The sequence below is a fragment of the Rhineura floridana genome, chromosome 6, assembly GCF_030035675.1.
Source record: "Rhineura floridana isolate rRhiFlo1 chromosome 6, rRhiFlo1.hap2, whole genome shotgun sequence".
NCBI lineage: Eukaryota > Metazoa > Chordata > Lepidosauria > Squamata > Rhineuridae > Rhineura > Rhineura floridana.
The window spans coordinates 38,436,354-38,508,442 of record NC_084485.1 but is presented as its reverse complement, the minus strand read 5'-3'; positions in this window follow the sequence as shown (position 1 = coordinate 38,508,442).

The window sequence follows — 72,089 nt, the reverse complement described above, 5'->3', positions numbered from 1 at the left end:
ATGAGAAGACATGATTCACTAGAAAAGACCATAATGCTGGGAGAAACAGAAGGAAGTAGAAAAAGAGGAAGGCCAAACAAGAGATGGATTGATTCCATAAAGGAAGCCACAGACCTGAATTTACAGGATCTGAACAGGCTGGTTCATGGGAGATGCTCTTGGAGGTCACGAATTCATAGGGTCACCATAAGTTGTAATCGACCTGAAGGCACATAACAACAACAACAACGGAACATTCTCCCCATCTTTTTCCTCCCAGAACCCCCTAAACCTGCTTGGGGGTTTTTCTCCTGCCCTCCACAGCAGATTTAGGGATGGTGCAGGGTGCACACAGGGGGAGGAAAAGGGGGAAAATCCCCTTGCGCTAGCACTAATCTTTGCAATAGAGCTTTTATTTAGTTGAATACAGCCCTTAGTCTTTCCTATCTAATATTGGGTCTTATAGTTTTAAAATGTCTTATTCATATTTGTTCCTCCTAGAATATGTACTGTCTCCTCACTATGGGTCTTTTGCTGTTTATTCAAGAGAGACATTTCCTATGATCTGTGCTCAATGCTGAGTCGTGGTCAGTAGCAGTGACAGCAACATCCTTTGCACATTTCCCATACAAGCCTCAAACCCATTTGGGTATCATTTTTCTCATGATAAGCTTATATAAGGCTATATGATTTTTATCTTGACTTCAGAGGCTTTGATTCTAAAATGGGAGGACTGAAAAGAACTGTTTCACTCAGTTTTCAGCTTGGGACATTCCTAGTCTACAGTCATGGTAGAGTGAGAACAAGAGGTTTTTAGAATGACCTCTGTGCCCACATGTACAGGCATAGAGGCCAAAATAAAATCTGGCTGATTTACCAAATTGTCCTCTGTGATTTTTTTTATAGCGTCATTGATGGTTGGATGGAGAACTATTGCTCAGCTATAGGGATCATTGGAAGTGAATGAGCAGAGGTGGTAGAAATTTCAAATGAATCAGAGAGCAACAAGCCTAGTCTAACTCCAGTCTAAGTAGGTCAAAATGGAAAGAAAGGAGATGAATTTTGGAATCCACTAAGGGTGGGCTAATTCACAATGCTTTTTCCAATGTGAAGGCATACACTAGGCAAGATTGCTTACAAAATTGCATAACCCACTCTAGTTGTGTTTGGAATTTATTTCAATCTGTTTTTAGGGTTGTATTTTACATTGATGTGACCCACTCTGGGACCTTCTGGTGAAGGGTGGGTAATAAATCTAAATAAGAAGAAGAAGAAGAAGAAGAAGAAGAAGAAGAAGAAGAAGAAGAAGAAACACAAAAATTAATATGGATTTTTGTGAGGACTTCAAAAAAAATCACAAACATATGAGGAACTAAACTTAATACTGGAAAAAAGAGAAGGTGAAAGAAACCAAACTCTATCGATTCTTCCATCCCTAGTCTCATATTACAGTTGTTTCAGCCTACCAGAATAATGGGAATCAATGCAGAATCGGCACAGCCTTCTCTCTGATTTGTGAAGAACAATGCACCAGAAGATCACACAGGTCCAGCACCAGAGGGCAGCCCCTCCTTAGGATGGTGCTGTCATTCTGTGATCCGCAGCAGTGTAGAGTCCTGCAATCTGACTCTGCCGCAGATCATGATGTGAGAGCTCCCGGTCACCCCTGCCATACTGGCAGCATGGGGTTCAATTAGCCTGCCCATTCCCCCCCCTGCCTCTCCCATCAATGTGTAGGCTGTGCATGCTGTGCACACATACCTACTTGCCATCACTCAAGATGGGGGTGGGGGCTTCCCTAAGGGTTTCATGCCCCCCACCATCTTGGTTTATGGAAGGCACACTGTCGCAAGAGGTAGGTGGGCTGCATGGGGGGTGTTGAGTCCCAGCTTCCCCAGGTAGACCAGGGAGAGGTGTCAGAGGAGGACGAGGCTTTCGAGGGCATTGAGAGAGGGGGGATCCTGAAAGCCCGCAAGTTCCCACGGATAGTCCACCCATCTTACTTTGCTTCTTTTCTGTGTTACTAATATTTCTACAGAGAAACTAATCCAGAAAATTTTATTTCCCTCCTTATTCATCCTAGAAATCTGTGTCAAATTTATTTTTATTAATTTCAAAGCCTTTTTATTGGTCAATGTCATATGATGGTGAAGACAGCTTTTTGTATTTCAAATTGTTGGTTATGTTCTATTTCTATTTTGGGTGCATTAACAGTGGAATTTGGACCTGCAGTTTGATGAAAAATCAGACTGATTCCAATATGTTGCTACTTCAGCAATGACTCTAGCTGTTGGAAAAATGAGGATGCATGTTTTCAGCCTGCTATGTTTAAACCACTTCATTTAAGGCAAGGTGGGCACGGTCAATTAAAAACATATAGCACACCTAAACTTTTTTCTAGAATATATTTCACCTGTTTTATCTTGTGCAAATTGAGACACTCCTGAGGTCCACTGAAGACTATTCTGCAGAAGTCAGTGCCATTATTCCACAATTATGTTTGGAGTTTTTTTAGTGTAAATTTGGCAAAGTGTTGCTGTACTTCACATATTCACAGAAATAGAAAAAATGAAAATGATTTCCTATACGAAACCACTAAAATTGGAAAGTAAATCAGACATATTTAAAGTGACCATCTGAACTATATCAACTGTCTTAATAATATTGCTTCCTCCCTGCTAAAACAAGATCAGCACAGCATGTCTTCTTTCTATTATTTGGGCTGATTGCAGGTGTTGCCACCACTCACCATATGCTCAGAGGCACATGTTACCAAATTCTTCCAAGCTACACAGGAAGTGGGTTGGACTGTGAAAGACCAACCCAAATTGTGTTTGCATTTTGACAAATTTATAGGGCAGTACAATATCTCAGAGAGGAGTTCAGGTCTCCTGCTCCCCTGGTGCATTCACTATAACTGCCCAATTTCCTTGCTTTTTAAAGTTTGATAGAAATATCTGTTGGCTATAGGTACATTCTTAAACTGCAAAGTTTTTTTTGCCTATTAGTGAATTTCACTGCTTTTTAATCCGGGAGGTATGAAATGGGATCATGTGCAAGCTTGCTGAGAATGGATTGATCATTTGCATGCTTGCTGAGTTCAGTGGGATTTACTCCCCTGCAATCATGCTTAGGATAGGTGAAACTGCCCACAAGGGATGCGGAGGGGAGGAGGAGGAAGAGGAGGAGGGAGGGGAGGAAAGGCAGAGGGAAGGACTGGGATGGGAGCAGGCAGGAGGGGGAGGGGAGGAGGACAGGTTTAATCATTTGCATGTTTATTGAATTCAGTGTGATTTACTCCTGTGCAATCATGCTTAGGATAGGTAAAACTGACCGGGGGGAGTGAGGGAGCACTGGAGTGGGCAGGGGAGGAGGAAGAAGGAAGAGGGGGAGGAGGAAGGGAGAGGGGAAAGAGAGGAAAAGCAGGTCTGGTCATTTGCATGCTTATTGAGTTCAATGGGATTTACTCCTATGCAATCATGGTTAGGATAGAAAACACTGACTATGGGAGAGGAGGAAGGGAAGGGGGAAGGGGAAGGAGCGTATTGGAGGAGGGCAAAGGAAGGGGAGGGGAGGGCAGGTTTGATCATTTGCATGCTTATAGAGTTCAATGGTATTTACTTCTGTGCAATCATGCTTAAGATAGTTAAAACTGAGCATGGGGGAGGAAGGGGAGGGGGAGGGGGAGGAGGAGGAAGGGGAAGGAGAGGATTGGAAGGGGATGGGTAGAGAGGGGCAAAGGAAGAGGGAGGGAAGGGGCAAGAGGGAGGGAAGGGGCAAGAGGGAGGGAAGGGGCAAGAGAGAGGGGATAGGAGGGAAAAGGGAGGGGGGGTTGATCTAGGGTTGCCAGTTTCACGGCCTGAGAATGATTCTGTATCTTTAAGAGAAGAGAAAATTCAGCCAAGTACAAGTTTTCTTGCAACACTGTAATGGGAAAAACTACAAAGTGAAATTCTCCCTCCCCCCTGCACAACTTGTAAAGATACAGAACACCTCTTGGAGGCTGGGCCTGGCAACCCTAATTTGATCATATGCATACTTTTTGAGTTCAATGGGATTTATTTCTGTGCAATCATGTTTGAAAATGGAAATGGACTGCCTTCAAGTCAACCAAACTTATGGTGACCCTTTGAATGGGGTTTTCATGGTAAATGGTATTCAGAGGTAGTGTTACCATTGCCTTCCTCTGAGGCTGAGAGGCAGTGACTGGCCCAAGGTCACCCAGTCAGCTTCACGGCTGTGTGGAGATTTGAACCCTGGTCTTCCAGGTCATAGTCCAACACTGACCCAGGGGAGGTGCAAGGAGCGGGAGAGGGATGGGTGGAAATTGGGTGGATGGGCACTGGGCAGAGGCGAAAACCCTTTCCTTTCCAAAAGGAAAACACTGTGAACAGCATCATTGCTTTTCAGTGTTTCCCTCACCTTTTTATTCTACAGCAGGCACATGTAGCCTCCCACCCAAATTTAAACCAAAGCTGTCCCTGGCCACATCCACACCAGGCCTTTATGTCACTTTGGACAGTCATGGCTTCTCTCAAAGAATCCTGGGAAGTGTAGTTAATGAAGGGTGCTGAGAGTTGCTAGGAGACTCCCTGTTCCCCTCACAGACCTTCCATCAGAGTGGCTGACTGTTAAACCAGTCTTGCCACTGGAGCTCTGTCAGTGGAATAGGAGTCTCCTCTTAGCACCCTTCACAAACTACACTTCCCAGGATTCTCTGAGGGAAACCATGACTGTCTCAAGTGAAATCAAAGTCTGGTAAACGGTATTCAGAGGTGGTTTTACCATTGCCTTCCTCTGAGGCTGAGAGGCAGTAACTGGCCTAAGGTCACCCAGTGAGCTTCATGGCTGTGTGGGGATTCGAACTCCGGTCTCCCAGGTCATGGTCCAATAATGACCTGGGGGAGGGGCAGGGAGGGGAGGGGGAGGAGATTGGGTGGGTGTGTACTGGGCAGAAGGGAAGCCTCTTTCCTTTATTTATTATTTGATTTATATCCCGCCCTTCCTCCCAGCAGTAGCCCAGGGCAGCAAACAGAAATGATAAAAACACTATAACATCATAAAAATACCTTAAAATACATTAAAACAAAACAATGTTAAAAACATTCTTAAAAAAGCTTTAAAAACATCTTTTTTAAAAAAAGGGTTAAAAACATTATTAAAGAAAACTTATTAAAAGCAATTCTAACATAGACAAAGACTGGGATAGGTCTCAACTTAAAAGGCTTGTTAAAAGAGGGAAAGTCTTCAAAAGGCGCCAAAGAGATAGCAGAGAGCGAAAGGAAAACATTATGAACAGTATCATTGCTTTTCAGCATTTCCCCCACCTTTTTATTCTACAGCAGGCACATGTAGCCTCCCACCCAAATTTAAACCAAAGCTGTCCCTGGCCACATCCACACCAGGCCTTTATTTCACTTTGGGCAGTCATGGCTTCTCTCAAAGAATCCTGGGAAGTGTAGTTAGTGAAGGGTGCTGAGAGTTGCTAGGAGATGCTTTGTTCCCCTCACAGACCTTCCATCAGAGTGGCTGACTGTTAAACCAGTCTGGCCACTGGAGCTCTGTCAGTGGAATAGGAGTCTCCTCTTAGCACCCTTCACAAACTACACTTCCCAGGATTCTCTGAGGGAAACCATGACTGTCTCAAGTGAAATCAAAGTCTGGTGTGGGTGTGGCCCCCTGATTAGCCAAGCCCAGCAGCTGTCAGGCTTTTAGAACACTGACAGTTGGTTCTTACTGAGCATGCCCCACGTTATAATTGGATTCCGGTCAAAATTTCCTAAATTAATTAAAAATCAGCCAGGTGTTTTTTAAACTTTTAAACTGCAGAAGATGAAGGTCATAGTATGGGGCAAGGTCAGTATTAAGATTACAGGTACTCTGTGAACATTGCTCATTTTTAATGAATTTCAACAGATTATGAGAACTCTGATGGAAAAAAGTCCAAAAGGGCTCTGGAGGTTTTTTCCCCTCTTTTTACACTTTGAACTCTCGATTCTCTCTGACTGTTTTGTGTATCGCCATGAAAATTGTGAGGGTTGTTAAGCAAGTGTTTCTGAGTTCAGGACTATAGGTTTTGTAAGGTTTTGTTTTGAAATGAGCTTATGGAAGCATCCGAATTGCTTGGGGGTATTTTTAATTTAACATTGTGGAATGTGAAAAATCCATGCTGGCTATATTATACAGCCACTCTCGTGGCTTTATAATCTGGCTTTCAACAACAGCAAAAACCCCTTTCTCTGTGTGTGCATGAGATGTAGAAATCACAGCAGGATCTTGGTAGGAAAGTGTTTACTGTAAACAATTTCACTTATGATTATATTAAAAGAATACATGCATGGTTTTTAAAATTACTTGCAAAGATAGCATATTATACATTTTATCTTAACAATAATTTCTGAACAGAAATGAAAAAGAAGTGTACATGCAGCTTATAATTAAAATGTGTTATAGTTTTCTAATTAAGAGAAGTCAAACAAGTTTTTATTTTCCTGGGATGTTGAAGAGGGCAGTCTATTTGTCTAATTCATAGCTTGTTTTGAAAACCTTCCCAATATGAAGCTTTAATCCTATACTCACGTTTCTGCGCATAAAGCTGCAATGCACATCCCCCATACCAGGAGTAAATCCCATTTAATTCAATAGGACTTACTTTTGAGTTGACATGGTTAAGATTGTGCTGTAACTAAATGGGACATTTGAATGAACATAGCAAAGGATTGTGTTTGTGTTATAAATGTTTCTGTCCCCCTCCAATCCTATTTTTTTAAAGCAGTTAGGCAGGGCTTTTAACAGCTGGTATAGAACAGTGGGGAGGAGAGCCTGGCTGGGAGTCCAGAGTCTGTGTGTTCAAATCCCCACTTGTGTCTCCTGGGTGTCAAGGGCCAGCTAAAGATCACCCACACAGTGAGTGGCTCAGGGGTTATGTGCCCTGCCACCTGTGCAGCCGTGGGCAAGCTGCATAGTCCCAAGGAGCCCAGTTGCCCCCCAGTGGGCAGTTGCAGACAAGGAAGGGGCTGGCTTGTGCAAGCTGAGGAGGCCCTAGCCAGCTGGGGAGGACTAGCCTCAGAGGCAGGCACTGGTAAACCCCTCTGAATACCGCTTACCATGAAAGCCCTATTCATAGGATAGCCTTAAGTCAGGATCGACCTGAAGGCAGTCCATTTCCATTCCATTTAGGCAGGGCTTACATAGGTGTCAACGCTTTTATTTAGTAGGAAACTAATACTGATTTTTTTTAAAAAAAATGTTCTGCAATGGCCAACTGGTTTTGACAATAAACTGTTATATGGGGTGTGTGCATTTTTACATTTCCAGTGTGTGTGTATATGGAATATTTCCAACAACCCTGTGAGGTAGGGTTGGAAACCAAGGCAGCTTACAACAAGAAATAAATCCATTTAATCTCCAATAACCATAAAACTGTTGCAAAACAGCTTAAAGTGGCATGATTCTGATTTTTGGGGTGGGTGAGTACCTGATTTCCATTTAAAAAAATAATTAAAATTATTTATATGCCGGCAATGAATGGGCCTGCCTAATGTCAACAAAGGAGTGCAGTTTGGGACAACATAATACTTTATAGAATATGGAAGTGTCTTCATTAAATTGGAACTACCTGTTCTTTTGGAATTCAAATTCTTAAACCAGCCTTCCCTAGTCTGGAGTCCTCCAGATGTTTTGGACTACTCCCGAAAATCCCAGTGGTGCTGGGGCTGATGGGAGTTGTAGTCTAAAACATCTGGAGGGCATCAGGTTGGAGAAGGCTGTCTAAAACTATTTCACATCAGACGAGTGCCTGTATGGGGAAAGTTCTTAATCAGCTTGTGGTGCCGCCAGGAAGAGAGAAATAATTATTAGTAGAGGGGGGAAAAGTTCAGAGCTAATGGTGGTTACAAAATGACCCTAAGGGCATAATCTAATGATCAGACTATCAAAAGTTTGGATCTGTAAATAATGGTGCCATGTTCATTCCCTCTAGGCTCCATTATTGGCTTGTCAAAAGCCTTTTCTTGGCAGTCTGGTGAGAAAGAGGAAGAGAGAGGGAGAGAGAGGTACACAGGGCTTATCTGAATGTGAACGCTTTATGTTCTCCTCTCCCACACTTAGTTGTAGATGTGGGGGTGTGGGAGCCAAATAGGGGGTGCTCATTTGCAAACTCAACACACCTTTACAGTTAGCATATTCATTGTCATTTAAAGAAGCAGAGGCTTCTCACAGTTTGCTTTTGGATGTGATTGAAAAGACATAGAGGTGAGGCTTTTTTTCTTGTTTGGAAGCACTAAACAGATAGGAACCCTATATATTATTTATTTATTTTATTTATTTATTATTTTATTTATATCCCGCCCTTTCTCCCAGCAGGAGCCCAGGGCAGCATATTTCTCAATGGCTTTAAGTGGAACATGAAGCTGACTGTATATCCATCATCATTGGACAGTTTTATAAAAGATGACTCAAAGGAAGGCTTGAAGAGGAGGGGGCTGTTAAAACCTAAAAACAGTTTGATCTAATTGGAAGCAAGTCCATATCTGCACCGTACATTCGAAGCACTATAACACCACTTTAAATAGTTATGGCTTATCCAAAAGAATCCTGGAAACTGTGGTTTGTATTCAACATGGCACTAAGCAGATCGTTCCATCAGGGCAATGGCTTTAAGTGGAACATGAAGCTGACTGTATATCCATCATCATTGGACAGTTTTATAAAAGATGACTCAAAGGAAGGCTTGAAGAGGAGGGGGCTGTTAAAACCTAAAAACAGTTTGATCTAATTGGAAGCAAGTCCATATCTGCACCGTACATTCGAAGCACTATAACACCACTTTAAATAGTTATGGCTTATCCAAAAGAATCCTGGAAACTGTGGTTTGTATTCAACATGGCACTAAGCAGATCGTTCCATCAGGGCAAGAGTTTCTCCTTGTGACACAGAATTATCTCCCCCTCTTCTCCCCCCCCGTGTGCCCCCTAAATCTGTTCTGGGGGTTCCCGGAACCCTCCAGGGCAGACTTGTGGATGTGGGGGGGGAGGGGGAAATTCACTTGTGCTAGCACAAAAATAAAGTTGCACACCACCCTGTAGCTTTTTAAGGGCACTGGGAGTTGTCAGGAGTCCCCTATTTCTTTCACAGAGCTGCAATACCCAGAGTGGTTTAACAATGTCCCTCTTTCCAGGGAATTGTTCTCTGTGGTAGCTCCCCAAATATGGAATGCCTGTCTGGGGAAAGTACCGTTGTACTCTTTTCAGCACCAGCTTAAAACCTTTTCATTTGTTCAGGCATTATAGGTGATGTTTTTAGCTCTTCGAATGGTTTCATTCCTCTTAATATTCTAATACTTGTTAATAACATGTTTGTAATTTAAACTGTCTTTTTTTAAAAAAATGAAATGGACTGCCTTCAAGTCGATCCCGACTTATGGTGACCCTATGAATAGGGTTTTCATGGTAAGCGGTATTCAGAGGGGTTTACCATTGCCTGCCTCTGTGGCTAGTCCTCTCCAACTGTCTAGGGCCTGCTCAGCCTGCCACAGCTGCACAAGCCAGCCCCTTCCTTGTCTGCAACTGCCCGCTGGGGGGCAACTGGGCTCCTTGGGACTATGCAGCTTGCCCACGGCTGCACAGATGGCAGGGCATGTAACCCCTGAGCCACTCACTGTGGGGGTGATCTTCAGCTGGCCCTTGATACCCAGGAGACATGAGCGGGGATTTGAACTCACAGACTCTGGACTCCCAGCCAGGCTCTCCTCCTTACCACCTTGAAATCTACCCCCTCCCTTTGGAGGAAGGGTAGCTTATACACTTTCAAAATAAAATAAATTGTTCACCAACAATATTGTTCCTTGTAAAATGTACAAGTTGAGATCATTTTTATTGGCTCATGACAAAGGATGCTTTGTGCATCCTCACTCTTCCCTCTTCCGCTCACACACTCTGTTATTCCATAAAGATTTTCCTACCAATGAAAAGAAGTTCCACTGTCTTCATCAGCTACAGACCATTAGCTCATCACACAAGTAGATTCAAATGTCTTCTGCTGGGTTTCTGTTCCAAAGCAATAGACAAATGTGATATTATACAGTGAGGGACACATTGGTAGCCTTCTAAAGGGGGATTTGGATGACCACTGTGACCTAGTGACTGATGCGGTGGAGCCACCCAATTATTATTATTATTTATGAAATGAGATGACTGCTGGTTTGAGTGCTGAGTCATGTTACCGACATGTGGTGAGATCAGGATTCACCACATCCTTGAAATCTGCACTGAGCCAAGACAGTATTTGTCCTCCTGATATTGCCACGTGCCCGTGATGTATCAAAAAGTTCTGCCAGAACTGGATAATTTCTGGTCTGGGCACTGGAGTCTTTCATGGTGAATCACTCTAAGCTGCATCATGAAGGGAGAAGTACCAGTATAGCATAAGCTGTTCTTATGTTCTCCCAGGTTGTTGCTGTTGTTGTTTATTAAATTTGTATCCCGCCCTTCCTCCCAGAAGAAGCCTGGGGCAGCAGGTTCTACTATTAGTGCATGCACATAAAAATATAAGAAGAGCCCTACTGCATCATGCCAAAGACTCATGTGGTCTAGGAATTGCACAACGGTCAACCAAATGCCCAAGGGAAACACACAAGAAGGATCTGAGTGCAACAGCACACTTTCCACTTGCGATTCCCAGCAACAGATATACTGCCTCTGACAGTGGAGTAAGGTTGCCAGGTCTTCAGTGTTTTCCTGTAGACTCTGGTTTTTGGGGGTCCTCTCCAGGTGAGTCATCTTAATCTTCGGACTCTTCACTTTCATTTTTCAAAAATTAAGTTTCTAGGTGGTCTGGTACAAGAGATATACACTAAAATATCAGCAGCCCTCCCCCTACAATTTCTGTTAGAAGCCAGCTGCTATAATCCCTGCCCTTTCAGGTTTTTAGCCAATAAGTGAAGTCAGGGCTGTGATTGACAAGAGATTTGCTGATCTCCAGGCAAGAGCTAGAACCCATTGCAAATCTTGGAAACAGTTTCCTTTTCCTGTTTGTCTGCACATCAGAAGTTGAGTAAGTGTATACTATGTTATACTTTTCTCATTATAAGGAGTCGAACAAGTTTAAATTTTACTGGGCTGTTGAAGAGGGCAATTTATTTGTCTAATTCATAGCCTGTTTTGAAAACCTTCCCAATATGAAATTTTAATCCATTACCCTCTTTTCTGGGAGTAAAGCTGCAATGCTAATCCCACATACCTGGGAGTAAACCCCATTGAATTCAGTAGGGCTTACTTTTGAGTAGACATGGTTAGGATCATGCTGTAAATCACAGGGACTCTTGAGTGAACATAGCAAAGGATTGTGTTGTAATTCTTTCTCTCACCCTCCAATCCTTTTTTTTTAAAGCAACTAGGCAGGGCTTCCTTAGAATTATTATTAGAATTAGAATTTATTACCTGCCCTTCACTCAAAGGTCAATGCTTTTGTTTAGTAGGAAACTAATACTGATTTTTTTAAAAAAATGTTCTGCAATGACCAACTGGTTTTGACAATAAACTATTATATAAGGTGTTTGTATTTTTACATCTCCAGTGTGTGTGCATATGGAATATTTTCAACAACCCCGTGAGGTAGGGCTGGAAACCAAGGCAGCTTGCAACAAGAAATAAATCCATTTAAACTCCAGTAACCATAAAACAAGTATAAAACTGTTGCAAAGCAGCTTAAAGTGGCATGATTCTGATTTTTGGGTTGGGTGAGTGAAGTTCCTTATCATTTGAAGTTGCAGTCCGTGCACTCTTCCCTGTTTGAATACACTGAATACATTAGGACTGGTTATACGTTATTTCTTCTGAATTTTAAGTGTGCCCTTCTTTCTTGGGGTGGTCATGGTCCCCCTCCATTGTTTTCACCCTGAAAGGCAGATTAGGTTGAGAGAAGGTGAGTAGCCCATGGTGACCAAGTAAACTTTGTACCTGATTTCCATTTTAAAAAATAATTAAAATTATTTGTATGCTGGCTAATTTTATGAAGTAATGCAGATCTACATAACACATTTAAAACACATCCAACTCACATTTAAAGCACATGACTTCCCCCAAGGAATCCTGGGAAGTGTAGTTTCCCCCTCACAGTTATAGTTCCTAACACCCTTAACAAACTACAGGTCCCATGATTCTGTGGTGGAATTCATGTGCTTCAAACGTATGTTGAATATGCTTTAAATGCACAGTGTGGATCTGCCCTAGGTATGCTATGCATTCATTAGTGAATTGAAATTTTTAAACAAGGGAAGGGCTGTAGCTCAGTGGTAGGGCACATGCTTTGCATGCGAAGGTCCAAAATCCAATCTCTGGAAAAGACTATTGACTGGAATCCTGAAAAGGCAATGCTAGTTCATGTCATCGGTACTGAGCTAGATAGTACCAAATGGCCTGAGTCAGTATAAGGCAGATTCCTACGTTCCTAAAAGAGGAAAGAGATCCAAGGGCCACAGTGACTCTGAAATTTCTTTATGTGTTTTACTTATAACATTTATACACCACTTTATTGTAAAAAAAACCCCTCAAAGCAGGTTAAAGAAGGAAATAAAACAATAAAATTATTGGCAAAAACAGTTAAAAACAGGTATTTAAAACATTCAAAATAATAAAACCAATAATGACTTAAAATAGATTAAAAACATAACAACTTCTACATGCCTAGATAGGCTTGCCTAAACAAAAATGTTTTTAGCATGTGCTGAAAAGTACAATGAAGGTGTCTGCCTAATGTCAATAGGCAGGGAGTTCCAAAGCTTAGGTGCTGCCACACTGAAGGACTGATTTCTTACAAGAGCAGAACAAGTACTGTGTGGCAGCTGTAACATGGAAAGCATACCTTGAACTTGGCCTGGTAGCAAATCAGCAACCAGTGCAGATTTCAGAGCAGAGGTATTATGTGCTGACAGGGTCTCACTCATGTCAGCAATCATGCTGCAGGATTCTGCACTAACTGCAGCCTCCAGATCAGGTTGTGCTGCATGGGGATTTCTGTGACCTTAGCTGACTGGCTGCCAGGCTATTTAGTTTTGGTGCTTGTCTGTTTCTCTGGCTGCCATTCTATTGCACTCATAGTGACCAGGTATGCCTGCTCAGTCTGCTGCCCATGTGCTAATTGTTAGTGGGCAACTTCACTGTCCCTCCTCTCAGTTTTTATTATTATCTTGTGCAGCTCAGAATTGGGCTTGAGCAACTCAGAACCCAGCAGCCCTCCTCTTTTTGAGGATACATGTAGTCTGGGAGCATATGGCACTGTTTTATAATTATAGATAAATCCATCTATCATCCCCTTCCCCCCAAAGCTCTCTGCTTCATATCTGCCCAATGTCTAATGTAGCATCTACGGTGGCAAACAGTTTTCCTTTCAAACCAAAACTTGGTTCCTTCTGGCAGAACTTTGCTGAGGAAAGCTTTTGGCAGCCATTTGCTCTTGATCCCTGTTTGTCCCCGATATATGAAGTGTAAGAGGAACAGAGCTCTGGAACTCAGTGGCATATGTGCTCTGCCATGTACATTCACACCATAGACAGATGCTCCTAAATGCTGGTCATCACTCATTCATCAGCTAAGCATTCTGTACAAGACCATGTTTTTTATTTATTCAAATTGCTGCTATGAGCTGGGATTCAAAGCCCCATATACACAGAGTCTTGTAGGGAGTAAGGCAGGGTAACAGCTTAGGCTAGCAGCTTTTTTTCCTAACCATGTCAGCAGTTTCATTAATTCTTTGATGCCAACTGCTATTTCCTTTCTGTGTCATAGAAATATGCCAAGCAGACCAGCTTGCTTCTTTCTCATTCATCCTTGCTGCCTCTGCCAAAGGGACTGTTACTTTTGCAAGTGAATGCACTTGAAAGATGTTTCATTTTCTCCATCAAGTTTGGTGTCCACTTGCGACAGAAGACTCTGTTGTGGGCCCCTCCAGACATCCTTTTAATTGTGCATTGATGAGAAGTTGTGTTCATCATGGAATTGGGATAGTTGTACTAAATCCAACTTTCAATACTGTTTATGCCTGCAAAAGTTTTGGGGTGGACATATTGCTTCATTTCCAGTCAGTGAATGTCCCATAACTTCCTGCTGCTGAAATCCTGTAACTTTGTACATCACAAATGTTAAAGTTTATTTTTTGTCACACTTTGGTTATACAAGAATGCCCATCCAGATGGCAATAATGGAATAACATTGGGGAAGTATTGCAGATCAACTACTAAAGCAGAATGATGTGTGGAAAGTCCAGTATAAATCTACCACTAATGCACTATTCTTACATCAATGACATCTTGCAGGATACAATTGCAAAACCAACAAAAAGAACCTACCAGTATGGAGGGGCCCTGTACCACTACAAAGCCATAGTAGAACAAGGTTGCTTTAATGTTACCTTGTTGTCACCAATACACAAATATCCCAAGTTGATTACAATAAGTTTAGTTGAGAATTAGCTGCACACTGGTAGGGTCTAACAAGATGTTTCAGGGGAAGCGTGGCTGCTTTTGGACCATTTTTCCTGCACACACCACTCTAATACATTCTAATTAAAGTAGGAGTGGGGAACTGGATCCTGCTGGCAGGGTTTGCCTCCCACAGAAAATGCTCTCTCGTGCCATAATCAGGCTGGGAGAAAAAAGACATCCATATGGCTTATCCACATGGGAGCCTAACTTTGTATTAAAGACGCTGCTTTTACCATCGTAATAGATTTCCAAGGTCCACACTTCTTGCTCAATGGTAACTTCCAGTCTGCTGTTTTCCGTTCACACAAGTAGGCATTCCTCTGGGAAGCATTAGTGTTGCTGTTTCTTTGTGACCCCGCCCCCAATTTTACATGTTTACTCCCTTTGGAGTATCGATATTTTATGGAAGGCAACAATTCCCTCGGTTGCAATCCCCATGACTGTTTGGGCTTCAAGGCTGAAGTGGGAGAGTACCTCGGCTCCAACTGACAAAAATCAATGAAACTGACTAGACCCGCCTCCCCTTCTCCATTGACCAAGCCTGAATGAAAGGTGGAGGGGGGAGTGAGTAAAAGGTAAAGTAGGCAGCCACTGCAGCAGCTTTTGCAGGTGGCAGGTGCAATGAAAGCATCCCAGGAAAAAGGCTGGGAAGAAATGGGGATTCTGCATCTGGGAAAGTGGGGATATGCACCTCCCGGCAGGGTGAAATACAATGGCAATTCTGATTAGATATTGAGGAAATGGAGCCTGTTGCTAGTTACAAGGAAGGAAGTTTACTGGAGGAGAAAGGGGGGAAAGAAAGGAGGGCTGCAGCAAATTCCTATGGGGCAGGACAGAGCAGTCAGTCAGAAGTCATTGGTTAAGCCGATGCAGACAAAATGGAATTCATGGAAGAGTTACAGTGGGTGGAGAAAGGGGAACAGCTGAAAGTGACAATTCACCTGCCCACTAAAAAACATTGAAGCAAAGTGCCTACAAGGAGGAGTGCAGTGCAGCTGAGACAGTTTTTCCTTCCATTTTCGCATTATCAGTGGGTTGTTTTAATACGGATTTAAAGGGGAAAACTGTGCGATAGCTTCTGCTTGCCTGCAGTGTCCTGTGATCCATGTGAATTAAAAGGGGATGCAATTAGCACTAAACACACAGTACATTGCCATGTGGATGAGCCCATGCTGGATCATATAGGAGGTGTTTTTATTCAAGCCAAATTTGGTGTCAGGGAAATCTTCCAGAGGGGAGGGGTTGCAGTGCAGAAGGGAAAGATTAACCCTCCCTATCCATGTGCTGTGACTCTCTTGCCAAACATACAAATCTGGATTCCTCTCTGAGCATCAAGAGACTCCCTTTTCTTAGGGCACAAAAAGGTAAATCTATGAGCTGGTGACCCCGGAACAGCAGCTCACATTTCCTTTCTGTGCACTGAGAAATGGGAGCCTCTTGCTTAGTACAAATGGAGGAATCCAAATGAGAGTTAGTAAAGAAGAGAGAAGGGAACAGTAACATAGTGGCAAATTCAGAAGTCCCTTCATGTTAGTCACAGCCACGTCCCCTCCTTTTTTGCTTTTGGGTTGAGAATGAGATCCTTGTTAGTACCTTCTCCCACAGCAACAGACATTCCTGGGAGCCAATATGCATGAAATGGGAGTGTGCTAGCTATTGTCTTCTCAGTAGCTAACTGACCTCCTTTCACTCTGATTGGCTCCAATCAGCAGGAAAGGACAGGGAAGCATGTTAGAAGACTCTTCTCAGTGGCTAACATGCTCCCCTTTCATGCTGATTGGCTTGTAAGATCCTTGAGACTTAGGGACCCTGCTCTCAAAAAAGTAAGGGGTCTTGGAACCCTTGAGGACCTGGACAACTACACCCCTGGAAGGGAAAGAGGAGAGCAGACTGAGAGTGAGTGTGGAAGTGTATGTTTGGATGTGTCAAGTGTGTGACTCTGTTAAGTTTGTATGTGTGTGTATGTATGATTCCCACTCTGTGTTAAGGGTTTGTAATTGTGTGTTGTCTGACCTCACCAACTTTTTGCTCCAGCCCCATCCATTTTGGATCTGGAATGGAGCCCTTGTGAGTTTTCCACTGGGATAACACAGTCAATGGCCTCCAAAATGTCTTTACCCTAGGGATGGAGGGAAAATTCTGATCAGTTTGCATTTAAAGCTGAATCTATTAAATTTGCACTTTCCAAAACAACATGAGAACTGCATCACAACTATCCTTCAAAAGTTGCATTTATTTGAATTTTGCAATGAGTTCTCCAACCAAATAATGTTTACAACAGTGTAAATATCAGGGCACAATGTGCATAAAAATGAATATATTTGTGGAAATAATGTAAAATGCATTATTTTAGGAGAAATCAGTTGCAAAAATGTGGATATTAGTCAAATGCATGTAAAAATGTGTTTATCAAGAGAAATTCACAATAAAATGCTGATGAATTTTCATGAGGATTTTTAAAAAAAACCTAAAATTGTTGTAGAAAGGTGGAGAACCAAATTTAAGATTGGTAAAGTGAGAAACTGAGAGAACTGAAATCGACCGATCCTTCCATCCCTACTCACCCCTGAGTTAAATGAAGGTGGGAGGGGAGTACTCACAGGTGACAGCCAAGTTAAACAACACAACAGAGAATGAATGAGGCTAAATTTCTTTTTCTTTCTTTTTATAGAAACTCAATCTCTTAATGATTGCTGGAACCACTTCTTGATACGTTTCCATCTGATTAGATCTAGGTTTCACTAGCCATGATGAGTTACCATAACAATCCATTACTGGCATTGCTAACTAGCATCCTTCATTAAATTAAATTAAATGGGAGAGGGAAGAGAATGTTTCAAAGGTGTTCATCTCATAATCATTTCATTTTATGGAAGGTGTTTTTCTTTTTCTTTAAATGCATGCTTACTCTCTCTTAACAAAGCTCTCATGCCTGAAAAATTAAGCCTCTTCATTTTCCCGTGTTTGAGTTTTTAATTTACTATGCAAATAAGACAACGGGAAGGTCATATGCAATGTCAAAGACACTCTCTGAGAACACTTATTTACTTAAGTAGCACTTAAATGGTTCCGTTTTCCCCAAACGAGTTCCTGAGTACCAGTAATACATTGTAGAACCCATAGTTGTAACCTGTAAGAACCTGAGCATTTGATGTCAGATTTCAGCACAGGTCAAGAACTAGATTTGTGGGGCATGATTTAGAGATCTGGGCTTGGGAATGAGGGTCTGTGCTTCTGCTGGCTTCATCTGTTGTCTCCATATGAACATAAGAAGAATCCTGCTGAATCAGACCAAAGACTCAAGTAGTTCAGCACCTTGCTGTCACAGCAGTCAACCAGATGCCTAAGCAAAGCCCATAAGCAGGACATGAGGGCATCAGCACTCTCCCCAGTTGTATTCTCCAGTAACTGGTAGTCAGAGGCATACTGCCTCCAACAAGCAGGTAGAACACATAGCCATAATGTTAGTAGCCACTGATAGCCTTATCTGTCATGATGTCACTTCCCACGCATGCACGAGTAATGGGCTTGAATTAAGCAAGTGCTTAATAAGTAGCAGTGGAAACTTAGTAAGACCTCAGGGACAAGAAAGGTTGTAAGTTGCTTTGCCTTCTTTTTTTAACCAAGGCTGCTGAGCACTGCTTGGTTTAAGTATTCAGATTTCAGCCAAAGGCTGAAATTTAGGGTTAGAGCTACATTTTGTAATGCTAGTATGGGGCACAGGGGGAATTTGCAACAGGAAATCAGCAGGTGGGAAAGGCTTGTTTTCCTTCCTCCACCCCCCAATTCTCTTTTTGCAAATCCTTCCCCTCCAGACAATTTCAACCTGTTTTCCACAGCCTTACTTGGCTCTGAGGCCCAAAATAATTTGGGGAAATCAGAAATAACTAGGGGGAAACACTCAGAGAAGTCTTTGCAAAGTGAAGACAAGGACCTCCTAACTCTTCTTCCCACCTACAAGATAAGGACCTTGCTAACTATGCTTCCCACCTACCTTTTATTTAACTGGCCTATTGGTAACCAAACTAAGTTTTCACACCCTCAGTCCACTAAAATAAGCCAGAATCCTGGGTGTTAAATGAGATCAGTCACAGCTGGTGGGTAACTGCATCTCATGCAGATGAAAAGTCTAAGCTAATATTTTAATTGAAAATTTAGTTAGGACATAAAAAGAGCCTTGCTGGCCATCTAATATTATCTTCTGCCTTGTCCACACCTTGCATGAGTTTACAAATCTCTTATCATGTCCTCCTTTCATCACTTTCCCCCTAAACTTAAAACACCAAATGATCTAGCCATTATTCACAAGGGCTCCAGCCAGCTGACAATTTTGTTTGCCTTCTTCAGCACCTTTTCCAGCTCTGCTGCTTTTTGAGACTAGGGACCAAAGCTATGTCCTAGGGACATGCATTGGCACTCTGTGTATGATGAGTAATTGGGCAAATCTGGGTGATTTGGGATAATCTTTCACGTTACTGAGTTGGACTGTGCTTTTAACGAGACTTGTCAAGGCTATATCAGGGAGTGCCCAGCCTTCTGAGTAGCTCTGTTGTCTTGGCTTTTCCATAAAGTTAAATGCATCCCACACACAGACACGCTTTCCTTTTCTGAGAAACAAAACTAAACCGGCTAGGGAAATGCCCAGAACTCAAGAGGGGAGGGGGTTGTTTTGACAAACACTTCTAACTTTTAATTATAGTGAATTTTTTCCCCAGTGCACTCTAATCACAGTGATTTGGGGAAGGGGAGTTAAACACATGAGTTGTCTGTCTCCATGTTTCGGCAATGAGAGCAGGGGACAAGTAGCAGAGTTAGACTATTGGAATGGCCTGCTATTTTATCAATTGTTCCTTTTCCTAAGAAACAATTAAAAAACACTGCTTACTCTCTCTCTTTGCTTTATGGAAGGTATTTCCAGGAAGGGGAGGTGGCAAGAAAAAAGGGTTTCATCCTGTCAAAAGGGGCAACCATGTCTGCAATATGCATCCAGTTCTGACAGAAAACAAAAGAAATTAGAGTCTTTTTTTTAAATACACTTCAAAAGTTCTCCATTAAAAAAAAACCCTGGATGGATCTGTCTGAAATTTGGCTGGCTTAATCCACTCTGGGGGAACTCCTTTGCCTACAAATTTCATCTACTTATGTGAAAAGGTAAAAAACTATAGCCATTTTTGGATTCCCCATTATTGTCAATAGGGGCAAAACAGATCTTCAAATTTAACAGATCAGATTCAGACAGAAATAAATAGAAATGGAATGATACAGAACAGATCTGAACCAGACTGGATAGATGAGGTGCACACATGCACACTCCCTGGTGGAGCCAATCTGATGCTTCTGCTGGTGTGTTTGCACCATGCCAATCTCCCTGCCACCTCACCCTTTCCCCTCTACCTTCCAGTAAGCAGCAGTGATGTGACGAACCAGAGGTCAGGTAAGAGGTGTTGTCCAACCATGCTGTCCACTACTGGTTGAGAGGCCTAGATGTCTCCTAAATGAAGTTTTGTACTTTTAAATTGTCATTAATTAAGTAAACAATAAGTTAGGTAAGTAATACTATATTATTATTATTATTATATCCCCACTTTCCTCCCAGAAGGAGCCCAGGGAAGCAAACAACAAGTAATAAAACAATAAAAACATTTTTAAAAACCTTTAAAACAATTCCATTACAGATGCAGACTGGGATAATGAGGCTCAAGTCCATCATATTTGGATATGTGTATATCTTTCCCAGTACATGATCAAAATTCCAGTGTTAGACAGCCACTATAATGGCTTGCTAGACCACTCTGGGAAATCATTACAAGAGGTGAACTTGCTCTCCTACCCAGATCAGCAGGCAAAAAAACAGTATCATTCTTTTGTCAGGGGCATGCAGCATGGTTGTGTTGCCCAGTTTATATTTCTGTTTAAATGACCACACTTGAATAAATAAAGAGGAATGAGAGTAGTGTTGTAAAAATGAGCAAGTTTTACTGTGATGAAATAGATATTAAAATACATATTGTACTTCTTACAGATCCACTTTTCTGGAGCTGGCAAAGGCAGTTTAAAATAGGATGATCATCTTTAAATAAAAAGTTCCTTGCTTCTTGCTAAGAGCTTATGCATTAGTTGGTATCTTTCATGATAGGGATCGCAGCTGTCTCTGCATATTATATAAATGCTAGCCACTTTGCAACTGTTTATAAACCTAAATAATTTATAAGAAAATATTGAACATTTAACTCATCTTGTGTTTCTGAGACAACCACATAAGCACCACTTTCATTGGACATAACTGGAAGACAGGACCAATAGCAGGGCACATTTTATAAGATAAGAGGAATCGCCTATTTCAGTTAGACCTCATAAGGGATGTCATTTAGAGTCAGATAGGGAGTTTTGCACCAAGTAGGGGACCAGCTAATTTTATATCTGTTGGCTTTGCAAAAGCCATCCATGTGATTTGTGTGTGCATCAGTGTGTGTATTTACAAGCAAAATCCTGTGGATACCAATGGCAAACGTCCCAGTGGTTTTAATGGATCATAACTGCATATAATGATAAGTTAGAGCTTTAGCTCCAAACCAGTTAAATCAGAGCACTTTGGAGGTTTAAGCCAATTTATAGCCAAATCCTACAGCCTGCTGCACCTGCAAAAAAGCTAGGGCTTTCAGATGATTAAGAGTTTTCAGTTAATTATTGGCCTTTTAAAATATGGGCTAATTAACCAATTACATTATTAATGTACACAGTACTATCACAGTTCAATAAAGGTATTTTTGGAGGATCTTGAATGAAAGTTGAAGTTGTTCTTTGTGAGAAAACCCATCCTACATCCTATTTTTAAGATCAAACAAACCCATCTTGATGGCTTTTGTCAAATTTTCAATTGGCAAATCTGGCCATGATCTGATCCTTCTAAGGTTTATAATCTTAAATGCTCATATCTTAGACAACTGAAGCTGAAAGCACTATGATTCTATTATCCCAATCCTCCAGCAATCTTCAGCAATGTATTCTTAATAAATTAGTGTGTTTGAAATGGCAGAGCCAAGTGTGCAGCTTCATCACAAGATGAGTAGCTCTGAATACACTTACACTGGGCAGCAATAAGTCTAATGGAGTCTTAGCTCCATATTCTATTGCTTCTGCAATGATCCTTTTTGGAAGAATGTAACAGGAGTCTAGTAACATCAATTTAACTGGCCATTCTTTTCATTATGCAAGTCAAGCTCACTGGTGAATTGCACAGTGGATTAAACATGCTGTCTTGCAAATTTAAATAAATAATAAATAAATAGTGCCTCCCTCCTCCTCTCCTCCCCTCTCTCTATAATCTTTAACTATCCTCTTTTTGTTAGGGATGCAGTTCGCTTGTTGGTGCCATTTCAGTGAACTGGCACACGGTTTAATTTCATGTCAGTCCGTTTTTGTTATTTACTGCTTTTCTCATTTCTCTCCCCCACAAAAAATGTTATTGTTGTCATTCTTTCTACCGATAGTCAATGTTTTTATTCTTTCAGCTGCTACTGGGAGGCGAGTGGTGTAGGGTGGTGTAGGGAGATAAAGCAGCCTGTCACCCCCGATTGTCAGCCAGGCCCACCATGAGTCCCACTTTGGGTGACAGAACCAGCAGAGAGTCCCCACCGCACCACACAACCTTTCCCCTGCTTGGTGTTAAGGTTCATCCTTGGCTGCAGCTCCTAGATCAGGGAGAGTTTTGTAACTAGCTGCACATGAATGCACGTTTGGAAGCTTGCGGGTTGAAATGGCTAAACAGCACCATGAGCAACAGACACCAATGGGAAGTCTCATCAAAGCATTTAGGGGGAGTTGAAGAGGTCAGGCAATATACAGGTCTGGGTGGGGAAAAGACCTTCTCCAAGCCCTTGCAAGCCTCCTCCTCTCCTCCTTTCCTTTGAGCAGGTACATGCATTTTTTTTTTGGCAACCCAATCCCATGTGGCGAATGGTGCTTCCCCAAGCTTTAAAACTTTAAACCGGCTCCCCTCAAAGATGTAATCTATATCAATGTTCACTACTTTTTTTAAAAAAAAATCTGGTATTGGGAAAAGCTGCGGAAGTTGTTAGCAAACAAGATTGGTCTGCAAAGACAACTAACATGTGAACGATAGGGAAGTATGGTGCCAACTTTGAATTTAATGAAATTCTCCCCCATCCCTGCTCTTCATTCAGCTGTTGCTCCATGGTGGCAGGGCCAAGATTGGCTATTTTGCAACAGAAGAGCTAAACGCCACTTCCGGGTTGGATGCAGGGGTGGGGGAGAAACTCAGTTCAGTGTGCAATACTGGAACCAAAATGCAGCTATCTTTTGAAATTTGCACTTCACCTAATTTTATGATACAGCTCTTCAACCAAAGAATGTGTACAAACCTGTGTATAGTGGGAGAGAGTATGCATAATAATTCATATATAAATGAAAACAGCATACACAAGAGACACCAATTCTGTCAGATTCATCCATCCCTAACTGGACAATGGCTGTCCTAATTAAAAAAATAGAATCAAGGAATGTATGTGACTTACAAGCTGAAATTCTAAGAATAAGAAGAGGGGAAGGAGGAGGAAGAGAACAAGTATTTAAAACTGCGAAGTAATTTAGGTGCCTCTGAAATGTTGCTAATAGTGCCTAGAAATCTTCTGAAACCTTTTTCATCCACCTCCAGGGGCCAGCTTTTCAGCAGGTTGGGAAAATGCCAAAGAGCTTAACTTCCATTTTAGGCCTCAACTCTGGCACTCAATTTCTTTTCAGCAGTCTTGGTTAATGGGGCATTGAAGTCCCTTTGTGTTATAGGACCAGAATGGCAACAGACTGACTTTATCCTGAGAAAGGAATGGAACATGCTTCCGCTCCCCCCCCTTCAGATTAACTTGACTTTACATACACTTTTTAAAAAGTGGAAGGTTATTTGTCTGGAGTATGAGGAGTTTGGCATTTTGACAGAAGCAAGTGTGTGTAAGAATCTAACCCTCCTCCATTCTCAAGGGAGGAAAAGTGTATTATTTTCATATTCCTATCTCCCCAGAGTACATTCATCATACAACTTTCCACTGCTTCCCGCTTGGTAGAAATTAGATCTCTCCCTCCATTCCTTTCTTTTCCCCTCATGACAAAAACACTGTATTATTATTATCATCCTCTCCCTGCATAGGGAATGTTGGGGTGAACGAGGGACTGTGGTCTTTCACATTAACAGCATGTCAACTGCAATTCACTCTTCCCAGGGAATCATTCTAGATTTATTCACCACAGTGCAACAGACCAGAACAACTCCGTAATTTTCAGGCCTCAGAACAAGAACAACAAAAGTAACAAGATGTTCAACATTTGGGGTTTGAGGTAATTGAGAGATGTTTGTTTCCTAGTGCTGCTGATTATGTTGTAATATGTTTCAGACATCAATGTTCCCAAAGGCAAGGGTTGTTGTTTTTAGATTTGGCAACGAAGTTATTGTTTTAACCACTTGAAGGGGGGCTGCTCTGCTTGAGGAGTGTAAGATACCCACACAATTAAATAGTACATTGAAATGCCACCCTTGCTCACCCCATAGTCTTGAAGTAGCAACCACTCTAAAAAAATAATCATTTAAAGCTAACAAAAATGAGTGATTTAATTTGTGAAACAAAGTAGCAATTAATAGGCTGCAGTGTTATGTACACTTACCTGGGAGTAGGAAATTCAGTCCACACAAATTCAAATGTGTTAATTCATTCCTGAATCTGTTCCATCCAATCTCCACATTAATCTGTATTTTAAAAAAATCAGCACAAAACATAATATTTTAAAACATAGTTAAATGTGTGTGTGTACTGCCTTCAAGTCAATTCTGACTTATGGCGACCCTATGAATAGGGTTTTCATGAGGCTGAGAGGCGGTAACTGGCCCAAGGTCACCCAGTGCGCTTCATGGCTATGTGGGGATTCAAACCCTGGTCTCCCAGGTCTACACCACACTGGCTCTCATATAGTTAAATACATGTATTTAAATAATATTTTATTATTAATTTATTTACTTCTTTGTTTATAAAAATATTTATAAACCACTATTCATAAAAAATATCAACCTGGTTTACAACATATAAAACCATATAAAATGTTAAAACCAGAAATAATTAATCACTGCAGAAAAATATATTACACAGCCACAAGAGTGGCTGTATACTATAGCCAGCATGGATTTTTCACATTCCGCAATGTTAAATTGAAAATACCCCCATGCCATTCTGATGCTTCCCATAAGCTCAAAACCTTACAAAACGTATAGTACAGAACTCAGAAATGCTTGCTTAACAACCCTCTCAATTTTCATGGCGATACACAAAACAGTCAGAGAGAATCGAGAGTTCAAAGTGTAAAAAGAGAGAAAAAAACCTCAGAGCCCTTTTGGACTTTTTTCCGTCAGAGTTATCATAATCTGTTGAAATTCATTAAAAATGGGCCATGTTCACAGAGTACCTGTAATCTTAATACTGACCTTGCCCCATACTCTGACCTTCACCTTCTGTAGTTTAAAAGTTAAAAAACGCCTGGCTGATTTTTAATTAATTTAAGAAATTTTGGCTGGAAGCCAATGATAAGGGCAGGCATGCTCAGTAAGAACCAACTGTCAGAGTTCTAAAAGCCAGAGTCACAGTTGCTGGGCTTGGCCAAACGGGGGGCCACACCCACACCAGACTTTGATTTCACTTGAGACAGTCATGGCTTCCCTCAGAGAATCCTGGGAAGTGTAGTTTGTGAAGGGTGCTGAGAGGAGACTGCTATTCCACTAAGAGAGCTCCAGTGGCCAGAGTGGTTTAACAGTCAGCCACTCTGACTGAAGGTCTGTGAGGGGAACAAGGCATCTCCTAGCAACTATCAGCACCCTTCATTAACTACATTTCCCAGGATTCTTTGAGAGAAGCCATGACTGTCCAAAGTGAAATAAAGGCCTGGTGTGGATGTGGCCAGGGACAGCTTTGGTTTAAATTTGGGTGGGAGGCTACATGTGCCTGCTGTAGAATAAAATGGTGAGGGAAAACCTGAAAAAGAATGATACTGTTCACAATGTTTTCCTTTTGCTCTCTGCTATCTTTTTGGTGCCTTTTGAAGACTTTTCCTCTTTTAACAAGCCTTTTAAGTTGAGACCTATCCCAGTCTGCGTCTGTTTTAGAATTGCTTTTAATAAGTTTTCTTTAATAATGTTTTCAACCCTTTTTTTAAAAAAAAGATGTTTTTAAAGCTTTTTTAAGAATGTTTTTAATGTTGTTTTGTTTTAATGTATTTTAAGGTCTTTTTATGATGTTTTAGTGTTTTTATTGTTTCTGTTTGCTGCCCTGGGCTACTGCTGGGAGGAAGGGCGGGATATAAATCAAATAATAAATAAAGGAAAGAGGCTTCCCTTCTGCCCAGTACACACCCACCCAATCTCCCCTCCCCCCTCCCTCCCTGCCACTCCCCCAGGTCAGTATTGGACTATGACCTGGGAGACTGGGGTTCGAATCCCCACACAGCCATGAAGCTCACTGGGTGACCTTGGGCCAGTCACTACTTCTCAGCCTTAGAGGAAGGCAATGGTAAAACCACCTCTGAATACCGTTTACCATGAAAACCCTATTCGTAGGGTCAACATAAGTCAGGACTTGAAGGCAGTCCATTTCCATTTTCAAACATGATTGCACAGAAATAAATCCCATTGGACTCAAAAAGTATGCAATCAAACCCACCCTCCCTTCTCCCCCCTGCTATTCCCTCCCTCTTCCCTCTTCCCTCCCCCTTCCTTTGCCCCCCCCATCCCCAACCCCTTCCAATCCCCTCCTTCCCCTTCCACCTCCTCCCCTCCCCTTCCTCCTCCCCATGGTCAGTTTTACCTATCTTAAACATGATTGCATGGAAATAAATACCATTGAACTCTATAAGCATGCAAATGATCAAACCTGCCCTCCCCTCTCCCTACCTTTGCCCCCTCTAATACGATCCTTCCCCCTTCCCCTCCTCCCCCTCATGGTCAGTTTTTCCTATCCTAACCATGATTGCATAGGAGTAAATCCTATTGAACTCAATAAGCATGCAAATGATCAGACCTGCTTTTTTCCCTCCTTCCCCTTTCTCCTCCCCTCCCCTCTTCCTTCTTCCTCCTCCTCTGCCCACTCCAGCCCTCCCTCCCTCCCCCCTGGTCAGTTTTACCTATCCTAAGCATGATAGCATGGGAGTAAATCGCACTGAATTCAATAAGCATGCAAATGATCAATCCATTCTCAGCAAACCTGGACAGGATCCCATTTCTCACCTCCCAGATTCAGAAGCAGGGAAATTCACTAATACGCAAAAGCCACTGAGATACCAAGCAGAATTACTAGGGTTGTACTGCCCCTGTCTCTCTCATGATACAGGTCATCCATCAGAATGGTCAAGGGTGATTCAGTTCTGAACCCGGGTCTCAACCCAGATTGTAGTGGATCTAGGTAATCAGTCTCAACCAGGAATATGCGCAATAGTTCCACAACCACCTTCTCCACCATCTTTGACAAGAAAGGGATGTTGGCGACTGGTCTAGAGTGGGCTTTTTAAAGAAGTGGATGTACCTCCTCCTCTTTGAGGGCAGCAGGCAACACTCCATCATGCAGATATGTGTTTACTACACCCATGACCCATTCCATTGCCCCATTCCGGCTACCTTTCATCACTAGAAAGGACAAGGATGAGAAAGTGGTTGGGCGCATCATCAGGCCACAATAAATGAAACTGATCCCACAACACTGGGTTCGACATTGTGTTGGACACTTCAGCTGGCACTGCCACAATAACAGCATCTAAATCACTGTGGAGCCAAGTGACTTTATTCTCAAAGTGTTTAGCCAGCCAGTTACAGATAGACAATGTGTGCTCCAGAGGTCTATGCCTCTGGTCAGGAGCGACTAACCTCCAGACCACAAAGAACAATTCTGCCGGGTAGCTCCTTGAGGATGCAATAGAGGCAGCAAAGTAAGATCTCTTTGCCTCCCTCACAATCAAGTGGTAGGCCCGATTATGAGCCTGGATACATGCTTGGTCGGCTCCTGAGACTTAGGCCACTTACTCTCCAGCCCTCCCCTAATCTGTTTCATCAACTACAGCTCCTCAGTATGCTAAGGAGTGAACCAGGCTCCATAATGCCAGAGACAGCCCTCAGGAGTGATGGTGTCAATAGCCCTATGAGCCTCACCATTCCATAGTGAGATTAGGGCCTCAACAGGATCACGTTCTCTGTCCACTGGAAAATCCCCCAGAGCAAGCAAGACTCTATCAGATTCCATTAATCTCTGAGAGTGGACCATCCTAACTGGTTCTCCACCCGTGCAGAAGAAAATTGTCGCTGCAAGTTCAAACCTCACCATTTTCTACATGTATTTTCAAATAAGCATTTCTAAATGTTTTTTATCCTAAAATATGCATTTTATATGCATTTTTATATGTATATTAAACTAAGAACTGCAAAATTTGGAGAACTGTGAAAACCAAAGTATGACTGCAGCTGCGTACATACCACACATGAAAACACATTTCAAGCATATGAATTCCCCAAAGAATCATGGGAACTGTAGTTTGCCCCTCACAGAACTACAGTTCTTAGCATCTTAACAAATTACGGTTCTCAAGATTCTTTGGGGGAAGTCATGTGTTTTAAATGTATGGTGCATACAGATTCAGCATGCATTCCAATCCACATATTAGTCTGGGAGGTGTAGATCAGGTTGTTTCACATCGGAACTTGCAAAGAACAATCCTATGCATGTACAACTGGACATTAATCCCATGTTAATCAAGTTAATCCCATGAATTCAATAGGGTTTATTCCCAGGTGAGTGGGTATAGGATTGTTGCATTCTCTTTACATTCAATAGGACTGGCTTCTGAGTTTAGGATTGTGTTGTTCATGGCATAACCCCAGTAAGCCTTTAAGTCCTTCATGAAATTGCAGAAGCTTCCTTCAGTATACTAAAAGCAGCAACTTTTCTCCATGCAAAAAAAGAAGAAAAAGAAAAATAACAGCACCCTGAAAACAAAAGAAAAAACAGGCTCCCACACTTTTGGTTTCATGACTTACATCTCAGAGTTTTGTTCTACTTAGCTGCTGTAGCCATTTAAGATGCTAATTTCCTTAAAAAGTGATATGTGATGGAGACACATCTGTTTCCCCTTGACTCTGGGTACTGGAAGGATGGGGAGGAGTGGTGGCAATGTCAAAGTCATACATTCATATATTCTCTTTAAAGTTTAAAATGGGAGATTACCAACTTATTTTATCCAGAAATTATTTGGGGAAAAGAATTCCCAAGTCCAAAGATGCTATTTGCATCATTTTTTAAAAAAAAACAGATTTCTAAAAGTAAGGGCTGAGCTGTCTTTGGCCAGAGAGAAATCACAATGGTGCCAGTTTCATCATGCTCAATAAACTAAATGCTTCATTAATCTTTGAACTTCTGGGATCTGCAAAAGATCACAAAATGCATTGAGGCTGACTGGTTTCATGGTACTGACGGAGAAACTGGGAGCATTAAGGAAGCAAAAAAGCAGCTAATCAAACATTTCAGATAGTTTTGAAATAACATGGAAATAAGCATCTGGGGTTTCATGTCTGAGATACAACAGAACCTCACAGTTACAAATAACATTGGAACTGTGCATGAATACATTACAGAAACTTTGAAAGACATGCAAGTTTGAATGTTCTCTACCTGCTTGTCATTAACTACTTTCACCAGATGCCCAGCAACCACTGCTAGCTTCCTACACACCTAAGAGGAGATTTCCTGTGAATCTCCCATAGGGCAGGGATGGGGAATCTATGGCCCTCCAGATTTTGCTGGACTGCAATTCCCATCAGCCATGATCATTGATCATGCTGGCCAGGGTTGATGGGAATTGTAGGTCCAATAAAATCTGGAGGGCCATACATTCTCTTAACCTTGACTAGAGGCTAGGTCAGCCACTCCCGTCCTCTGTTTCATTCCTTGCTTCGTTAAGATCCAGATACTATTTCTGGAGATACCTTTTCACATTCTGTCTCACCTTTTCCCTTAAGTGCTTGTACACATTGATAAGTAGAAGGGAGCAAAAAGAGACGAGAATGGTCAAAAGCAAATGAGAAGTTACAGCAAAATGTACATGTGCAGCAGCCTCTACAAAATGTGGAGATCAGAACTTCAGAAAGGTATTGATGCCTTAGCAAACAAAGACCATCTAACTCAGAACCCCCAAATATGAGAGTAATTTGGATACTTCAAAATTTATCATTCTAATTTTGTCATTTGCATCTCATTTGAATAAATCATGGCTTGATGGACATAGTATGATTTGTTGCACCCATAGTGTGGAACAGGAGCAGAGTGAGAGAGTCAAGAATTAAGCTGCAACAGAAAAATAGTCACAATTTCTATTGGACAGATCTTACATGGTATGATATAGATCAAAGATCTAAGCATTGTGCAGTCTTACTGCATCCTGGTGCAATCATGTAGCTTCGGATGGGGGAGAATTTTGATTCAGTTAACATTTAATGCCAAATCAACCAAATTTGCACTTTTCAAAACAATATGGGAACTGCAGCGCAGCTATCCTTTGAAATTCGCACTTATCCAAATTTTGTGATGCAGTTCTCCAACCAAGCAATAGTTACAAAAATGCATATATTAGGGGAAAGTGGTATAAAAATAAGGGTATTTGTGAAAATAACACACAAAATGCATCAGAGGAAGAAATTGCTTGCAATAAAGGTGTACATTTGTCAAAAGTGCATACAAAAATGTGTTTATTAGGAGAAATTCACACTAAAATGCTGAAAATTTTCATTAAGATTTTTTTTAAAGAAAATTGCAAATTGGTGCAGAAATGTGAAGAGCTGGATTTAAGATTAGAAAAATGAGACCAAAACTGACAGATTCTTCTATCCCTAAACCTAGACCATATGCTAGGGCAGCCTTTCCCAACTAGTGGGCCACCAGATGTTGTTGGACCACAATTCCCATCTTTCCTGACCATTGGCAATGCTGGCTGAGGCTTATGGGAGTTGTGGTCCAACAACATCTGGTGGTCCACTAGTTGGGAAAGGCTGTGCTAGGGAGTGGAAGCAAAGCTTAGCCCCACCACACTGTGAACCACCAATATTGTGGTCCATCACTGCCAACCTTGGTGTGTGGCAGGCTATGCTAATCCCCAAATTGGGTTGGGCCTTGAAGTGAGAACTCGAGATCCATTGAAAGGGTCCCCTCCACAGTGGAATCAAGAAGCCCATCCTTGCTTTTCCCTGCTATGCATCCAGCATAATGTCACATGAGCTGAATTCACCCAATTCCTCACTAAATTGAGGCAGATGCAACCAATATAACCAATATTGTGTCAAACATCCTGTAGCCAGTTGTCATTGCCAGTCTCACACAGTAGACACTGGCAGCCTTGAATATCTCAGTCCATTAAAGTATTGGCCTGTTGCTTCATTACTTGGCTCCTGTGAAAAGCCACAAAGCACACAAGGCTGCATTTACTTTCCTCCTGTCAGGGCCTGTCTTTATTGAACTGTGGTATCACACCACACTCATCTTTTAAGCAGAGTTGACCATACAATTGAGAGACTTAAAAATTGCTGAAGGAGCCATTCAGAATCAGTGTCCATCATGTTGGAATATATTCCAACATGTTGGAACATGTTGAATTCGCTCCCTTGGTAAAAGGGATGCAGCTCAAGGAATCCTGATCCACTGAAAGGTCTTTGGATAGAGAAGCAGAAATCAGGTAAAGGATACTATATTTTCCAATGCTCCTACTTGGGCAACTTCAATATCCACACTGAATCTACCTTGATGGATCCAGCGCAAGACTTCATGGCTACCATGACAACCATGGGTCTGTCTCAATACATCATGGTCCCCAAAACAGGCCAACTCACACTATCATCTGATTTCTCAGTCTCCATCTACAGATTACAGCTGGCTTATCAGCCAAAACAGATAAAGGGTGCTTTAATCCTCAGAGGTCACTTGAACCTCTAATGACACTGTTCAATCATGAAGCTGCCAACCTGAGTGGGGGAGGGGGCGTAATCTGATTTAGAACAGGCTGGACATTAATAACTTTCTACCAACAGTACTTCCATCTTGTCTGGACTGAGTCTCAGTTTGTTCAACCTCATGCAGTCCATTACGACATCTAAGAACCGGTTCAGGGCAACCACAGCCTCCTTGGTGTTTGATGAAAACGAAAGAGGAAGCTGTGTGTCATCCAAATTCATGGAGGACAAGATGATCAATAGCTACTCATCATGATGGCTATGTATTACCTCCACTATCAAAGGCAGCATACTAGTTGATGGGGATCATGAGTAGGAGAATGCTACTGCACCCATATCCTGCTTGTGGGTTAGGATTCTGGTTGGCCAGTGAAGGAACAGAACTGCGCACCAGATAGGCTGTTGGTATGATCCAGTCAGGCTCTTATGTTCTTATGTACACATATACAAGGAATTACAGTGATTAGAAAGCTGCCTTATATTGATCCATGTAGTTCAGTGTTGCTCACAATGACTGGCAGCTCCTCTCCAGGGTTTCATGCAGCAGTCTTTCCCAGCTGTACCTGGAGACATCAGGGATTGAACCTAGGACCTTTTGCATGAAAAGCAGATGTTCTCCCATTGACCTATGGCTCTTCCAAAATGATTTAGTATTTCTTGGAGCTACTAGGGGAATCACTGCAGCCCTGAAGACTTTCCATACACCTCTGCTTCCAGTTTACACATGACACAGATATGGGTATAAATGATCTTGGGTGAAAACGATGTGTGGAGTGCATTTGGCAGTGCCAGTGAGATCTGCAAATTAGATTTATAAGTAAGTAAACAGATACCTAGCAATCCAGCAGATCCCACAGAAACAGATTCCACACAGTACTTCCTTGCCCTTTGCTCCAGTTAGAGACACTACCTTCTCATGTACTTTAATATAAAGCAAATGTACTTGTTTTCTATCTGGCAAATGTTGGAAGGTATACAGAGCTCAGCAAGCTGAATTCCTAGTAACAACAGCCAGTGCTAACTTTTATCGGCAGTTCAGATAGTATCTTATTTATACAGCATCTTGAATTTAAAATAAAATCAGCTAACAAACATAGTATGGAAAATGTCAAAACCATTTTCCTAAGCCTGAACCTACGGGCTTCAGTGAGAAATGGCGGATCTCCAAGCTCATTGTTTCTGAACCCCCCCCCATTATTTCACCCTATAAATGTACTCTTGAACTTATCTAGCTATTTAAGCTTAAATGGTATCAGGGATGCACTGGAGAGGGGTTGGGGAAGAGAGAAGACACTTATATCAGTAATCCCAGTCTGTAATACAATCTTACATTGTTGCACAGAATGCATGGAAATTTTCTTCAATGGGAACTTTTTATTCCAGATTGCAGCAGCCGCTTGGCCAAGAAAATGTACAGTATATACTTCTGACATTATTCATAATTGCAGGAAAGTGTTCGTACTTCTGGTGAACTGCAATCATAGCATACTGTTAAGTATTAATTTAAAGAAAACAAAACCCAGCTATTGTTGGCTTACATCTATATTGACTTTTTAAAAAATGAGAAAAAATCCTGCTTGGCCTCCTCTGTTTATGTTCTCAGTGCAGAAAGGTGCTATGGGTGCATTGAAATGAGGATTGAAAACTGGCCTTGCAAATTTGTTAGAATGTATCTTTCAGGAAAGGATTTTGTTTTCTAATAGAACAGATGGCTGGGATCTCAACTCTGTTTTCAGCACTTTTCTTTGTAGCTTGCTGAGTATGCAGCGCACAACTCTGGTCTGGCTCCATGTTTTGAGAGGGGGCCTGGGCATAGTGCCCTCAGTTAACTCCCCCCACCCCAGTGCTCAGTGTGCTCATGTGCAGCTTTAGTGATGGTGGCAGTGCTGTGGACCACATGCCTGAACTTGCTTTCTGGATTTTTAAAGGATATCCCACTCTTAAACCAAAAAAGGCTTCCAGAGCTTCTTACAAAGATCAGTAGCAAGATAGTCCCTACCCTCAGGCTTACAATCTAAAAGGCATGACATAAAAGGAAAAGGAATTGGGAGGAGGAAAAAGAAGCAAATTCAGGCATTAGTTAAGAAGTTCTTCTCAGAATGACCATGTGGCATGCAAACAGTTCAAGGAGAAGAGGAGCCAAAAGTTGTTGGTCTGTTATTTGAGCTGCTAGTTGCCTTGCTTCCCCTCCAAGATAGCCTAACTAATAGCTATTGGGTTGAAAACCCCACCACCACCAAAACAACAGTCCCTGCTTCAAGCAGGTATCACCTGTATCAGGGTGGGTCAGCATAAATGAGATGGAAGAGCTGGCAGGTTTGGATGTGTGGCCCGGAACTCCAATCAGTGCCATCACCGTGACCAGGCAAGTAGTAACAGCAGCGGCAGTAGCAGGCCCAGTGGAGGAGGTAACAGGGGACACAGTGGGAGTGAGTGCTGTGAGGGCAACTGGACCCCAGTATGGTGCATGCTGGTGCGGAGCCAGGCTTATCGATAAACCTGATTGCAATCCGGCAAACTACCATTATACAACTGGTACGAGATCGAGTTGCTTTGCTGGATCATATGAATCAACCTAGTCCAGTTTTCTGTATCTAACAGTGTGCTGAAGCAGGTATAGTCATACCCTGTAATTTAGATGATCATAGATATAAGATAGATGTTTATATTTATTTATTTATTTCCCTTCCTTCCTTCCAAAAAGAGGCACAACAGACCTAAGAAATTAAGAGCCAAAGATGTCCTTAGAGAAAGTAACAGAAATCATGCAAGGACTCTGACTCAGCCCAGAGCTTCTTTATGCTCTGTTCCTCTCTGTTGTTTGGGAATAATGCTGCATAGGACTGGAAGATTGTGGTTCTCATTGCCCCAGATTCTGATGAACATGTGGCAGTGGCATGGAGGACAGGTACTGTTACTTGTTGTTCAGTACTCTAATATTCCCTTATATAGTTATGTTCCACTAGGAGCTGCTGCCCCTGCTTTGCTCACCAACCCTACCTACTGTTGCCAGAGCTGCCCTACCTTCTCTCTCTCTCTCCCCCTCCAAGGCTTCCTGAGCTGCCCTCTCTTTTCTACCTCCATGGGCCGCCAGAGTTACCCTTCCTTCTCTCTTCTTCCCCTCCAAGGGCTGACAGAGATGCCCTCCCTTCTCTCTTCTCCCCCAACCTCTCCCAGCCAGCCTCAGCCACTTGGCACTGTTGAGCCTCTGTTGCTAGCCTCCTGCCCAGGCTGCAGCAGCCACTGGCCACCTGGCCTGTTGCCTGGCCTTCTCTTTAGGCTGCGCTCGCAGGCTCACCCCACCCCCACTGGAGATGCCCTCCCTTCTCCCTTAGCTTCTCCCAGCCAGCCTTGACTGCATGGTAAGTCAGCACAGCCGAGTTGCTGCCACTGCTGCCACCACTGTTATCACCAGCCTCTCCCATGTGGCCTTTTGCCTGGGCTGCAACTGTTGGCTGGTCTTCTGCCCAGCTTTGCCCAGCCAGTCTCATCTGTTTGGTAAGCCAGTGCAGCCGAGTTGCTGCAGCCGCCACCCTCTTCTGCCGCCACTCTCACCCAGGCCACAGCCTCCGCTGCCGGCCTCCCACTCAGGCTGCAGTTGCAGCAGCCACTGGTCACCTGGTCTGTTGCCCAGCCTTCTCTTTAGGCTGTACTTGCTGGCTCGCCCCACCCTTGCCATCACATTGTGACATCATGATGGCGTGATTGCGTAAGGGCTTACTTTTATATAGATATTGCAGTTCATTATGAAAATATACTCTTAGCAGTGTGGATACTATGACCCTGTCTAGATTGGCTACAACAACACTGGGCAAATTTTGACAGAAATTCACACTAATCCTCAAAACTGTGAGACTAGCTAACCAACATGATGTCATATACAATTCTTTTGTAGCTATTCATACTTACCCTTGTAATACTAAAACCAGCTCTTTCCTCTGTCTGGGAGCTGACATCATCATGATATTATATCCTATGCTGATGGTGCAAAGCCTGGAAAAGCATTTAGGTCCAGCTTTGTGTGGTGAATTCAGTTTGCAGTGCTTCTTCAGCCTCTTCTCATGCTAACTCCTAACTGATGCTGCAGGCATTACACCATTTGCTTAGTGCTTCAACTGTATTTGTAACCAGCTTGCAGTTGGGAATGAGTGAATTTCAATTTCACTTTGTCTTAGGCAGCAATCCAATACACATTTACCTGTGAGTAAGTAACAATGAACCCAACAGAGCTTACTTCTGAGTAGACATGTATTGGATTGCAGCCTTGGTTTCTCATTTTTCCAGTATTTAATTCAATCTTCTACATTTCCATATCAGTTTGCAATTTAGTATTTATTTACTTTAAAATGTCCTTGTGAAAATTCATCAGCATTTTTACATGCATTTCTCCTAATATATAGACTTTAGTTTCCCTAGTATTATGCATTTTTGTTATTTTGACTCATACATGCATTTTTATACATACTTACCCTGGTCTATACATTTCTATACACATTACTTGGATAGAAAACTGCACTACAAAATTCAGAGAAGTGCAAATTTTGAAGGAGAGATGCCTTTTGTTCATATATTGTTTTGGAAAGTGCAGATTAGGTAGGTTTGCCTTAAAATGTGAAATGAACCCATTTTCCCCTATCCCTACTTGCTGAACACTATTATGATGCTAATTCATTCTAATTATGGACTTCTTTGCTTTTCCTATTCCTTTTAAAAGATCTTCTACCTAAAACAGGCTGACCCAGCTAAGTTATGAGCCATCAAGCTGAACCAGCCCATCCACCATATATTGTGGTTTGCCAGCTGCTTGGCAAACTTGTTTTTGCAATCCCATGGAGGCAGCCAAAACGGACTTATCGGGGCTCCAGAGAGCTGTAAATCCATACATAGCTGCCTTGATTTTTTTTGCCGTCTGTCTCTCTCTGTAACGAATATTGACAGCCACATTTAATTAAGGCCAGAACCAGGTGTTATGCACAGGAAAGGTTGGCTTCAGGGTTGAGGGGGCCCTTGGCAAAGTGTCATCTGCTGGACTCTTTCTCACTTTGGCCCTGGCCGGTGGCTTACCTGGCAACAGAAGGACCTTTTCTGTGATGGCTCCAAGTTTGTGGAATGCCCTCCTCGGTGAGATGTGTCTTTTCCTATCATTATTGACTTTGGGGAGGAATTTGAAAACATTCCTGTTTACCCACACATTTGATGGCTGAAGAGACTGGTCATGGCAACCTGGAGAACACTAGATGGAGGCAGATTTTTATCTGGAACTATTTTTAGAATGTTAATTGTTTTAAGAATGGTTGTTAAAAATAATTTTGTTAACTTGTTTGCTGCTCCGGCCTCCTTCAGGAGAAAGGGTGGGAAATAAATTTAATAAATAATAAAATTAGAGTAACAACATGGTGGGCAGCTGGGAAGCCACCATTTTCATTACCCATAATGCTATGCTGTGTCAGGCACTCTAGGGCTTTGTGGGAAGTTTAAAATTGTGGTTCCCCAGTCCAGCCAGCCAGTACATGGGGGGGGATCCTGGGCAGGTTCAGTGCTAGTAGGCCTTGGGAATGATGCAGTCCTGCAATTGCCGAGGGTACAAGGTTGTGCTGCCAGATCTGCACTCACCATGGGTCTGCTACTAAAAACAGCAGCACTGTATCAGTTATCCCTAAAAACTTTAGAAACACTTACCTGTGTCATTTTTATGAAGTTATGCATATCCCAGCTCCACATGTTAGTTGACAGGAAAATGCATGCTATAATGTCATGACATTGGTAAGCATTCCTAAAATTTTTTGTGAAGTAGTGCCTTTTTTGGGATAAGGCCAATCTTAAGTGTAACACCTACATCTGCCCTAATTTATAAATATTTCAGGTGTCATAAATTGCCATACTTAGTGGACCACAGCTATTTTGCATAACTGTGCTCTTCTGGTATTCTAGGGCAGGCATGCAGAACCATTGGCCTTCCAGACGTTGCTGAACTACAACACCCATAATTCCTGGTTCAATTGTGGCTGGGGCTGATGGGAGTTGCAGTTCAACAATATCTGGAGGACCAGAGGTTCCTCACATCTGTTCCAGGGCTGTTAGGTCCCCTAGACCAGCCTTTCCCAACCTTTGGGTCCCCAGATGTTGCTGGACTACAGTTGCCAAAATTCCTGACCATTGACCATGTTGGCTGGGGCTGATGGGAGTTGCAGTGCAGCAACATCTGGGGACCCAAAGGTTGGGAAAGGCTGCCTTAGACAGTAAGTGCCAATTATTCAAATGTGATGATCCAATCCTAGCAATGGTAAAACTTTTAATTTTTAAAACATCATCATCACCACATTTCAAAACATAGTGAGCAGATTCCTTTAGGAAGAGGCATTTCTCTTCTTCTATCTCATGAAGGTTAAATTCATACAGAAATGTAGATCCTAATCTACCCATGCATCAGAAGAATGTAATAGAGCACTGAGGTAAGGTGACAAAGCAAGACTGCACCACTTGGGCTGCTGGTGGGTGGGAGAGGTGTATGCCATTTTTAATACTTCTAATGTAAAATGATCCCTGCAAGTAAAAACATCTAACACATCAAGGAGAAATATTCCAGAGTGGCCCTCTCACCACTATGCTATGTTTCTCCTTGTAGAGAATTTCGTATGCAGGAAGCATTAAAAAATGTGAGTTGTGCACCTTCCACTTTTACTGGTACAGTCTATTTTTGTCACCACATTTCAGCCTTATTCTGCTGCTTATATAGAATTAGTCCCTGTTCCCCTTTGTGAGGGAAGGGCTACAGCTCAGTAGTACAGTATGTGCTTGTCAATAACAAACAGTGGGGTTAAGCAGTGGCACTTACCTGACCTCATGGCAGAGGAGTTGTTGCTGCTTTACCAGGAAAAAAAGTAGGAGAGGCAAGGTGGTGGGAAGGTCAGTGCTGTGCAAACACTCTGGTGGAGCCATTCCTGCTGGTGCATTTGCACAGTGCTGATCTCCCTGCTGCTTTGCTCCTCTCAATCTCCCAGACAGTAAGCAGCAGCAACTTATTTTTTGGGGGGGGAGTCAGGGATGCCCCAGTCCACCACCAACTATGGGTGCTTGGTATGCAAAAATTCTTAGATTTGATCTCCACCATCTCCATGTAGGGCCAGGAAGAACTCTTGCTTACAATCCTGGAGAACTACTGCCAGTGAGACAGGCTTATACTAAGCAAGATGGACCAATAGTTTGAACTCTCTGTAAGGCTTTATTGTTATGTTCCCCTGATGACTTTTGCCAAATCACCTCATGCTTGAAATCCATAAAGAACTGGGTTTTACACATTACTGCAACCCACATACATTAAAATACATTTAGCTGCCCCTTTCATTGCCAAGAAAGACTCAAGCTAGGGAGTTAACAGCTGTGTGTATTTGACTTCCAGACCTGGGAGGATATTAGAGCAAATAATTGAACAAAAACTAGGAATGAGCACATTCCCCCATTCCATCTCATTATTGTTCCGTGGGTTGGCTCTATCCCATGTTCTGCTTTCCCTTTCTTGCAGCTTAGCTTGGAGAGTTTGTAAAATTAATTTCAGAACTAGCATGTGCATGGCTTGCTGTACTTTGTCACTTCACTCCTCTGCCTAGCCCTTACAGATACTGGTGTTTGCCAAGGTGCATGGATTAAACCTGTGAAAAGAGTGAGAAGGATGGGAAAGAGGCAGGCGTTTGTTCCCGCTTCAGTTAGACCAGGGGTGGGGAACCTCTTCAGCCCAAGGACTCTTATTTCCTTCTGGGCAATCTTCTGAGGGGCACATGCTAGTGCTAGGCAGGGCCAGAAAGTGGAGAAAAAAACAAATTTACCTTATTATATTTTTACAGTAGGCTAGTTTCCATACATGCTCACAAACCACTCTCTACACCTTTTATTTTTATTTTAAAAATAATTTTAAAAATTCACTTAAATATAGATGGAGGAGCATCAATAGCCCCAATGTCCATGCCTGGGTCCCACTCTTTCTGCACACACAGGTAATTACAACCACAGCACTGTTGCATTTATCCTTGTTTATTAGGGATGGGGTGTGGCATCACACATATCTCCCCCAGTGAATACCCTCCAGTAGTTGTTTGCTGGACCTAGACTGAGGCCTCACCACCTGCAGCCTACTAGCCTCTCAAGAAGTTTCTTCTCAGTACCTTTTCTCTTCTGGGCTTTGGCTCAGAGCTTCAATAAATCCCTTTTAGCCCCACCCATCCCCTTCCTCCTCAGTTATATGAGGCCTGACTATCAACAGCTGTGTCTCTTCCCAGCTGTTTCTTATCTGGCTGATCTCCTAGCCATTCTTCCCCAGAAAGCCCTGCTGACCGGGGACTTGATCCTGCATCCACATAGTAGAGAAGGCCAGGGGGCAATGGGGTGGTCACTGGTAGTCCTTCACAAACAGTCTTTTTTCCTTTCAAAGAAATCAGTGTAGAATATATATATATATATATATATTGTTTTAAGGTAAAAAGCAGAGCTTGGAAAAGTTACTTTTTTAAACTACAACTCCCATCAGCCCCAGCCAGCGTGGCCACTGGAGTGGGCTGGTGGGAGTTGTAGTCCAAAAAAGTAACTTTTCAAAGCTCTGGTAAAAATAATGACTTCCCTTAAAAAAATAGCAACTGCACTGATCTCAGGCACTCGGTAACCATTTCCCATGTTCAAACTAAAGTCCTAGGGAAGATGTCATAAGGTAACTTTGTCCCATGGAGCTTTTTTCAGATCAAGAAGTACAGCCAGTTGGGGAGGCTGCAAAGTGCTGAAGCAACATTTAATGGAAATAAAAACACCCACACCACTCCAAGGCTGCATTCAGACATGGGATTTATTGCTTTCATTTTGTTGATTATAATAGCAGTGCTTCTGTCCCGATTTCTAACATTCTTTTCACACTGCAGGACCTGCTGCATTATGGAATTGTGGCTTTTTGACTAATATACTGCCATGTCATGCTAAATTTCATTCACACCAGTTGATGTGGTATGACACAAAAATGAAAGTCATTGGACATGTCATTACTCCCCACCCTTTCCACACATGCACACTTCTGTACCGTCATGAAAACAGCAAGAAAGAACTATTTGCCGGTATACCACCTCAAATTTCATCCCATGATTTTCTGGGTCAATGGGGTTGCAAACAGTGTATTTCTGGAAGCAATTAACCTGTAAATGAGTGCTAAACGTCCATTATATTCCACTAGATTTCCAGAAGTTGTATGAAAAATCAAATAAAATGCAGAAATTATCAGGTAAGGAAACATCACAAAAATGGAATAAACTGTTTTCTGAATACAGCCAAAATCACCTCATAACAATAAGTTAAGCTCAGCCTTGCACTCACTGAAATAATTCTAAAGTGCCTTGAGAAAAATGGAAGCTTTTTTCTTTGGAGGAAGGTTTTAAAAAAGACACACTGGAGGACAGGTTTCAGCACAGTACTAGTTATTATTACTTGAAGGGAGCTGCATTGCTATTGTCTAATTGTATTATTTTAAACTGAGTTTGAATTATTTTAACTGTATGTATGAATGGTTTTAATACTGTAAATAGTTTAATTCTATTTTAATCTAGACTTTTGTATGTTTTTAATTATATGTGTTCTTTTATCTGGAAGCCGCCGTAAAGGGCGGGGTAAAAATAATGATAATAAATAAATAAATAAATAAATAAATAAATAAATATATTACTACCAGAGAGAAGTGCTTGTGGGACTTTCTGCCTCAGGTGCCAAAATAACTTGGCTGGCCTTGGGTGTTATGCACCTTGGCTCAGGGGGAGCAGAATAGGGTGCCATTTGTTGTTCTGCCTTAGGCAGCAAAGTATCTTGGACCAGCCCTGGCTGCATGACAAGGCTGGTTTAATGCGTGTGGGAACCAGCAGGAGGAGTTATATGGGGAAATATTCTGGAGCAAAATTAATTTATCCTTGGGTAAATTTTGCAATAATGTAACATGTTTGCAAGCTCTCAGCCTTCCTTATGGTATGCCAAGATTGCCAGAACTGAATACAAACACGTTGCTGTAAGTGAAAAATGGAGTTATAATTCATAACAGTAAGGTTTTTATATCATACCAGTCATGCATTCTGCATGTGCTTCATAAATTCGGGAGGGGGGATATTTCAGGAATTTCTTGGGAGCATTTAAAATTTTTATAAGGAACAGTTATGCTTTTTTTTTTTTTGCTCAAAGCACCAAGAATCTCAGTCACTATGCAGTCAAATCTACTGGGCTCAGAGGAGCAATTAAAAGCTCAAACGGGCTCTAACATGGTTATGTTTATGTGCTGAAAAGCATGACTGTAGAAACAAATGTATCAGAATTTCCCAGGTCACTAGTCTAATGGTGTATCCCCTTTTCTGGAAATTTGATTATTGGTTTCTTGATAGTTTTAAAATTATCAGGTCCCAAGAACTCAGTCAGAAAACAACTAAGAATTCAACATTGACCTCTGGCCCTTTTCTGAACATTGTACCAGGTTTGCGGCTATGACAGTTAACATGATCCGAGGCACAGCAAAGTGGGACATTTTCACAAGTGATGCTAAGTATTCTTTTTAGTTGGATGCTCCATTGATGAATATCAATAGCTTGTGATACTGAAAGCCGGGGGTGGGGGTGGGGATGGAGAGAAAGAAGATTTAAATTTCATATTAATTTTAGTCACTGTCATTCAATTTATAGATGCAGGATGGGCAATAAATAAATACTGGAGAAAACAGCCTTGGGCACAGTAGTGGGATACAGGTTCAAGTCTTGCTTCTGCCAAAGAACCATTATATAGTCTTACTCAAGTTACATTATTTCAGCCTTCCCATGACCCTATGTCCCTATCAATAGAAAATAGGTAACAGTAATCTAGCTCACAGGATTATTTACACAGACAGACAGACACACACTAGGCTAGATCCAGACTTGCCCCTCCACAAATGAAATAATTGTTCATGTAGGGATCTGGAACTCAGTAAAGGTTTCCTGCTTGAAGAATGGGATAGGTGATTTTTGCAGATTTCTTCTTCTCCCTATAGCTTCCAGTGCCATATCCCATTTATTTATTTATTTATTTATTTATTTATTTATTGTACTTATATACCGCCCCATAGCTGAAGCTCTCTGGGCAGTTTACAGTAATACATATCCCATGCTGTTCCAGAGTGCTCCCAACATCTGGAGCAGATTTTAAGGGGGCTTCAGCAATTGGTAAAGATAACCAAGAAGGCATTGATGAAAACAATAGCCCCTTCCTTCACTAATTGCAAGTCTGGAATGAAACTAATAAATATTGTTAAGCATTCTGCAAATTAAAGATGCTATATACAATTCAGCAACAATTTTTATGACAAATGTATTTACTGCTTGCTTATTAATATATTTATATCCCAGTTTTCCTCCAAGGAGCTAAAGGGGTTGAAAACTATTCTTCCACTCCCACTTTATCCTCATAACAACCCTATGAGGTCGGTTTGGCTGAGAGAATGTGACTGGCTCAAGGTCACCCAAGAAGTAGTGAGATGGAGGCATCTACCCAACCTTCCAGCAGGTTAGTTGCTGCTTACCGGGAGGGGGAAGGGCAAGGTAGCAGCAAGGTGGGCATGGTGCAACTGCACTGGTAGAGCCAATCTGCATTTGCATCATGCCACTCTTCCTGCTACATTGCCACCTCCCTCCTGGTAAGCAGCAGTGATTCACCTGCTGGGAGGCTTACCTCATCCCTCTCCTTCAAGTGACTCACCTGCTGGGAGGTCAGGAAAGCATCTCTGTCCCACCGCACCATCCATGAGTTTAATAACTTAGTGGGAATTTGAACCCTGGTCTCCCAAGTCCTAGTCCAACACTCAAGCCGCTACAGAAAATGTATATTCAAGCAACATAAAACCTCCCAAAATAACCACAGCAGCACAGTCCACTCCATACAAAGGTGCAGAAGTAGCAAGATTTATTACATGCTCTAAAAGTTTATTTCAAATATGCCTTCTGGGTCTTAAATGGCCCCGTATCCAGGGAATGTATAATAACAGATTAATAACCCGAGTCACATATATTTATTTTATTTATTAAATTTATATCCCACCCTTCCTCCCAGTAGGAGCATATAAAATGCCACATTTTGTGCAGTTATGTTAAAAACATATTTGTCTCTCACTGAAATAATATAAATGAAAAGAACAATATAATATATAATATATATTTATAATATATAAAATATAAAAAGGAAATTAACATTTTAACAAAGTGTACAAAGCAAGAAAACATAACAAACTCCACCTAAAAAGTCTTGATAGTCTAAGTCAATAGTCAATCCAATTTGTAATTATGCCAGGCTTCGGGGAGTTGGATATGGCAAACTCCCAGCTCTGCCAGGAGAAGCCCTTTCTGCACGGTGGAGCTGGGACCCTGTCAGCTCAGCCGGGGGCCCACTGGGGAAGCCCAGCTCGGCAGAAGGGGTGCCTGCAGAAGCTGGCATAAGGCCAAACAAAGGGGCATTCCGGGGGCGTGTTGGAGGAGGAGGAGCAGGGGGGACATAAACTCCCACTTGGAGTGCTCCTGTGGGTCCTGATCCAGGCTAAAGTTGGTCTAAGAAAATAATGCTAATGGAAGTCAATGAGGAGTGCTTACTCACTGGTAGGGGTATTTGTGAGAGCCAGCTTTTTACTTTTCATTTGTGCGTGCAGCTCCTGGCAGAGCTGACGTTCCACCAGTCCAGAGCCTCCTGAACAGGAAATGGATGCTGCGGAGGTTCCTGCCAGTTCCTCCTCCGCCAGCGGATTGCTCTGAGTTTGATTGCTCTGCCCAGCTGCAATCCAACACATGACTACTCAGAAGTAAGCTCCATTGGGTTCAATGGGACTTACTCCCAGGTAAGTGTGTACTGGATTACAGCCTAAGGCTGTAATCCCATACCCATTACCTGGAAATAAGCTCCACTGAACTCAGTGGAAATTACTTCTGAATAAACATACATAGGATTGCATTATTAGTGCCATACATGTTCTATAACCGAATATACCATATATATTCTGTATACTCTTCAAGTGGATTTTACTACATTCTAAGCAAATAATCCAAACACATACTGGATTGCAAATTCTGCAGAAAATGTATTCCTTTTTAGACGTGAGAGGAAAAATAGGACTGAAGTGCAAATTTATAACTCTCTCAAAAAGTTATTCCCAGGTAAGCGGGTATAAGATAGCAGCATTAATGTCATTCTGTGCCATGTATACAAGGTTTCAGTTTTATCCCCCATGTTAATTAATTGGTAATAACTACCATCTCAGTTACTGATGTGGTTTTGAAATCTCCAATTCATTCACACGTACCTCTTGAAAAGTAAAAAACCCTTGCCTTTAATACCATTTTTAACCTCTGATTGCAAGTATGACAGGGTATTTAAACTGTATTAAAGGTGTAATTAATACCTTTTAAGCTATTGGCTGTGCTCTAAAGATTAAAATGTTCACCAAAATGTCAGGTTGTGGGTCATTTTTAATATGTACCTTTTGAATGTAAGTGGGGAGGGGGCTTCAGCATAACCATAAAAACCAAATTCATTGCCCCCTACCAAATTACTTTGCTGGCTGTCATGTCCATTGTCAGTAGTAACCTGGCTGTAACTTGATATGAGCAGTCATTTGCTAAGATGAGAGGCTTCTTTTAGCCTGTTAGCTGTTACATATAATGGCCAAGCACTGCTTGGGTCACTCAGTTGAGAGCCGATGATAGAGAGGAAGGGGAGGGGATGATAAAGTGTCTGTTGAAGTCTTACATGGCTGCAGGTCACTGCTTCAAAATGTGAGAACAAAATGGGTCCAAGCATTAACGACTTTCAGGTGTGCACGCCAAAGCCTGTCAGGGCAGACAAGGAATTAGTGCTTGGCACAGAGCACAGGCCTGTTAGCTGCCAAGTTAAACAGAAGTGCCCCCCCCTGTAAATAAACAAAGGGAAAATGAGCTTTTACCTCACACTGGATTATACAGATACTTGTGAGCAAACATGTACACAAACACACACACAATGAGGGAAATGAGAGGAATATGTTGAATGTGACAGTTATAAAAGCAGGGGAAAGGTACTGGCAATCACCAACGCCATTGTAAATGTTAAAGATGGGGTTCACCCCTTATAAAGGACAATTAAACTTCATAATGATAGCTGGGTTCAATGTTGCCTTATGTTGATTGGTGAGTGTTACCTTTCATGAAATCATAATTCATACTTGGAATAGCCTCAGAGTGAAACAGATTCCTCTGTGGTAAAGGTTACAGTTGCCTCTCCCCCCAGCTGACTTCATCATCTTTTCAAATCCAGCAAAGTCAATTGGATAGCACCAAGATTAACTGAGCTAACCCCAGCAAGCAGTATCAAGACATGATGAACAGTATAGTTCCCACCATACCTACAGCCCTGCTGCTTACACAGGCTGGGGCAGATGGGGGGGGGAGTCAACAAGATATATATCAGTCTGGAGCCAGCATAGCAATCAGACCCAATGCCATCAAGCAGACCCCAGGCCACTGGATCCTGTGCTGGCTCAGCCATTCCCTCTACATGGAATGCCCATTGTGGGGCCTTGCCCAAACTACTACTGGTGGGAATCTCCAGATGGTTTGTGAGGCCCTGCATGCTGCCTTTTTAAAAAATATATTTTAAAAAATATATTATTAAACAGATACATCTTAACCAGGGAGTAGGAGAACTGAAGAGTGAAAACAAACAAACAAAAATACTAGAATTCAGCAATGATAATTCATCATTTGAGTCACATTTCAAAGGTATCCTTGCAGTTAATAGCATATACCAATAATGAGAGCAGAGGGGGAACTCAGCTGCATGAGGGCCTACTTCTGCACATACTGAGCATACCTAGAAATGCATTCCTAGTTATTTCACCAGTGGTACTTCCACCTGCCCTTTTGTTGGGTGAACAGGGAACTCCATACTGGTTTCTCTGTTTGGGTGAAGCCTAGGGTTGCCAGGTCTCCAGTTTTCCAACTTTCCCCCAGATACTCCAGATTTTGGGGGTCCTCTCTGGGAGAGTCACCCTAATCTCTGGACTCTTGGTTTCATTTTTTTTTAAATTAAGTTTCTAGGTGGTATAGTTCAAGAGGTATACACCAAAACATCACCTCCCCTGCAACTTCTCTTAGAATCCAACTGCTTTAATCCCTGCCCTTTCAGGTTTTTAGTCAATATGTGAAGTCAGGCTTGTGATTGACAAGAGATTTGCTGATCTCCAGGCAAGAGCTAGAACCCATTGCAAATCTTGAAAACAGTTTCCTTTTCCTGTTTGTCTGCACATCAGAAGTTGAGTAAGTGTATACTATGTTATACTTTTCTCATTATAAGGAGTCAAACAAGTTTGAATTTTACTGGGCTGTTGAAGAGGGCAATTTATTTGTCTAGTAGTTCATAGCCTGTTTTGAAAACCTTCCTAATATGAAATTTTAATCCATTACCCACTTTTCTGGGAGTAAAGCTGCAATGCTAATCCCACATACCTGGGAGTAAACCCCATTGAATTCAGTAGGGCTTACTATTGAGTAGACATGGTTAGGATTGTGATGTAAATCAATGGGACTTTTGAGTGAACCTAGCAAAAGATTGTGTTGTAAATCTTTCTCTCCCTCTCTGATCCTTTTTGTTTAATGCAGTTAGGCAGGGCTTACTTAGGTGTCACTGCTTTTATTTGGCAGGAAATTAATTCTTTAAAAAATGTTCTACTATAGCCAACTGGTTTTGACAATAAATTATTATATACGGTGTATGTATTTTCACATCTCCAGTGTATGTTTATATGTATTTTTACATCTCCACTGTGTGTTTATATGGAATCTTTCCAACAACACTGTGAGGTAGGGTTGGAAACCAAGGCAGCTTAAATCAATTTAAAGTCCAATAACCATAAAACAGTTGCAAAACAGCTTAAAGGGGCATGATTCTGAATTTTGGGTTAAATGAGTTAAATTCTTTATCATTTGAGTTGGCAGTTCTGTGCACGCTACCCTGTTTGAATACATTGGGACTTGCTTCTGAGTAAACATGCATAGGATTGCACTATAAATATCTTTACAGGTTGTGTAAATAGTAAACATCTTTGACATGCATGCTTATAAAATATTTCTTCATACTGTGTCTCAATATGTATTTGATTTCATGCTATGGTTGTACATTATTTCTTCTATATTTTAAGTGTGCTCTACTTGCTTGGGGTGGTCATGGTACCCCTCCATTGTTTTCAACCTGAGGGGCAGAGTAGGCTGAGAGAAGGTGAGTAGCCCATGATCACCAAGTAAACTTTGTACCTGATTTCCATTTTAAAAAATAATTAAATAATTAAAATGATTTATATGCCGGCAAAATTTATGAAGTAATGAAGACCCACATAATGCATTTGAAGTACATTCAACTCACACCTAAAATCCATGCCTTCCCCCAAAGAATCCTGGGAAGTGTAGTTTGCTCCTCAGTTATAGTTCCCAACTCTCTTAAAAAGAATACAATGAAGGCACCTGCCTAATGTCTGTAGGCAGGGAGTTTCAAAGTGTACGTGCTGACACACTAAAAAATCAATTTCTTATAAGAGGAGAACAAGTATTATGTGGCACCTGTAATATGGAAAGCGCACCTTGAACATGGCCTGGTAGCAAATTGACAACCAGTGCAGATTTCAGAGCAGAGACGTTATGTGCTGACAGGCTCTCACTCATGTCAGCAATCGTGCCGCAGCATTCTGCACTAACTCCAGCCTAGGTCAGGTTGTGCTGCATGGGAATTTCTGTGACCTTGGCTGACTAGTTGCAGGATGTTTTTTGGTTAGGAACCCTGAGTGGTTGTGGAATGCTGAGTTTTCTGCCTTACTCAAAGGAATCTCGTTGTTGGTATGGTATTGCATTTATGGAATCATCGCCGTCTTTTGTTTTTCTGTTCTATTTGTACTTCATTTACCTCTGACCTCAATCCCTTACATCCATAGAAACAACAACAGTGGTTCCATGTGCTTAGCTCAATCCCCTTAAACCCACTGATGATGCACCTTGTTGTTTGCATGATGGTTTGTTTCTTGCCCAATAGTGGTAAAAGAGAATTAACATACTGGGAACTGTAGCTTCAATTGCTGTTGTTCCCAAGCTACTGCCTGTGAAGGTAGACCAAACCATGTGTGTTTTCTCTCTGTCATTTATTACCCACTGGAATTGGGTTGGCTGTCAATGTGAGTTTATAGCAGCCTGCACAATACACAGGAAAGGGTAGAGAATCTTCTTAACTCTTACTCATTTCCCAAACCTCTCTCTGCAGTGAAGGGTCAAGTATGTAAAGAGGTTTGGAGCAGCCACATTAAAAGGCAGGCAGGGGCTTGTCAACCCTGCTTTGATATGGATATCTTTGCAGAGGATACCTAGTCAAGCCTTACCAACAGTACAATCCTAACAATACCTACTTAGAAGTAAGTCCTGTTGAATTCTATTGGGCTTAGTCCCTTATTTATTTATTTATTAGACTTTTATACCGCCCGACTAGCAATAGCTCTCTGGGCGGTGAACACAAGAAATACAATAGAATCACACAATATAATACAACAAAACATATAAAAATAAAACAATCTAAAATCAATTACAACAAGTGTGTTTAGAATTGCAGCCTTCAGGGGCTTCCACCTTTACTCCTGAGTGCTCCCATCTAACATCTCCACAACACTAGACTCCCTTTTTCGTACAATGGCCTTTTGGAGACTGGCCTGGCCTGAGGGTACTTAAACCCTTCTTGCCAGAAGCAAGTAGGCTACATTAAATATTCCCTACCCAGACGAGAAGGAATGATCCCATCACTTCAGCTGGACTTGGGAGCACCCTCATTTAACTAAGATTTCTATCTTAATTTCCAATCTGAGAATTTTTGTTTGTTTGAGTGATATGCTCAAAGCAACTGTGGTTGATGCTTATACTGTATCATGCTTAATGATATCACTAGGGCCCCACCCTGTGACATCACTAGGGCCCCACCCTTGAAATCTCAGGGTTTGGGATGCTTCTGACCTGGCAACCCTCATGCAGCCTGGTGCAGAAGATGACCTAAATTACTACTTTGGACTTGATTACATTTTGCTAACCATTTCAGAAAAGAGGCTTTACTTTTCTATTTCTTCTGGTCCTCTCCTGCTACCAAGTTACTGTTATGGAAATATGCAGAGATACTCGGTGTCTGAGCTGCATGTGTGCCAGTATGTGTCTTTACCTAAGTAGCAGGCTTTTACCCTGCATTTAGTTCACTGAGACTTAAGACTTAGTAAAATAAAAAGCTACTTTATTTATAGAAATACATAGTAGATAGGAAAGGCATACCTAGTTCTAACTAAGTTGGAGGCGCAATGCCCAGACTTGGGTATTGTCCTCATGGCTCAGGAGAGAGAGCAAAGAAAAAGATGTCTCCTCTCTCCTTGGACAGTCAAAGAAGAAGACAAAGGAAGGAGAGACAAGTCAGCTTCCCTGAGCGTATCAGTTTACAACAGAAGGAAATTAGGTAGAGAAGAGCACACATAAAGGTAGGCAAGCCTAGTCAGCTGGAGGACCCTAACTCTATCTTTCTTCTGGAATCCAAACAAAAGAGTCCAAACAGGAGTTGCTCTTGCCCCATTTCCCCCAAGAAAGGTTATTAATATAGCCAGTTACCACAGAATTTATTACCATGGGCCAAAAGATTGCCCAGCTATAAAAAGATACTTATGCTTTCATAGACACAGTCTCAAACATGCACCGCTTGATGATCTCAAAAGTGCTCTTTAATGGAGTTTTATGAGTTCTCATTAATTATACCATGCTAGAAAATCACTTGTCCCATTATAGCTTTCTGTGATTTGCCCTGAACAGCAATATGATTTGGAGCATACAGACGTTGTTTTCTTCTCTTCCAACTGTTTGGGGGTTTCATTCTTCTGAACAGTCAGCCATTTACTTCTTCAATGCAGGCCTCTCATTTAATTATTTTTAAGTAGCTTATTCCTATGAATTTTAGTTGATTATATATGTGTGTGTGTGTGTGTGTGTGTGTGTGTGTGTATGTATGTATGTATGTCTATTCATAAAAAATAAATGCCAAACATGTTTCAGCTGATACACCTTCTTCAGTGGCCTACAAATAGTCAGGAGGAACTATTCAATACCATTGGGTCCTAGAATTCTTTATTGATGGGTGCTAAGTTTTGGAATCCTGTGCCAACTGGAGACATTAGCTTTTGATTTTACACAACTGTAGGTGAAAATTGAATTTAATTTGGAGGAACTCACATGTAAAGAATGGTACATTACAAAATAGGCCACTGAAAAAGGTGAAACCCATTTTCAGTCATTTATAATAATAATAAAATAATAAAATTTTATTTATGAGTCGCCTATCTGGCCGAGTAACGGCCACTCTAGGCGACGTACAGTACACAATAAAATACAATATAAAAGTACCACAATCAATGATTAATCTAAACCCCCCTTCCAGTTAATAACAGCATAAAAATTAATCCACCCCCGAGATCCTGTAGGCCTGCCTGAATAGCCAGGTCTTCAAAGCCCGGCGGAACCCCATCAGGGAGGGGGCATGGTGAAGATCAGAAGGCAGGGAGTCCCAGAGGGTGGGAGCCACAATTGAAAATGCTCTCTCTCTGGTCCACACCAGTCTAGCAGTTTTTATTCTCCCTGGCATTTTAATCTACCTTTTAAGATTTTAATGTATATGAGGTTATTTATTGTTTATATTTATGTTCTATTGTTCTTGTGATGTTATTGTATTTTATCCTATGCTGTACACCGCCCTGAGAGCCTTCGGGCTGTGGGCGGTATATAAATTGAACAAAATAAATAAAATAAATACATACATACAGGCCCAAATTGGAGTGACTCAGATTTCAAATCCAAATCCCAAACCTTTTCTGCAACACAGGTTGAGGGATTCAAATTATTTTGAATCTACTGCTCTCTTCAGATGACCCTACTCCAGAGGTTAGGTAGTTGGTAAACTAGGGTGAAGGCTTTCTCAGTAATCACACTTAACTTTCAAATGCCCTTTCCAGGGAGGCTCACCTGGCAGCTACTCTAGTGCCCTTCTGATGATGGAAGAAAACCTTTCCCCCCATTTTTTCAGGCTCCACAAGTCTCCACAAACAGTAAAATGTCTCGATCCTATCAGTGTGGGTGGATCTCTCAATTTCAGTTTCTCATTTTTTTCCAATCCTAAATCCAGTTCTCAACATTTCCACATCAATTTGTGATTTTTTAAAAAAATGTTCATGAAAATTCAGCAGCATTTTAGTGTGTATTCCTTCTAATATACACATTTTATATGTAACTTTGCCTAATGCACACATTTTCTCCAATTTAATGCATTTTGTATGCTCTTTACACTAATTATGCATTTTAATGCAAACATTACCCTATTTTATGCATTTTTGTACATGTTACTTGTCTGGAGAATTGCACTGCAAAATTCAGAGAAGTGTATATTTCCAAAAATGGCTGTTTCAGTTTGTGTAGACTAGGGATTGGGGAGAATATTCAGTAAATCAGACTTAGTACTGGATTCCGACTGAATTCAATAGTCCGCTAACTTTTCAGACTGGCACTGATTTTTTACAGCAGGCTGCGGCTGCAATCAGCAGTCTTTTTGCAGCAGGCTGCGGCTGTAATCAGAACCGTTTTTTTATTTTTTCCCAATTTTACATAATTATGTTCATAATTTCATCTAAGTTGATGCAGTGTGTAGGTGTGATAAATAAGAAAAAATAAACCATGTGACACATTGTGTTCATTTACATAGGCATTTACGTTGAACAATTTTTTTGCAACCCAAAAAACAACAGCAGCGGCATGAATTGGCAAGCACCAAACCAAGTGGGAACAAAAAAGGGCGGATTGGGATGAACAATGGAATACAAGGAGATTGGAACTAGGCAGTGAGCCCCATACCTAATATAGAGGATGTTTGCTATTTTACTGGGGTTGTTAGCTGGTCAGATAAGTAGAACTTAGATTAAGGTTCCACTAAAGTCGCTTCCTTCATAGAATCCTGAGGACTGAGGGTTCTGGGATTTCTCTGCCTGAAGGGCCATTAATCCTGCAAGCCACAACTACCTCCCAACAAAGTTCACATACTTACTGTGAGGCATGGCAAGGAAATTATTTTTAATGCCAGGTACTGGACTATCACTCAAGAATCTGTTGTGGGAAACTGACATACCATGAATGATTTTTTGCTGGAGAGTAGGCTCACCAAGCGCCTTTTCCCCAGCAAAAATGACATATGGAGCATCAGTTTCTCATCAGAGATTTTGTGACCAGGAGTCCCAGTTCCCAGTGGAGAAAGGTACTAGGAGTGTCCAGTGCCTCTAATACTGTCACATTCTCCTGCCCAGATTTAAGTTTCCAGGCTTTTGGATGGGGAAAGGAGGAGGCAACAGTGTGTACCCTCTGAACTCTTTCAACTGAAACACTTACAAATGCTCAGCCCTTTTTGATGTGAGAACCAAGATTGTTTTTTGCAATTTTACTTTTCTCTCTGGCTACAGGAGTACAATTGCACAAATTCCACTCCCGCAGAACTAATAACAGATAACAAATGGAAATGATTACTTTCTAATTTTTAACTTTACTCATGCAATTTGTGTTTTTTCCTGCATGACTAGAGTTGCAGAATTGTGCACCTGTAAATTATTTAAAAAGATAAACAGTAGATTTTTTATTTATTTTAAAAGGCAAATGAAATATTTTTTATTTTATTACAGTTTAATATTTCCCCCGTTTTTAATTTGCATGGCCTGCAATAATATATATATATATATATATATATATATATATATATATATATATATATATATGAACGTAATTGTGATTAACCAAACAGAGGTTTTTATTATATTAAAAAAATGTTTCAGCTTCTGCCTTCATCAGCTGCTAACATACAAATGCTGTTACCAAGGTGGCAGTTATAGAGCTTTGAGGATGGAATGCTCAGAAGGGCTTCATTTGCAGAATCTAAGTAGTGGTGGTACTGTCCTCCAGGTTCAGGCCATGTGGTGCCAATGTGTCCAGAGAGTAAATCCAAAAGTTCTCCCTTTTGGTCAATGCTGCTGGATCTGCTGGCATCTCTATCGCTGTTATAGAAAAGTCCAACGGGCTGTGACCCTCGATGTTAAAATGCTTTGCAACTGGTTGCTCCACTTTTTTTGTCAAGATTGCCGACTTGTGGTTCCTGAAGCACGTGCGTAGGTCAGTTGTGGTCTTTCCTACATATTGGATATGACATCCTGGTCTTTTGCACTCAATGATGTAAACTATATTGCAGGACCTGCAGGTGATGTTCTGTTTGATGTAATATGTCCTGCCTGTCCTAGTGCTTGTAAAAGTGGCTGTCTCCCTGAGGTACACACAGGTGATACAGTGTTTGGAGTGACAAGGATGAGACCCTGGATTGGTGATAGGTGGCTTAAGCACAGCTCCCACCAACAGTCTGCACAAATTAGGAGGTTGGCAAAATGCTATAACAGGAGGCCTGCTGATGGCTCTGGTAAGATGTTCAGAGTTTGCCAGCAATGGGTAGCCTTCCCTGATTGCTCGGTGATAGTTAGGAGATGCTGGATGGAAATCTACCACAAACGGAATCCGTTGCTGTCTGCTTTTTGACACCTCAGTATGATGGAGGAGGTTTTCTCTGGACAGAATGGAGGCTCAGTGGATGTTGCAATTGATAATATGTGCAGAATATCCTCTTAGAAGAAGGTGTTCTTTAAGTTCACTGATCCTTCTCTGGTATTTATCTTCAGTGTTGCAAATAAGTTTGATTCTCAGAGCTAAGTTATACACAGTGTTCTTCTTTATATGCCTAGGATGGCAGGATTTCCAGTTTAAATAGGTGTGGGCATCAGTGGGTTTGCTGTAGAGATCAGTGGCTATTTTGTTGTTTTCAATGGTGAGAAGGACATCCAGAAAAGGGATGTGCGGATTGTCATTTGTACTATTAAATGTAAACTTAACAGAGGGATGGATAGAGTTTATGTAATTTTTAAATTGTTCCAAACTCTCTTTACCATTTGTCCAGACCATAAAGATGTCGTCAATGTATCACCACCATATAAGTGGTTTGTTGATGGCCTTTTTGAGAATCTCCTGTTCCAGTTTACCCATGAAGAGATTTGTATATGATGGAGCCATGCAAGTCCCCATAGCTGTGCCTTGTAGTTGCAGGTAGTGTTCTCCATTGAATGTAAAGTTGTTACAAGTCAGGACTAGCGTAGCTAAAGTTGTGAGAACCTCTGTTGGAGGATTCTTCATATCTCTGGTGTTAAGGAACTCATTTAAAGCCTGAATCCCATCATTATATAGTATATTGGTGTAAAGAGATGTGACATCTAAAGTAGCTAGTATGGTATTGTTGTGGAATTGATACTGCTTGTTTAAAGACTCAATTTTAAGCAAGAATTCCTTGGTGTCTTTGATATAATGGGAGGTTTTGCACCATGTTTTGTAAATTTAAGTCAATGTACAGAGAAATCCTTTCAGTAGCTGTGTTGTTACCTGAGACAACTGGGTGACCAGGATTGTTGGCTTTGTGGATTTTAGGCAGCATGTAAAACCTTCTGGGGGTGGGATCTGGATTAACAAGGAGATCAGCAGTTTCCTCTTTAAGAAGTTTCCTACTTGTAAGGTTTTGTATAGATGTAATGATACAAGTATTTATATTGTCTTCCCACAGACGTTTAGTTGTGCTCTTGTAAAATAGTCTTAAAACATTTTGGAAGTAAATATTTTCTTTGCAAGATATGAAGATATTTTGCTTCTAAGATTATTAGTAGAGAGTGATGGTTAACATGCATAATCTGTTATTAATACCAGAAAATCCTCAATTCATGCCTAAAGACAGGCTAAACCCATGGCAGAAGAATAACAGAGCATAACTGGGGGAATCTGCTCATCCTTAAATAATAAAGAGACATTACATTTTGCTACATCCTGAATGAATACCTTTAGCTGGTCAATAAGTTGTAGAAATTTTCTGGAACTATGAAGTTGTATAGAACACTTGCAACTCCCCAAAGCACGTGAATACATTTTCCCCCTTAGAACTTAAGGAGGAGATTCAAGTAAGTTCTTAATTAAACTTTATGGAGAAAAGACACACCAACCAAATATCTGTGTTCCTTACTGTCTGATTATGAAATTGATTAGTTGATTGATCAGTGAGCTAAAACAGTATATGTTAATCAATGGGAAACCTCTTTAATTGTCACCTTCCAGTGCTGATTTTTTTCACAATAAGGTGCAGAACACATTCCAAATAGTGATGCTGAAACCTGGCAGTAGAGTCATGGCTATTTTCTTCTCTAGCTTGCACATATGAAGCTCAGTCAAATGGGAATTGTGTATCTAGACTAATATCCTCTGTTCTGACTGGCAGTACAGATGGGCTAATCTGTTACTTTTGGTTTCTCTCAGTTCCTATTTTTCCAGTCTTAAGATCAGTTCCCTACATTTCCACATCAGGTTGTTGTTGTTGTTGTTGTTGTTAATAATAATAATAATAATAATAAGAAGAAGAAGAAGAAGAAGAAGAAGAAGTTCTTTTCAGCATTTTTGTGTGAATTTAACCTAATATATACATTTATGTGTGCAATTTGTCTAAAGTACACATTTTTGCAAATCAGTTGTTCCCTAATATGATTTTGTATGCTACCTTTGCTAATATATGCATTTTATGCACACTTTAGTATGTGCGCTTTGTATACATTGCTGAAGAACTATGGCTGTGTTTCATTCTGCATATTATTTTGGAAAGTGTGAATGTGGTAGGTTCACCATTAAATGAGAAATGAATTGAAATTCTCCCCTATCCCTAACTGGCAGCTGCTCTTGGGTCTTTCCTGTCTCCTGCTCTCAGTGGCAGCTGGTGGCTCCATGTTAGTGGAATCCGCTTTGGGGTTTTGTCCAAACTTTCAAGCTACTTTCAAGTTGCTTCAGCACCTTGGACAGCTCCTTGAAACTTCAGATGAAAGTCCAGAGCAGATTCCAGGGTCCTACTGATGTAGAGCCACTGCATGCTCCTCCTTTAACCGGATACAAAGCCTGCATGTATGCCTCTCTGTGCCATTCTTTCCATCTCCCTAAACTGCAGTTTTGAACAGAAGAAAGAGGAAGGGTTCACTGATGTCACAGTAAGCTCATGTAATACGGGGGGTGGCAGAGCACAATAGTAGCTGGCAGTTTCTGAGAGGGAGGGTCCAAATAGCTAAGTCTGCTTTTTGAACAGTTAGTGAAATTTGGTTCCAAATGAACCCAGTTCATACTTTCCGAACCCTTACCGAAAACCATGGGATGGATCTGCATACATGTCAATTGCAAACTTATTTGACACCATCATCTGTAAGCCTGTGACTTAGGGCCAGACTACAGGTGGCACTGGGAAATATGATCAGATAGGAACATAGGAAGCTGCCTTATACCCCATCAGACCAATGGTCCATCTAGCTCAGTAATGTCTGCATTGACTGGGAGTGGCTCTCCAGAATCCTAGACTGGGGATATTTCCAGCCTTACCTGGAAAAGCCAGGGATTGAAACTGGGCCCTTCTGTATGCAAAGCAGATGTTCTACCATTGAGCTATGGCCCTTCCTCCTGCTGTTTTCTATGGAAGCCCAACTCCAATGCCACTGGGCACTTAACTCTTTCCTGTTTTGTTCTTTTGCAAAAGAAAAATAATATCCCCATCCCTCACAGCAGCTATTTAAGACACAAGGGAAAGCATACAGGTCCTATATCTTTTGCCCTGTGTGGCAAATGACAGATTCAGTGTGGTGCAGAGAATGATTGTCATGGGGAATATACACAGGTGAAAGGGTTAACTCAGGATTGCCTCACTGATCAAATGGCCCCCATCTTGCAACAGTTCTTAAAGTATTTTTTTTTTAAAAAACCATACACAGATGCGATTTGTGATCAAGTCTCCCAATGACACATCTAGTTGACCCTCAAACACTGAAACCTACTTTAAAGGAGGTCATCCTTGTCTTTGGCCCTTTGGTTCCAACAACGTCCATTACATTACAGTTTTTGATTTGCTTTTGAGCAGTCATCTTGGAAAGAAAAAGAATGTGGGGGGTAATGCAGTTTTTTTTCTTTTTTCTCTTTTCCTAGTTAACAAGCATGTTTATCGCTTCTGAGTACAAATTGTGAATTATCTTGCATGAATGGAAAAGACAGTTTTGTTGCATCTCTGCTTTGTTATCATCTCTTCTTGAGCTTACCAGCATAAAAAGGAACTGGGAGTGCTAATTCTATGTGCTTTCAATCAACAGCAACCCTCAAACAAAGGGAATTGTCATTTTCTCAATCTTCCCTTTATACAAAAAGAGAAAAGAAAAGAAAACCCAATCTTCAGTAAAACAGGCATAGGTGTGAGGAAAGGGAGAACTAGACCTTTCTGCCAGGAGAAGCTGCAGAGCTACCTCATAGGCATCTGCTATCCTGGTTTCTCATTTTTAGCATGAAGAATTTATGAAGATCTGTATGTATGAAATTCCCTTTGTTTGCTAATTTGTATCAGTGTGTTGGGTCTACCATGAGATTAATGCTGTGTCAAAAAATTCTCCTGCACTTTTAAAAAACATTCTCCACCAATTTATGAGAAAAAATGTATTCAAAAAATAACAGCAGGAAGAGAAAACACTGGTGACATTCTAATGGGTAGGTTGCAGGTAGGGATGGGGGGCAGATTTAATTCAGTTTACATTTAAAGGCAAATCAACCTAATTCACATTTCTCAAAACAATGTGCAAACCAAAACGTAGTCATCCTTCAAAATTTACACTTCTCTGAATTTTTCAATGCAATTGTCCAGCCAAGTAATGTGAACACATATACTGTGGTAGAGTGCACAAAAAATGCATATACTAGTGAAAATCACAGACAAAAAATATATTATATTAGAGTAAACTGCTTTGCAAAAATTGTGTATATTAAGCAAAATGGCATACAAATATATATATTAGGAGAAAGTCACACTGAAGTGTTGATGACTTTTCATGAGGATTTATTTTAAAAATTATTATTATTATTATTTGTTAAATTTATACCCGGCCTTATGGCCCAAAGGCCTTCAAGGCAGCTTACAAAAACACAAATATAACAACACATCATAATACATCAATACAATAATGCAATTCTCAAAATTAAATAATAAACAACATCATTAAAAGAAAAGAAAAAAACATTTAAGTGTGTCACGATAAGAGAACCACATTCAGCCAGGTTTTTTATACTAAATATACTCTGCTCCTGAGGTAAGGCAGTCTCAGTTTGAAAGGACACAAATTGGCTCTTCTTTAGCTTTTTCAAGATCTGATCTTCATGACTCCCAAAAACGCCATCCTCCATTTTGTAACTTAGAGACGAGAGACCTTTCGTATTCCTCTTCATGCAGTATGAAGTACCTGCTTTGCCAGCCTTGGATGAGGTTGGTGTATTTGCTCAGAGAACCCTCCAGCACCTTCTCCATCTTCCTTGCAAACACATGTGAAAATGTGGACAACTGAAGATTGGAAAAAATGAGTTAATGAAATAAACCAAAGCTGATGGCTTTGGCCATCCCTAGTTGCAGGGTTTTTGTTGTGCTTACCTGACTTACTTTTGAGGTGGCTGAGGGGTATCTGGGAGTGTCCTTTCTTTCATTCTACAAATCACCTCTCCAGTGGTCTGCTCTTTGCAGTTTCCCCACATTTCCTGAAAACACCATTGTCTCTTCAACTGTGTTTTCCTATAAACACCAGAAAGTGAGGGGTCAGCTTACTATACACCTGCCAGCTATGTGTTTTTTATTAAGTGATGTATTTTTACTTCAGTGTGGAATTTTTTTTTTTTAACAGGCCCTCCTTCCTGCTTTAGCAGATAATCAGCATGCATGTATAGTCCTGATGTCGGGGTTAGAGGGGCAAAGTTCATGCAACCATCATGCTTGCATGTATATTTCCTCATACTGGACTGGGCCATTATGCTTAAGCAAGTTTGCAAGAAAAGCATGAATCCATCCCTTCAATAAGCATATTTCCTTCTCTTGCATTGAGGCAAACATGTCCACTGTTCCTTAGAGAGGCTTCGTCCGTCAAAATTAGTGGGGCCTTTTTTCAGTGCTGAATTAAACAGAGGCTCAAAAGTCTTGTAAAAAGTTTTATGCTATTGTCTAGAGCAGCCTTTCCCAACCAGTGTGCCTCCAGATGTTGTTGGACCACAACTCCCATCAGCCTCAGCCAGCATTGCCAATGGTCAGGAAGATGGGAGTTGTGGTCCAACAACATCTGGAGGCACATTGGTTGGGAAAGGCTGGTCTAGAGTGATGTTTGATTAATAACTATGGTCCCAAATTGCACACTTGAATGTCAGTTCCAACCTATATTCACACCAGGGTTGGATGGTTCTTTTTCTGCCTCTCCCAAAATAAAATGCTGAAAGAGCATGATGATCTCAGGAAATCCATTCAAACAATGTAAATAGCTTGCAAGTAAAGCCCAGCAAGATTAATTCATACACGTCCAACCCAAACTGGCTGGTTTGATTCCAACTGGAACTCTCTTCATTACAAAGCCCCTAGGGAATGTTAATCTGTATAGTATAAACATTTATAAACATCTCCTAAATCATTACACTTCAACTGGCCCATAAACACTCCCAAATGCTTTCCTTTAGGCACTGCATGGCTTTGGGGAAATGAGTATACATTGATTTGGCACCACTGAAAGAGGTGGGGAAAGAGTGCAGGGGGTTAAAAAAAGATTGCTATCAAACTCTCATGAGTTACTGGGGCAAATCCCTCTCTAAGAAAGCGATCCATGCTGCATAGCACAACATATAAACTTTAGAAAGAGCTCAGATTTAATTAGGGTGGCCAATTAACATATTGCCAAAATAGAGGAAATGCATCACAGAGAAAGATATTTTCTATATGTTTGCATTTGCTAATTTATATGTATGCTATATATAGTAAGCTTGCTAATTTCCTTATTAATCTAGATGATTTACAGTACCAAAACAAAACAAACCTCAAAATAGTAGAGATGTATCTGACCAATGGACCTGTGTGCTTTCTTAGCTAATAGTTGATAGGCAGCTTCAAGGCCCTGCTCACCCTTCTTAGGGCCCTTTGCCACCACACCAAAGAAGACTCGTGACACAGATCTGGAATAATGTTATATTTATTTAAATATAACAACATAAAGCTTGCCAATTATAATCCAATAGCTGAACTGAATTTACTTCGGGCAGGTGAGGATAACTAACTGGGAGGTAATCTATCCTCCAATTTGTCTGGGCATGTAAGTCAGAACCTTCCTTGACTCCACAGCAATGAAAATGGGTGAAATTAACCCTCCTTGCTGGTAGAGCCAATCACGTGGTTCCAACCTCCGCATCCCAGCCCCGCCGTACAGGCGTTCGCCCTGATGTGCAAGTTGGTTCCACACTGACACTCCCAGATCCCCACAAGCCACACATGACCGTTGGTTCTCTGGTGAGTGCCCTCAGTTAATATGCCTCAGTTACCTTCTTTATATCCCCACCTTCCTCACCTGCCGGAATTCCATGCCAGCCAACGCAGGACAACCCACCCCCCCATAATGGCCAATTGAATTAAAAACCCCAAGCAGTATGGAGTAGGCAAAACCAAGGGGATTCTGATATCAGGATCCCCCCCCCCAAAATTCCTACTCAGCCCCAATATTTGGCGACTAGTAAAGGCCCATACTGACGGGGGGGGGGTGCCGCAAGGCAAAGAAAGGCGCAAAAATGGAGGAGGAGCTGGCTTATAAGCCTACAAATTGCTCCGCCTCATTGGTTGAACCAGCCCACCTGACCCTTTTAAACATATCCAGGAGGTTCCCGAGCCTTCTAAAGAACTATGGGTGGCGGCAAACACACCCCTTGCATAATGCAGGAACGCCATTATCTTTAAACTGGACATTCAATTGGACAGCCCTTCAAACAGCTGACTCCTTTATTGAGGACTGTATGCCCTTACTAAATTTAATACATCCAAAATAATACATCCAAAGCCTTCAATCTTTAACATGCAGATTTTTAATTTTACACATTGAACATTCTCTTTCGCTTCCCTCGCCTGTTATTAGTGACAGTGTGCAATACTTTTGAGTTTGAAAGAGGGTTTGATGCAGAAGCTTGAAAGTTTTACATTCACCCAGAGAAGGTGATCCAAAAGGTTGCAATGCCAAGCATAGCTAGCTATAAATTACCCCTGTTGAGATCAAAACATGGCACTTTTGAACAACAGCAACACTGCCTTAACATTTTTGAGACAGCACATTAGCAAAATGATTATTTCCCACATGACCCATTTTCTACCCCTCTCATTTTGAAAGGCACCATTTTTGAAACCCTTTGCCCCTCAAAACGTTGTTTTCCTACATTAAAATGGCTGCTAAATCTTCCCACATTTCCAAGCTCAGATCCACCTACATTTCTCTACGGCTCTTGTACTGCAAGAACAGTAACCAGAATTACCACCATTTAACCAGAATTATTCTTTTTTTAGTTTGTTACAGAAATTCTTTGGAAGCACCCAGGCCAAAACGTGTATAATGAACATGACCACACATCTTGCAGTGTGGCCTTTACTTAAGTGGGATTCTTAGCTGTCATTTAGCTGATGATGCAGCTAATATCTCCTGCCTGAAAGCATACAGAATCAAAGTGCCGCAAAACTGCTGGAGCAAAAATGTTGGAATGAGATGTTTTGCCACAATATTTCTGGGGGGGGGGAACAGTAAGTCACAACACACTGCTAAATTCTTTGTCCATGTGTAGGTCACCCCTCTTATGGAATACTATAAACTTCTCTTTGTTGGCATTTCCCCTGTGTAATTTTTCTGGTTCAGATCATTCAAACCTGTCTCTGTGACCATTCCACCTTTCACCTGTTTCAGTGTCAAAGGCAGTATGCTTCTAAAAACCAGTTGCTAGAAACTGCAGGAGGGCAGAGTGCTGTTGAGTGAGGGCACTGAGGGCATATTGTTCTCCAAACCAAGAGCTGGAGTATGATGGGCTGCCGCAGAGGGAAGTTTGAATACCTATGGTTAGGGTTATCTACTTTTCAAACAGCTCTGGAGCTCTTTAACAGCAATGGGATCTGCTGCAATTAGTAGGTGATAATGTTTAACTCTATGCTGTGATTATGTATGGTTAAATGTGCAGCAGCAAATTAAAAAACAGCTGCGGCCTTACTTACTGCAGGTAGAGGTGAAGCTTTCAACAGTAAAGGAGTGTGACTGGGTGATCATTGTCAGGTGAATCAACCTATAAAACAACATGAAACACTCTTTTTATCTGTGACATGTTCTGGGAGAAAGGATCCTATTGTAATGGTTTCCTCACATTCAAGCTCTGGGATGTCCAGTTGGACCTGACAAAAACTTCTGAAACCCTGGAGAGCGACCATCCATGAGAGTAAATACTAAAGGTTAAAGCCAACAATTTCTTTCCACTAGCGAAAGAACTCTTGAGATGGGTTAGTTTTAATATTAAGTAACGGAGGAATCCAGTGTAGCAGTTGCAGTAGCAGAAGCTTGTTTTGCAACAGATTGCACAAACTATTGAGCAGCAAAGTTACCAGCAAACTGCTTATGCGTTCCCTTACATAGCAACATTCTGCTGGCACAAAGCTAAGTGACTTTTACTTAGTGCTCCAATGGATATAGCCCTAGGTTCAATTAACCAAGCCTGATCTGGTATGTAGTTTCCTGTATTCCTGTTCGTTGGATAGAAGGCATGTTCTGCATGAAAAAGGTTCCAGGTTTAGTCCCTGGTATCTCAAGGCCTGACCCTGCCTGAAATACCTGGAAGGTTCTATCAATCGCTGTAGACAATTCTGAACTAGAGGGACTGCTGTTAAGGCAGGTTCCTCTGTTGGCAGGTATGCTGTTTATGACAAGGAAGATGTGCAACTGCAGCACGTTCCCCAGATAAGAGCATCTAGCCAATGTGGAAGCTTCCTTCAGAGATTTTGCTCTGAAGATTTTGAAGCAGTGCAATTTAAGAAGCATCCCTTCTTCCCCCCCCCCCTACAAATCCAAGGCCAATATTCATTTCTGTTCTTTTCTGCTTGTGGGCCTCTTGGAGCTGTCATTGCCAAATTAACTGCTGGAGTGAGAATTTGCAAATGGAAGTATTCCAAGCTCCTTCATGTAATCTAATGTCCTTGGGGATCAACAGTCTGCTCAGTATCAAACCTTTTTTTTTAACTGCTTTGCTTTCCTCTCACATGGAAAGCAATACATGAAGATGGAATCAAATATTCTTGCACAGATTGGTTTCTGTGGTACAGAAAAAAATATTAATACAGAAATGGTTGGCTTATTATTCTCTAGCAAAATGCCTTTCATTATAACAGGCACAGTGTGCATGGAGATGGGGGCATAAATTGTAAGGAGCTCTGTGGTAGTGCAGTGCACAGAGACACATTTGTGATCCCTGTAAGAGGGAACTATCCTATCCAAGTATTGGGGTGATGGTGGATTATGATGTTGCTGAAGTTTGTGGGACTGACCTCACAACTAACCTCTCAAAATTCTCAACTTTATATACAGATAGGAAATTGTGTGTGTGTGTGGTGCCAAATATTCTTCAGGAAGGGCCTAAAATTCTTCAATAATTTTGGGGGAACCTGACAAATAACATTCTCAGAATTTCTTTTCTGGGACTTTCCCCCCAGCTCTCATGCAGAGTATAAATTTACCCTTAGATTGAAAATCTAAAAAGACAAGGCACAGGAGGAAAAAGGAATGGAGTTGTGGAGGAGTCTCCAAAACTCAGCTTGGACCTGTAATAATGAAAAATAGAGCAAAGGAGTGCATATTGTCTAAGTGGAATCAGTGGTGTGCAGTCTATACAGACAGTTCTCGGGAATCTCGGAATGGTCATGTGGGAATTGCTTGTTATGTTCCAGCATTTCAGATTCAAAGGGCTTGTTGATTGTCAGACTGGATTTTGATAATGATTGCTGAATTGATTGCTATCTTGTTGGCTTTGAAATGGGTGCAAGATGTGAGACCTGACCAGGCAGTTGTGTTTTCAGACTCCTTGTCAGGTTTGTCGGCTATTCAGAACGGTGGTGTAGGATGTAAAAGTAATATAGTGAATGAGATTTGGAGGTTGAATAATGAGCTGCTACATATGAGCATTTCTGTTCAGTTTTGTTGGATTCCAGCTCACATGGGCATTATTGGGAATGAGGTGGCTAACAAGGCATTGGGACAGAGGTACAGTACATTGATTTTATGTTGCCTCTGTCCACTTCGGAAGTTAGAAGTAGGGTTAAACAGATGATGCTGAGTGAGTGGCAGAAGCAGTGGGAGATGGAAACTATGCATCAGGGTATGTTTTTCTTTTGTCTAACTCTGAAGGACTTCAGAGTGTTTCACTTGAAAGGACAACAGGGACAAGTTAGCATGTTTGGAGTTCTAACAGGACACTGTGCTCTTTGGAGTGGTTTGTATAGGATTGAACATATGGACTCTGAGGATTGTGACCTCTGTGGGTGGTGGAAACTGTGGACCATGTTGTTTGGGATTGTATTAAGTATGTGGAGGAATCTCTCCTCCGAAAGTTTAGTGTTTTGGGGATTAGAAGCCTGAATGTGGGTTTGGCCCTTCGAGACACAAGTCTCTGGGGCTTGGTACTTAAGATTATTTGGCAGTTTGTTAAAGATACTAAACTTTATGAAAGGTTGTGAATGAGTTGTGTTACACGCGATTGACGGTAGGTGGTGATAATAGGGCCTTATCCTGGCCTTGATTCACCATTAAACACCAGAAGAAGAAGAAAAAGGAATGGGAAGAAAGATTAAAAAAATAAGGTCAAGGACAAGTTCTTAAAGTTACAGTTCTTATAATGCAGTTATATAATTCTGTCTATGCAGATTCAGCTGTCTAGGAGAACATCAACTCGCAGTAGCTCAATTTTCCCAGGTCAGATTTTCTGGGCCAGGTAGGGAGGGCTTCCCTGTCGCACAGTTCAATTATCAAATGAACATATTTTTTTCCTAATAAGTTATTTTACAGCTTGGTATATAAAATAAGATGCTGTGAATTTCAGAATGTATTTTCAATTTATGTTGTCTTTTTTTTGTCCAAGTCATAGATACTAACTAATCATAGGTCAGAGTTAAGCAGCGCATCCCCACTCCAGCAGATATGTAAGGTTCCAAGAAACTTTAAACAAATCCAGTGTCACTACACTTTGATCTTATCCCCAAATCCAACATTTGTTTTCCATCACAGGAGTGAATGCTTCAGATTCTACTGTACCATCTGATGTAGATCTTAAGTTAGAACATATGAATATGATATTTTTCTTCCTTTAAAATTCTGGATTCACTAAGGAAAATGTTCTGTTGCATGCCTGAGATTTGCACAAGCTTTCATAGGTGCCTTCTTCAACAGCTGCAACAGATAAAAGAGGCTGTTGCCAGTGAAAATGAATTCAACAAAGTTTCAGAAAATGTCTGCACCACCTTTCACTTTTAATGGCAGGTCCACACAAGCACCTTGGAAATCCCAGACTATACTGTATATGTATGTATATATTGACTCTGTGTGTAGCCCAAATAATGAGGTGAATTGGGGCAATTTGGGTCAGATTCTCAAGTCCCCAACCTTATGAATAACTCTTGTTGCTCCAATTTTTCCAAAATGTTAAACATAGGATCTTTGGGGGGACCTTGTTGTTTGTTTGTTTGTTTAAAAATGAAGCCAAACTGAAATGTCCAGTGAGCAACAGGATAGCGGGTAGAGAGGTGAGATAATATTTCATTTTTAGGGACAGGTTTAGTTTTTAATCACAGTGAATTATTTTCCTAGTACACTCCAACTGCAGTGATTTGCAGGTAGAATAGAGATCTTCACAGGAGTCATCATTCTCAGAATTTTGGCTGTGAGAGCAGGGCATGAATGGTGGTGTTAGACTCTTGGGGTGGCCTGCTTCTTTTCTAATTGTTCTCTCTATCTCTCTTTCTTGTTCATGGACGGTACTTCCACAAAAGGAAGGGGCAACAAGGAAAAAAATCTGGTAGAGTCTGCCCATGCAGGAGAACCACTGAGCAACTGTGTCACCAAATCCAGTAACTTGTGGGGTACAGAGCTACAGAGATGTTACTCCATTGGCTTTCTTTTCTGCCTCATACCCTGCTTGCTATGCTAGCACCTGGTATCCTCCAGGTGTTCTTAGAATCCATCTCCCATTAGCCTCAGCCAGCATTTCTAGTGTTCAGGGATTATTGGAGTTGAAGTACACAACATCTGCAGAGCACTACATTGGCTACTTTTGCTTCAAGGTTTTTCTGTCTAGCCCCATGGTTAGGCCCTACATACCATGAGCCTTTCCTGGCCATGTCCTAAACATAATATCAAATACACCATAACTGTGTGGCAGGACAGGCAAAATAGCATTTCCTCCATTTTATACATTTTAAATCTACTTCCATGGACTAAACAATGTGCTAAATGTTGTTATCTGTGCCTATGTGTTGGACCTGGTGATCCACAAGCTCCTAATTGATTCCCATATCTCAATCAAGACCCGCTTTTGATGCAGTGTAACATTATGTCTTTCTCTCCAAGCACCTTTACTTAAACATCCACTTGGAGATTAGTGTTGTCACACACATGAATGCTTTTATTTCATAGTGATTCAGCTAGATAGAAATATTTTCATTATAACTTACTGTTTTCCTCTTTTTTGAACTAGGGATGTTTGCGGAATTCATTCTGGGAGAAGACTGAGTCAAAGTAGGAATTGAGCACTTCTGCCTTTTCTTTCTTATCTGTTATCATTTTGCCATCCTCATTGAGTAGCTGTGCCACCATTTCTTTTCTCTGTCTTTTACTATGGACATACCTGAAGAAAGCTTTTTTGTTGCTCTTACCATCCCTTGCTAGCTTCAGCTCATTCTCAGCTTTAGCCTTCCTGACACCATCCCGGCAATTCCGTGATACCTGCCTGTACTCTTCCCTGGTGGCCTGGCCTTCTTTCCACTTCCTGTATGTTAGTGTCAGTCTGCTGTCTCTTCAGGGTAGGCATCTGCTTTCATCAGTAAGGACCAAACAGCTTCTGCATAGGAACAGGTACAGAATTCAACAGCTGGCTTCTGCATATGTTCCTTCTTGTGTGTGAAGGAGGTGGTAAAGTAATATTACTTTGCATTCTTCTCAAAGTGACTGTTAATAGGAGTAATGTTGATGTCAAATGATGGATACCTTATAGTCCATATGTTTTGCAGGATGGTTGTTTAGATCCAGAACTAGTTCAATGTAGTTCTGAGCTCTCTGTCTGGATCTAAATACAAAAAACACGGTGGGCTTATAAGTACATGGGACACAAAAGTGACAATACAAATATTCCTACTGTACTTAGACCCATCTGTACTGCACATTTGAAGCACTTTAAATAATCATGGCTTCCCCCCATTCCCCTCACAGAGCTACGATTCTCAGAGTTCCCTGAGTAGAGGGACTGATTGTTAAACCACTCTAGGAATTGTAGCTCTGTGAGGGGAATAGGGGCTTACTAACAACTCTCAGCACCCTTAACAAACTACAGTTCCAAGGATTCTTTTAGGGGACCTATGACTGTTTAAAATGGTTTAATACTGCTTTCAATGTATAGTGTTGATGGGGCCTTACTCCCTTAACTAAGGCTGGATGAAGATGAATGGGTACCTTCTGATTTCTGCTTGCAGAGATACTACACAATCTCATGGTGACTCCAACCATAAAATTTGCAAAATTTGTACTTCCCTTGCTGTCCCATATTTCCAGTCTATTGCATGGCCATGGTAACATTGTTACACATTTTTGCACAGTCCTATCAGTGTATGGTGTGCTTTACAGTGTCAAAGAGAGGGAGAAAAACTGTGGTGGCTGCAAAAATGATGAGAGGCAAAGGGAAAGGAGTTATTCCCTCCCTCTATCTCTGTCTCCCCTTTCAATCCTGTGTCACCCAGCATCAGAAAGGTTGGACACAATAGGGTAGTTCTTTTAAGATGCATCAGCACCATTTTTTCTTCTTGGTATTGCATCTTTGTCTTATTTAATTAGTCACAGTTGCAGTCCAATGTGACTAATTTCAGATGCCCTGTAAAGTGCCAAAAACACCAGTGGTGCCATATAAGTAATAGTTAATAAACAATAACAATCCCAATCAATTATTTATTTATTTATCATTTACTTAAAAGAAAATCTATTTGCAGTTTACGTAAAACAGCATAATATATATATTAAAAACATTGAATAAAAACAGTCTTTAGAAACAGTAGACGTAATAAAATTATCAAAAAATGATAAAATGAACAGTTTTTCACTACATTTCATGTAATAAAATCACATCTCTGGGTAGGCTTGCCTAAACAAAATAGGTTTTATAAGGCTTCAAAAACAATAAAACAAAAGCAGCTGCCTAATACTAATAGGCAGTGAATTTCAGAGAATAGGTGCTTCTGACACACTAAAAGATTGATTTCTCGCAAGTGTGGGACAAACATTATGTATCACTTCTAAAAGTGCCAGGTCCACAGATCAAAGTGAGTAGAATAATATTACGAAGTTAGATAACCAATCAAAATTTGTCTGGGTTATGATATTACTGAATAAAGGCCATTCAGAATGCATTGCATCCAACCTGAAAAGCAAATACATTTAACTCTTGTTTATAGAATCACCATCACCACCTGCAAAGGGTGCCTTCTTATGCTACCACAAATATTTCTGGAAAGAGGCCCCCTTCCATCATAGCTCAATCACAGTTGTACATTTCCCTAGTCTGAAAGGCAATGCCGGGGGGGGAGCATCTTCTTGTCTTCCTGCCATCTATTTATGAGCAACTTCCAAAGCTTCCCACGCACCCCACACCCATATCCATTCAGGACACCATAACAGATATCCAAATACAAGACACATTGTAATCAAAGTAAAAATGTCAAGCCCAACCACCACCTCCCCCTGACCCCATGAATGATTCTAATAGAGTATGAATCAAGCCTGAAATGCCACTTCTAAACACAATCGTTAATAGTTTTATCCCTCAACATTCCAATGGATAGTCTCTGGCAACTTGTAAACAAACAGGTTTCTACATGATATGCAGATAATGGAGTCCTATAGCATTGGTCTCCTGGGCAAACCTATTAGTCTCTCAAGTCTCCTGCTGTCCTTAATGGCCACAGCCAGAGGGGATTGGTTTTAACTGCAGAGGAGGCTGCATTTTATCCGCCTTGCATGGAGAGGCATAAATTGGCATTCCATATCATACTACTAAAATGAAGAAAAAAAATTCCCAGCAATTATTACAAGATTCTTATCTCTTGCTCCCTGCATGGATAATGAGATCCTTCTCTGCTGGACTGAGACAGCCAGTCTCTCTCTGCTCACTTAATGAAATGGACCCAAGTTTGCAAATTAGCATAGGTCTGACTCCAAACCTAACCTCTTGTTGTCTAGTTGTACATCAAGGCTCCAGGCTTATGTCTTTCCTTATTAACACCCCATAATCAAGACAGAGCCCCTTTCATTTTCATTCCTGGTTCCTTTAAACAAATTCACTCGTGAGTTACAGCCATCCTTCCCCCTCCTCCCTTTGCCCTATTGATTTAAGCTTGGAGGGGAGAATGTTTAAATGGAGGGTTATGGCTTTTGTTGTTGTTCTTGTGAGACTTGCTTCAAGAGGCTTTTTTGGTCTTATTGATATTATTGTTTTAAAAATCATCATTTCAAAGGCTTAGTCAACAGAACAGCAAACTGGCACTTAGTTGTTATTGCTGGTGGCCTACTATAAAGCACAGGCATATCCTTCTTCCTACACTTTCAACATTGGCAGTTTGACATTGAAGATGGAAAATTTGAATGCAGTGGAACTAAAGAATGTCTTTCCACTAAGCACAGAGACACACCCGCTTTGATGCTTTGATAATCATTCCCTTCTGCATTGCACCAAGGCAGGTAACTTGCATGGAGTGACTATTAGGTAGTTCTAGGTACAATATTTGTAGCCCATCTCTTAAAAGCTCAAGGTATTTGATCTAGCATTGTACTAAACTTTTGCATAGCGTTCACCCCATTCCACCATTTGAAGGTGTGCTGGGGTGAAGCAAAGATTGCTTCTAAAAGGGTGAGTGGTGAGACATTAACTCAAATGCGCCCTTCGCTGCCGCCGTTGCCGGGTTCCGCTTTCTTTCCTTGTTTTGTTGCTGCTGTCGCTGTGTTTTCTGTTGCTACCTTCGTCGTCGCTGCTGCTGTGCCCTCGCTGCTGCTGCTATTGGGCTCCGTTTTCTTCCTCGTGTGGCCTGGGTTGCCCCTGTTGCTTGTTGGGGCTGTGGCTGGTCATTGCTGGGCGGCTGTTCCTTTCTGCCATCGTTTGCCGCTGCGGCGTTTTTCGCAGCGGTTTGTGCTTTTTCATCACCGGCGTGACTGTACCATTTATTGCTGCTGCTGTTGCTACGCTTTGTCCTTGTCATGGCCTGGGCTCTGTTGCTGCTACGGCGTCTTCTTTTTCACTGCAGCTGGTGTCTTCCTTGCCGCTCTTGCGGCCTGCGCTTTCCATCTCCGCCGCTGCTGTTTCATGCTCTACCTTGGCGGCCCATGTCTCTTTGTCACCATTATTATCTGGACTTTTCGAGGGTGGCGTTCTTCGTGGAAAGAAGAGAGGTTTTAGAGCTGGCGTCTGTGTGCACAGAGTGTGGGACTATGTCTGCTGTGTTGGTTTGACTTGGATGAGTGGGTGTGTGTATGAGTGTGTGTTGTGAGTGAGTGTGTATGTTTGTGTATATAAGTTTTTTGTACCTATAGTTTATTATGTGCCTGGGGAAGAGGTTTTTCCATCAAGTGGGGAGACTTGAGGGGCCCCCAATTGCTGTAGTGATGGGCAGAGGGAGGTATGGCGTTATGAGAAGGACATGCCAGGTAAGGGGAACGCGGCCCAGACATGTAGTGGCTGTGCCTTGTTCCGGTGCTTCCCATACCCGCAGGGTCATTGGTTGTCCTTTCAGCCAACTCTGAAATCTCCAGTTGCTGCTCTTAAATGCCAGATCGGTACATAATAAAACCTCTCTCATCCACGATTTGATTGTGGACGTGGCAGCCGATCTGGCATGCATAACCGAGACCTGGGTGGGTGAGCAGGGAGGAGTTAGTCTCTCCCAGCTCTGCCCACCGGGGTACCTGGTCCAGCATCATGGTAGATCTGAGGGTCGGGGAGGTGGGGTTGCTGTGGTCTATAAGAGTTCCATCTCACTCACCAAGCACCATGTCCATGCAGTTACCGGTCTGGAGTGTTTGCACCTTGTGCTGGGCCAGAGGGACAGGCTGGGAATCCTTTTGGTGTACCGCCCACCTTGCTGCCCAATGGCTTCCCTAACTGAGCTGACGGAAGTGGTCTCAGAGGTATTGTTGAGATCCCCCAGACTATTAGTACTGGGGGATGTCAACATCCATGCTGAGGCTACTCTGTCCGGGGCAGCTCAGGACTTCATGGCTGCCATGACAACCATGGGGCTGTCTCAATATGTTAGTGGTCCAAC